Here is a 69,645-nt window from a genome sequence, read left to right on the forward strand (position 1 = left end):
CATCTACTGATACTCTCTCAACCAAACAAACTCATTCCCCCCAAAGAATGGATTTACTAACCAAGTTTGATGTGAGCATAATAAACACCCCTCCAAACAAAGACCGCCTTCGACACGCAAGTGAGTCACCAGACAAGCAATGTCACATTCCTAGACAGAATGACCATTTTGTTGGAAGTTTTGAGTCCGAAAGAGTTGTTGGTTTTTGGAAGGAGAGGCATCTTCAACTTGTTGATGAAATCCAAAGGGCAAGGGCACGTTTGGAATTTGTTGAAGGCCAAATTGAAGATGACAAAAGGCAGGCCAATCTGGAATGGGCGAAGTTGCAGCGCATGAAGCGTAGACACAAACGACTTCGGAGTGTAGCTGTTACAAAATACAAGAACTCATCTAATGCAGTGGAGTCAAAGAAGCGTGTGATGCAAGCTGGATTCGACTACTTCCGATCCTATGCAAAACTCGTCGTACCGGTTTTGATTGGTCATCTATTACCGTTTCCGATGTCACCAAATATACTCAGCAAGGGAAGTAACCATTTTGGTTCTCGTGTTTGAGCAGAGGCAAATCAGTGGAATTGGAATTTTCGTTACAGTCTGCTTTAACGCTATTTTGATGCTAACTACTATGGAAGATTTAAACCTTAATATTTTGATGTCCTTAATTACAAAAACAGAAGATGCAAAGAGCCCATCTACTTCAGTCATATGTTGCTGCCATGTCCATTTTTTTTTGATCACGTATCAGATTTGGACATGGTTGCATCATATGCAATGTTGCCTTTATTTATTATATGTTAGGACAAGGTTTATGGAAAACCTTTTGTGAGTGCGTTTGTGACAAGGTTATGGAATTATTATGTACCATTTATATATTGTTTTTTGTACTGGTTCATCTCCTACTATTTCTTGCTTTCTTTATATTTTATGTTTGTGGAATCCCTCTAAAAGTTAACATATACTGTGAAAAAAATGCAGACTGAATATATAAACACTCATATAGACTAGGACAAATATTCATTAAGGGTTTTAAAATTGCAAGACGAATGTGAGGTTATTGAGAAAAAGTATGGCATTATTTTATGTGATTGGACATGATTGAAAATATATTACTGATTCCCAATGCGGCGTCATATGGACAACTTATTGAATACCTCTGACGTGTAACCAAATCTCTAAGTGCAGTTGCATGTGGACAACTTATTGAATACCTCTGACGTGTTTAAAACTCTAGGTGCAGTTGCATGTGGACAACTTATTGAATACGAAAAGACGTCTTGAAAGGTCTAGGCGTAGTTGCAATGATGGCTTCAAAGCATGTGCAATTATTATTTATGTTCAACTTTTATAACAAAACATATTATTGTATATAGTGAAACTAATTATTGTATTATTACAAATTATATATCGAATATTATCCGAAATATACGTGTTAACGTGAATTAGGGTTAAGAGGAAAGTGAGTTATGTACAAATAATTTTGATTTTGTCATTATCCGGGCAAATTTTGGATTTTCGTATAATTTATTACCTATTTCCACAAATTGTTGCACTAAAAAAGCCAAAATAATAGCAAGAGGACACCTGGCGCGATCTCAGCCCGTCACTTATGACTACTTGCACAAGTGTACGTCAGTGAACATGGCCACATCCTCCCTTTTTACCCTAAATTATTATTTTATTACTTTTCCTTACAAAAATCAGAACTAATTACACAAAAAATATAAAAAATATCCGAAAATTGCTACCATCTCATTGACACTCCATCTCCCTTGCTGAATTCTCCGATTCATTGTTACGCAGTTTTAAAAATTATTCCGAACATTAACGGGAGATGCTTGTTGAAGTAGGTTATTGAAGTTGAAGTTAACAAACATCAATACTTAGGGTTAAGAGGAAAGTGAGTTATGTAAAACAATTTGGATTATTTCATTGCAAGACGAATGATTTATAGGTTCTCCTAGTTTTATGACGTCACAAGGAGGCCGGAGTAATTTTTGGGGCATTTTTAGGAATTTCCTACTATTTATTACCTATTATCAAGGATTTTTCCACTAAAATAGCCAACCCTAATTCCAAAAAGACACCTGGCGCAATCTCAGCCGGTCACCTTTCACCACTTGCACAAGTGTACGTCAGTCAACATGGCCACATCCTCCCATTTTACCCTAAATTATTATTTTATTCCTTTTTCTTACAAAAATCAGAACTAATTACACAAAAAATATAAAAAATATTCCGAAAATTGCTACCATCTCATTGACACTCCATCTCCCTTGCTGAATTCTCCGATTCATTGTTACGCAGTTTTAAAAATTATTCCGAACATTAACGGGAGATGCTTGTTGAAGTAGGTTATTGAAGTTGAAGTTAACAAACATCAATACTTAGGGTTAAGAGCAAAGTGAGTTATGTTAAACAATTAGGATTATTTAATTGCAAGACGGATGATTTCTAGGTTGTCCTAGTTTTATGACGTCACAAGGAGGCCCGGGTAATTTTCCCAACCTTTTTCATGAATTTCCAACTATTTATTACGTATTCTGATGCCTTTTTCCACGAAAATAGCCAACCCTAATTGCAAAAAGACACCTGGCGCAATCTCAGCCGGTCACCTTTCAGCAGTTGCACAAGTGTACGTCAGTCCACATGGCCACATCCTCCCATTTTACCCTAAATTATTATTTTATTCCTTTTTCTTGGAAAAATCAGAACGAAATACAAAAAAATAAGAAAAACGACCCTAAAATTGCTACGAACTTATTAAGATTTCATCTTCCTATTGAATTCCCTGTTTCATGTTTATGCTACATTAGTATGTTCTTATTATTTATCCACAATTATTAGAATTATTATGATATTACTTTTTACGCTGTCCCTTTGTTAATTATATTGAGTCCAACTTGTTCTTCAATTTGTTAATATCTGTGTCATTTTTAGGTTTAAGGGATGTTTTGAAACATAAGATGGAAATATACAAGTCATCCATTGTAGTCCTTCCACAAAAAAAAAGTAGGTTATTCAACGTCAATCAGTGTTCAACTTTTGCTTAAGAAACGTGTAACCAAATCCTTCATTGCAGAGTGGGAAAATGTCATTCCCAAGCACCGGTGAAAAGACACCTATTTACTCCATGCATGACTTTTCGTTTACGAAATATGAAGATTGGGGTCGGTGAGCAAAATATCTGTGTCAATAAAATATCAATCCTAGCCGTCTATGATGTAAGTAATAATTCCCCTATCTAATAAATATTATACATTTATATATAAAACGGTTTATGACAAAATACCAACTTTTAAACAACATTTATACAACATATGTACAACGTAGCCAGCCAACCTAGAAGTGAAGAGAAGCAAGTCCACAATGCATCAAAACCGTAAATTCGTACTCAAACTAATGCAAAAAAACGTGATTCCCTCGCACAACATACTCACGCATCAGTTTGGACCAAAAAATACTCTCACGGTGCCATTTGCATCGATTGCAACAAGTCCAGAAGGCAGGATTTATCTTGTCTTCACTAGGCCAGCCTTGAATAACAAAATACCATTCATTGTTGTTACAAGCGCTGCAGCGATTAAACTTAATCTTCCCATAGTCAAACATATCTACGATATGTGTTGCAACACATGTTGTGTTTAATCTTCGTGTCAAAGCATCCCTGGTTCCTTTCATATCAATGTTGTTACGCTGATTCAAAGAACACAAGAATTGTAATGCATCCTCTTTTGACTGACCAATTTCGGACATACCAAGTAGTCCAACTACATAAGCCGCTTCCATATGGCCTGCCGTGGCTGCAGTGCGCATCCCATACAACGCTTCCACCTTACCGTGCTTGAAAAAAATATCGAATGCTTCTCTAAATATGGACTCAGGGTTATCGCAAGCCCTGCATTGTTCCAAGAAATGCTGGACCGCAGGTCTGGCACGGTACCAGATAGGATGGTATGGGTACTTTGCCATTGAAATGGTGTTCCACACTTGTGGACTGTTTGCCAAAGTTTGGAACAATGGGCACACAGATGCCATACGGAAGAGATCTTCCGATGATTCGGTTGCCACGTATAACATCACTTGAAACCAAGCGGACTCCGGGATGAAGGCTTGGGGCATATCCAAATGGACATGCTTCCTTCTCTTTCCTCCGATTGTAGTGAAGTGTTTCGAATTCATTCAATAGTTTTTGGAATGGAACGATTTGAGGAGTGGCAGAGGTGCAAAACGAGAATATTTGGGGTACACGTTTTGTTTTAGCGGATGATTTATAGTGTTTTGAAAAGGTGTTTCCAGGTGGGATATTTCGAAGTTGACCGTTTTCAAAGACACTGAACCGAAGTGAATTAAAACTGAAGACAAAGGAAGGGAAAACGTCAAAACGGTGCATACAGAGTCAGACAGTCAAAAAGTTAATTAAATCGCTGTTTGCATAGCCATATTTGGGATTATCCCACTATCAAATTCATTGATACAAATGTGATGGATTACTGACTAGTGACAGAAGGTCCCATCATATACTTTTCCATTTTCCCACACCCAACTACCCCTAGTAATGTTATTAAAATGGAACCAATAATTACGGATTCTTATCCAACTAGTTGCCTTAATGAAATATAAATAAAATAAATAATTTTAAGCACTGTCCCCTCATTTTTCAGAAATTATAATTGGTAGTGAAGTAGTTTATTTTGCTTTTCGGGCTAAGAGATGTCACAATGCTGACGGTACATGTGTCGACATCGTGACCAACCCACCAAATTATCCCAAAAAAAATAAATATAACTCGATTTGGGCAGAGATGAGAGAGAGATGAGTTACAAGTTTAGGGTTATGAGTGAAGGGGTATGAATCACAACTATGAGTGAGAAGGTATGAGTCCGAAGAGGTTTCAGTGAGAAGATCTGAGTGAGAAGAGTTACAACTGAGAAGATTGAACATGTCTTCGTCTTCATCGCCCGCTCAAACAAAGAGGTGTCACTATTGTGGAGCTACAATGGTGCTTCGGGTTTCAAAATCTGAAAAAAAATCGAGGGAAGCCATTCTGGAAGTGTCTAACCTCCTATGTAAGTTTTAATTTAAAGAATATGTATGTGGGTGAAAAGACACCTATGTCTAACTCTGACGTAATTATTTTCCATATATGATGCCTGCAATTAGGGAGCCACCAGTTGCAATGGATTCGAATGGGTTGATGTAACCTCCGCTGAAGCAGAACATCAAGATGACACGTATGATGCTAGAGTGCTGAACATGCTGAAGTCCATTAAGGACTTGGTACTAGTTTTATTAGTTGTATCAATTGTCATTTTATTTGTTCTGTTAATGATCATTTAACTGCACGGTTTCTCCTAGTTTGTGAAAGTTCTCCCGCACAAGACATGTTGCACGCACCACCAATGAGACCCTAAACCCATTTTGTAATATTTGTTCTTCAAATACGTGGATTATTATGAATTTCAACAAATGCATTAATTTGTTTCAAAACACGCAAAAACGTTCCAACACTTAGTTTCAAAAACCAAGTAATAACGAAGACGATAAAATCCCAAGACAGGGCCAATACGATAAAATCATACGAATCATTAATTTGTTTTTATTGCTCCGATATTGAAATTTTATTGACAATGTATTGATGGTTGACATGTTTATTGAAGGATTATTTATTATTATAATCTCATATTTCGCAAGTTATTGACCAAATAGTGAATGTTTATTGAAGCGAAGAGGAGTGTTTCCTTCTTTATTATTAGTAACTGCATGTATTTGGCATGTTATAGAACCGATATTGAATGTTTATTGAAGGTTTATTGATAGTTTGCTGAATGTATATGGAATATCATTGCCCCAATATTGGATGTTTATTGGGGCCACAAGTATCACTCAAGTAAGAATGAAGGGGGGAAACGGACCTTATTCTTTCTTTTAGTAGGAAGAACAACTGTTCAGTTTAATATCGTATTCAATACGACTTCCTTATGGTTGGTGTACTTGGGGACTGAAGTATAGTGCATCGTTATTGCATGTCTATTTTGTGTATATTGCATGTCTCTTTTGTGTATATTGCATGTATACTGTGTGTATCAAAGCATGTCTATTGTGTGTATATTGCATGTCTACTGTGTGTATATTGCATGTCTATTGTCTGTATATGGCAGGCCAATTTTGTGTATATTGTTTGTCTGTTGTGTGTGTATTGCTTGTCGAAACGCAAGTGAATTGTTGTTCATTTTGGTGTATATTGTCTTTCTTTCTACTTTTATGGTACTGAGCTGCCGACAACCTTTCGCATATTTAGACACCTATTATGATGCAACACATTGCGATTAATGGTGGCTTGCATCAACAATGACATATGGCATTGCAATGATGTAATACACTTAAAAGGCCATGTTCAAATCCCAATTCACATATGCAGTCTTAACATTCCAATTAAATGCAGTTTGGTTAACAAACATGTAAATGTCATGGAGGAGTTAGCGGTACAATTCGAAAAGACCCGTACGAGAATATTGTGTATTTACATTAGTTTGAGAAAGGACATTCCCAAAACCTTCTGATGTACCATTTGTCATCTTCAACCAATATCATGGGAAGTAAGCATCTCCCCTTGTTATCTCCGCAGCCAATTTCAACCGAAAAAAAAGGCATGTTGTGCGAGGTGCAAGTAGCTAACGGAAGCTGAGCGCTGAAAAGCTCAATGTACTTTAACACAAACATGCCACAATCGCCTCTGAAGCAAAACAAGAACTCGATCAATTCAACTAATGACATTCTAACGTAATTGACAATTCAAAGTAATAAAAATAAATAAAAAGTTGTGCTTACTCATTAGACTGTTGTGGAACATCCACACGCTCTATTGGCCACAGACACCACCAATCTCGGCTGCAATTGTTTGCATAAACACCTTCTTCATAAAAGTCGATGGTGTTGAGAAGATTTGGAAGCGTAATTGATAGCGGGGCGAGTTCTTCCTTTACGATGTCATCTGGAATTAGTGAAACCTTTGAATCGTACACTTTGATTTCACACAATACCAGATCAATCATTACAGCCACCCAATGCTTGTGCTTCGTCAACATAAATGGGGTATACACCTTATAGACGTTCTGCCAATCCATCCCACACGGAGGAACCTTCCCATTTACAACGTTTAGTAAACTTTTTCTGATTTTCCACCCAACCTGCTGTTTTTTCCTTTTATTCTCCGCAAAGCAAGTACTTATGTGATTCTGTGAAATACAAAACAATCAATGGTTAAACACCTCCGATAAAGGTGTGTATGGAAAATGTGTAATTATTAACGGCACTTGGTCAAGGCCGATGACATACCATAAAAAAAACATCGGTGGTTGTCCAGTCAGCTATTTCAACATCCTCCAACTGTTGTTGTCGCTTCCGCATGAGATACAACCCCAAATCAAGGTGCTGCAACATGTTTTTCTTGTCAATCTCATAATCTATGGACATTAAAACAAATGCATAATCAATTACACTTACATCTCCTTTCAGCCAACCATCAGCTTTCACGAGGGAAGCCAAGAATTCAATCTCAGCTTCCACGTTTCCAAATTGCATCACCAAACTATGAATATAAAACAGTTTTAGAAAATGGCCAATATTAAAAATTATATACAGTCATGCTTCTATCTTATAATTGCAAGGGACTTACTTTGGGTCCTGGCGCCATTCCCAACAAAGTTTCAGCAAATTAACCAGATCATCATGGGGAATCGCCTTCATTGGGTCTAACGTCTTCAGTCCGGTTGTCTGTGCCGCAGTTTTTGGAACCAATTCACTGGCTTCAATGATCTTCCACTTCGGAATGATCCTCTTCCTTTTCCTTAATTGGACCCCTTGTGCGGAAGCTTTACCGTTATGATTCAACCAGACGTTCAACTTAGATAGCACAGCTGTGTGTTGATCCAAATCAATGTCCCGGATACTAAACTCAAGCTGTGTCCCCTCCGTGCTCTCGCCAATGTCACCCCCAAGCAACATGACTTCATTATCTTCTTTCTCACATTGGTTTTTTTGCACTTCCTTTTCCTCACTTCTTTGTCTTTTCACTTCCTTGCCCTCCTTTTTTTTCCTTTGCAGTTTCCCTCCCTTACTGCTTTTTCTTTTCACTTCCTCTCCCTCACTGCTCTGTCTTTGGGCTTTTTTCCTTTTGCTACTTTTTACTTGCACTTGCTCTCCTTCACTTGTTTTCCTTTGCCCTTCCTCTACCTCACTTGGTTTTCCTTGCACTTCACCCCCTTCAATCCCCTCCTCTTCCTTTTCCTCTCCCTCATTTGTATTACTTGGCCCTTCACCCCCTTCAATCCCCTCCTCTTCCTTTTCCTCTCCCTCATTTCTATAACTTGGCCCTTCACCCCCTTCAATCCCTTCATCTTCCTTTTCCTCCCCCTCATTTATGTTACTTGGCCCTTCATCCTGTTGAAGTAGGTCATCCATTTCCGGATATCCCCCATATCCTTTAAATAGATGTGAGACGACACAGCGATTCGTCCTCTGTTTCAGTAAAGCTAGGTCCCTCCTTACTTCCTGCTCAAACTGAGGACCTAAACATTGGTCCAACAGTTTTTCCATCCGTATGACCTTTAAGTGAAGGACGTCTTTTTCCCGCTTTACTTGAAACAACTCGGACCTCAACAAGCTTACCACCTTGTTCAACTCATCAAGATCACCACATGAAGAAGGAATTGACTCTGCCGAGACAACCGCAGGGCGATCCTGTGGCCAACTCCAATATGGCTGTCTCATTTCCTCTTCACTCGGACATAGCGGCCGCAACTGAACTGACTGTTTCAGAATACAGACAATAGTCATATTAAATCATTCTACTTTATAATTTCATTCAATCTTATCAATAGTTCCAAGGGCTGCAAACCAAACCTCTTTGCTCTGGAAAAAATAATTGTTCAACTTTCTCATCTCTGGAACAGACGTAGTAGTTCTCCATCGCAAAATACGCGGGACAGCGGTCGGATCAACAACCTTGCAGTAATTCAGGTCCGCCATTCTTGGAATTAATTCATATACCCAAATCTACACAATTCAAAGGACAAAAGTCATTATTTATGTTTTAAAGATAAACAAAACATAACTGACATGAACATTATTACCATGTACCTGGAAAGCATACGTGAAACCTTTAAAACTCCAGCCACTCCTTTGCGCTTCACCATGCTTATCCTTCTTGCCCTTCTCATTTCTCCGGCTTGTTCCCGTTACCTTACTTTTCCCCTTCCCTCTTCCCTCTTCATTTTCAAAGCTTTTCACATACTTTGTTGGTGCAGAAAATAGACTGTCTTGGGTTTTGTCAAAGGACACCGAACCCCACGGATACCTGTTGAACGCATCCAAGTCCTCTACAAGGGTCAGGTAATTTAGATTGATGTTCAAATGTTTGTCCCTTCCCAAAACCACTAACTCAGCAAAGTAAACAAGAGCTAGCTTGTAGATGTCATCTTCCTCCTGTGCACCTCAGAAATGCTTCTTCTAAAGCATTGCATGTAATTCCTTCGTCTATAAAATATCTTTTCTGAAGTCTGATTTCATCACTCTCTCCACTGGAAACTTCAGGCACTTCCCCAAAACGAAGCCCTGTGATCAAACAGAAATCCTGACGAGTGAACTGAGCAACGTCACACCCTAATAAGAAACTCAGTCCATCCAAGTCTTTCACACCCTGCCCCGCTACTCTACGCAACACAACCCCATGCACAATCTGCCCGCTAAACTGAATCTTATCTATATTCAGAAGATGGCCAAAGCATGATGTCTTGAATTGTTCTAATTGTTCTGCACTCAACTTCGCTCGAAGTGCAGCTAGAGATGAATTTGCATGTGAGCAGTTGTTCACCCGTGACGAATATGCCTCTGCCTCTGGCCATACCAGCTCCACGTTGGATCCCATTTCCTCAAATACAATGTGAAATAACGTGAACACATATACTACCATGTATTTGCACAATCACAACTAGTCAACCAGGCACATTACAAATTTTACAAAGTACATGAGCATAGGGATTACTGATCACAGGCTTTAACATCATCAACGCAATGTGACACATTTTGTGCAAATACATGTTAATGCAATGCTTATGTGAATTACAAACAATTTCACCTGTTTTATTTATGGATCCATACTCGTGTGAGTGCAATCTAGGCAAGTTCTGCACTTCACACACATCACAATTATTGTCATTTCATACACAACACAAACTACATAAATAAGAAATATAGTGGAAGGAAGCAAAGCAAAGCATCTACTCTGCTATCTGCTTGCTAAGCAATTGTCAGATTTCATCTTTCTTTCTAGCTTTTTCTTCAGTCAGCCACAATCGTCATAGATCAACCTTTATTTCAAATGCTTTGCACTTTTATTCATCAGTTTATTATTATCTGTTCTCATTTATCATAGCCAAATTTAGTAACAAATGAAATACTATTTATTTCAAATAATATATAAATTCTAGCGCCAGAGAGGGACTCTGCACTCTGCACTCTGCACTGCTTCAAATGTGGAAGTTTTTGAGGGCCTCCTCCAATTCAACACCATTATCTTATTCATATCATTATTGACATGTTATTGACATGTGATTGACTTTATTTTCATTCGTTTTTTAACATATACCCAAGCAACAATTAACATGCAATTCAAGCACAAAGAAGAGATGCCAAATCCAACAACATTGATGGTACAAATTGGGGAAAACCATTACTCTAACCCCAAACTCAAATTCCATAAATTACTCATCAAATGCTTTGCACTTCTATTCATGAGTTTATTATTATCTTTTCTCATGTTTCTCAGGCAAATTTAGTAACAGAGGAAATCATATTTATTTGAAAATATATATATATATATATATACATATTCTAGCGCCAGAGAGATAATCTGCACTATGCACTGCTTCAAATGTGGAAGGTTTTGAGGGCCTCCTCCAATTCAACACCATTATCTATTCACATCATTATTGACATGTTAGTCACTTGTTATTGACTTGATTTTCATTATTTTTTTAACATATACCCAAGCAAAAATTAACATGCAACTGAAGCACAACGAAGAGATGCCAAATCTAACAAAATTTATGGTACAAATTGGGGAAAACCATTACTCTAACCCTAAACTCAAATTCCATAAATTACTCACCAAATGCTGGTTATTGCAAGGCGTCTGTGTGGGGTGTTTCTGTTTCTTTGCTCCACAAATGGAACCTACCACTTCCAACGAATACAGCTTCTCTCCTTCCCCTTCAACTGCTTCGCCCCTTCACTGATTTGGAATCCACACTTTTCCCCTTCTACTCAAAATAACTACTTTTTCAGGGTCTGGAGAACGTGAGTGGCGAATCGTTGCCTTCAACTGTCGTTAGCCGTTGCCTTCATTGGTTTCTCAGACCTCTGGGTTTTAGAGAGAGAGTGTTTTCTGTTCAGACTTCGAATTTGCCTCTTCTGCTTCTTTTTCGGTCCTGTTTCCCTCTTCTTCTTCTTTTGGACGTGCTGGATATTCAATTCGGGTTTGGGTTCCCCACCTACCCAATTGTGAAACTTAATCTCAATTCTCCCCAGCCCTTGGATTGATCTGATGGCTATAAACTGAACCCCTTATAACTTACCCCTTATAACTTAGCCCTCATTATAGTCTAAGCGTTTTTTCTTTAGGTATATGTTGCTTACAGTTGCTCACTTCTACTACGTCCCTCCCTCCCTCATTTGAGCAAGTAACTAATTTGAAAGCACTGCTAAACCAGCCCTTGGAAATATGTAGAAATGGTTTTTGCCCATGATCAACCTTTTTGAACAATTGGGCTAGAGCCTTCAAAACGCATTCTTATGTTTGTGTGGCCCAAATCAAATGTTTGAATTGAAAAAGCCCATATTTCTTTGAATCCTGCTTAAACCCTAACAAGTGAGAACGACAGTCCTCGCGCTCTGTGATCTTCACTCTCACATTCTTACACTCCCACAATCCCTACTTCCCATTTCACACATTCAAACCCTTTGCCATGCCATCAATGGCTTACATTTCTCTCTCTAAACCCTTCCAATGGCGACCTCGACCCTCGAACCCTCAGACCCTCACGCTTTTCTGCCTCTTCAGCTCAACCGAAGCCGCAACCGGAGCCTCAACCGAAACCCCAAACCCGCAAGATGGATCAGTGACCCCGACCCATGTCCCAAAAGCTAGGCAGCATCGAACTCGAAACGCAGAAAAGATAGAGGACATCATCTGCAGAATGATGGCGAATCGGGTCTGGACAACCCGGTTACAGAACTCGATCCGGAATTTGGTACCCGAATTCGACCACAACCTTGTGTGGAATGTATTGCACGGCGCTCGGAGCTGGGAGCATGCGCTCCAGTTCTTCAGGTGGGTTGAGCGATCCGGGTTGTTTAAACACGACCGCGAGACCCATTTGAAGATCATTGAGATTCTGAGCCGAAATTCGAAGCTCAACCATGCCCGGTGTATCCTATTGGACATGCCCAAGAAGGGTGTGCAGTTGGACGAGGACCTCTTCATTGGGCTCATTGATGGCTATGGTAAGTCTGATAAGGGTTGCATTATTCAAGAGTCTGTTAAGTTATTCATTAAAATGAAGGAATTGGGTGTGGAGAGAAGTCTCAAGTCCTATGAGGCTCTGTATAAGGCTATCTTGCGTTGGGGTCGGTGTATGATGGCCAAGAGGTACTTTAATGCCATGTTGAGTGAGGGAATAGAGCCCACTAGGCATACTTATAATGTTATGATTTGGGGTTTCCTAAAGAGCCGGAAGTTAGAGACCGCCAAGCGGTTTTTTGAGGATATGAAAAGTAGAGGAATTTCTCCTGATCTTGTTACTTATAACACCATGATTCATGGGTACATTCGGGTTGATAAGATGGATGAGTCTGAGCAGTTGTTTGTAGAGTTGAAGGGGAGGAATATAGAACCTAATGTGATAAGTTATACCACCATGATTAAAGGGTATGTTTCTGTTGGGAGAGTTGATGATGGTTTGAGGTTGTTTGGGGAGATGAAGTCTTTTGGTATTAGGCCGAATGCTGTCACCTTTTCGACTTTACTTCCGGGGCTTTGTGATGCAGAGAAAAAGGATGCAGCTCACAAGGTGTTAATGGAGATGGTTTCGAAGTATATTGCTCCAATTGATAATTCAATCTTTGAGAGATTGTTATCTTTACAGTGCAAGTCTGGGGATATGGATGCAGCTGCTTATGTGCTCAAGGCAATGATTCGGCTGAGAATTCCTACTGAGGCTGGTCATTATGGTATCCTGATTGAAAACTTTTGCAAGGCTGGGGTGTATGATCAAGCAGTGAAGTTGCTGGATAAGCTTATTGAGAAAGAAATTATTTTGAGGCCTCAGAATTCTATTGAGTTGGAGCCTAGTGCTTTTAACCCAATGATTGAGTATTTGTGCAACCATGGGCAGACAGGGAAAGCTGAAGCCTTTTTCCGGCAGTTGATGAAAAAGGGTGTTGAGTATTCAGTTGCCTTCAATAATTTGCTCCGTGGGCATGCAAAAGAAGGGAATTCTGATTCTGCTTTTGAGATTTTAAGGATCATGAATAGGAGAGGGATCCCTGGAGAAGCAGATTCTTACATTCTGCTCATTAAGAGCTACCTGAGTAAAGGTGAACCAGCTGATGCTAAAACTGCTTTGGATAGTATGATTGAAGGTGGGCATATTCCGGAGTCATCGCTGTTCAGGTCAGTGATAGAGAGTCTATTTGAAGATGGGAGGGTTCAAACTGCAAGCCGAGTAATGAAGAGTATGGTAGAGAAGGGGGTGATGGAGAACATGGATTTGGTTGCCAAGATTTTGGAAGCCCTCTTTATGAGAGGTCATGTTGAGGAAGCACTGGGACGAATTGATCTACTTATGCAAAGTGGGTGTGCCCTTCAGTTTGACAGCCTTCTATCTGTTCTTGCTGACAAAGGGAAAACAATTGCCGCTCTCAAGCTGTTAGATTTTTGCCTTGAGAGAGATTGCAGTGTAGATTTCTCAAGCTATGATAAAGTGTTGGATGCTCTCTTAGCATCAGGGAAGACTCTTAATGCATACTCAATATTGTGTAAACTAATGGAGAAAGGAGGGATCACCGATTGGAGTAGCACTGAGGATTTGATTAAGAGCCTAAATCAAGAGGGTAACACAAAACAAGCTGATATCCTCTCCAGAATGATAAAGGGAGGAGAGAAAAGCAGTCAGGGAAAAACAGGGAAGAAACAAGCATCTCTTGCTTCCTAATTTGCCATATCTCCATAATTTCTGCAAGCCTTGCAGGATGGGTTGCGGGACACCCTGAAAATCACTGGAAGAAGTTGCCCATTGGTAACATTGAACTTCTTAAACTCCCTTTTTTTCTCCTGGGATGGATGCTGTGCATTTAAGAACAGGAGGGACAGTGCTCAGTCAAAGTGATACTAAGCCGGATTAGATATTAGCATGTAGAGTAATTAGGGAGCTTGGTTATATGTTCCAGCGACCATCTATTTTGCTCTTTTCTCTTAAAATTTTGGGTTAGTCTAAATTTTCCCCTTTATGCCCTCTTTCATTGTCACCAAATTCAAATAACACAGGTCCTGTTTATAATTCTGCGGTTGTTACTGTATTCTCAAAATTGATGTGCCATTGTATTGGGAAGTGATCTATCACTTTTTCTCTTTTTGTGGGCAAACTGTGTTTGGTAGCCAGATGGATCATAAAGAACACAGGTCCTGTTTATAATAACATGCATCCCTTTGTTGTTGTTTACTTGTTCCCATCCGTTCCATTATGAATGCATATATTTAAATTGATCGATGTCATGCTGGCAGTTAGAGTCGGGATTGGAAATTGATCGGGTTACTGCTAATCTGAAAAAAGATAACTTGGAATGATTTTTCTTTCTTTCTTATTGCACACTTTACCTGCCAATCTTCACGTAGAAAGCTGTCTGCAACACCTAATTTTCGTGGCTTACAGATCCAAGTTCATTTAGTTGACATGAAGAGGTTTTTGTTAGGATCACCTGGATTCTACTACTATATTGTCTTCCTGTGAAGGAATGAATTTTAGCCTAGCCTAATATCGATCTACTGGAGGGTGTATAAGGCCTTAAAATTTATGATTCCATTAGAAGTTGGTCGTCAGTTGAGAAATGCTACCACTTTTGTTGGACATTTCTGTAGTTTTAGACCTGAACGAGTGGTTGTCTGCGGATAAGAAAGTTAGAGGACTTTCGATCAAACCAGAAATTTCAGAACAGGAGATCTCGTAGCATAGAAAAGAAAGGAGAAATCGTTTTGATTCGTGGTGGATCCCTGGCAACTGAAGATAGTTGCAATGCCGAAGGAAAAGTAAGGACAATGTGCCATTGTCATGGTCTTGCGACTGGTTTGGATATGTACCATTGTATACAAGAGAATATACCAACATGTAGTGGAGATCGATGGCTAATGGATGCACCCTACGTTTTTTACTTGTACTAATACAGCCCTTTAAAAATTTCAAGGGAAAAAGACTTCCACCCTTTTTCTTTGTTCTTATGAAATCTTTAGTTCCGGAGTAAATATCTTAGCTACAACGGGACCTCCCCTTTATACAAATTAAAAAACCACCCAATTCAACAGGAAGGTCAACTTGAATACTGTAATGCACTGCAGACCATCACCATTCAAAATTAACATAGATTTACATCATTGACAAATAATATCAATCCATCGTTCAACTGTGATACTATCACCATAAAAAACTGACAAGAATTTACATCATTGACAAAGATTTTACACCACAAAAACCAACTAGCTCTTAGTCTATTGGCACTTCTCTTCCCAATATTGGAAGATGTCCCAAGTTCCAATCCCCTTTCCCCTAGTGAGAAAAAAACAAGGTAAAAAATTTACACCACAATCTTCACAAGATACTCTAACCTTCATGTTCCCCATTGATCTTAATGCCAGCCTCCTCTTTGCTTAAAACATGTTTTCCATTGCATCCATCTGTTACAGTGCCCAGAAGATCTGTCTGCTTCTCAGCTAAGCTTGGTTTTTCAGAACTGTCAACTGCAGATGGATCACCGCCTCCTATGAGCGAACACACAACCTCATTATCTATTGCACTTTGTCTCTGTTCACCTTGTACACTTATGACAGCTTTATGATGAGTCTCATCTCTCTCAATGTTCAATGAACTAACAGCATTCTCAGCATTAGATATTAAAATTTTCAAATCAGCTTTCTGGTTAGGTGAATCCACTTTGTCATCTTTAACTTGCTCATCCTGTCCGTTCCTAGAGATAACTGCTTCATCTTGGGCCAGCACTATTGGAGTGCATCCCAACTCAGCAATTACGCTTCCTTCTTCAGTCCTAACCTCTTGCTTTGATGGAAGTTTGGCATCCAGGCTACAGCTCACACCCTTAATCTGTCTGGATAGCAATGTGCCATTAGTTGGAGTGTGCTGACTCATCAAAGGGAGAGCTGTTGAAGACCCAGGGTGTACGGCACTGGGTGTGACATCAGTTGGTGGAGGGGTGGAAAGTGTTATACCAGCCAAGCCGGTACGCATATGTAAATTAGGATGAGGCTCTGAGTGGGTAGACATACCACCAGGTAAGGACGATTGGATAGAACCACTTGTAGGCATGATATGGACAGCATTCTTTGCCTGAGCAGCCTTGAGCAGTGATGCAGCATCTGAAGGAGAAGCAATGCGTGCCCCAGCAGCAACCGCAATGGCTCTTACTATATCATCATCATTGCAATTAGGTTTTGTTAAGGTATTCTTGGAGGTTACTTGAGATTTTGTCGTGGAACCCAATAATTCCATTTGATATGGTTTTTTGGTTGGTTTAAGGTCTTGCTGAGACTGCGGTTCTGCTTTAGCACCAGTAGTAAGCACAGGGTTGCTCGTTGCAACTTTTCTAGCAAACTTATTGTGAGCATTTGTTCCAGCTGTTTAAGAGTAAGGAGAAAACAAGATATGAATAAACATACATAAGTACTAAAATAAAATTTAAAAAAATATCAATTAAAAATCAGAGTACATAAAGCAGTCAGAAGGTTCACATTTATTTCAGTTTGGCTACATCAGCTTTGGTCCATTCTAACTTAGGTGCCAAATTTTTCAGTGAAGATTTCCAAATGGGGAAACAAATCCTGGTTAATAAAATCCCAATCATAGGAAAGTGAGCCTTGGATACTGCAGCAGCTACAATATTAAATACATTGCTTGACAGGTGAAGCACTTCCATATAAATTTTAAAAAAAAGAAAAAAAAGAAAAAAAAGGGCTCCTTGCTTACCTGTTAGGAGCTATTTTCTTTGCGCTTTTAATGAGTCATTTTGTATGTGTCAGATCTGGTCTGCAGGTGAGGGGGAATTGGCTCCTTACAGGTAATAAGCCAAGCAGTGTTCTAAACTAAAATGGTAACAATAAGTCTTCTTTAGCATTAAGAAAGACTAGGAAGTCTTTTTCGTAAGACTTTCAAAAAGTCCTAGTCTCTAACAATACCGTTCAGTAATAACGAAAAGTATCCATCTTGTCCTTAACCTTAATGGAAGCTGCCACTATATTAAGGAGGAAACATGAAGTTTAAAGGTAGGACTTGAGGGTCCCCTAAAAATATCACAGGACTTGTTTGGTCCTTTAGAAGCAACATATGAATTATTAGTACTTTTCTGTAAATTGAAAACAGCATAATGGGGGAGAGAATCACCAGTGCCAATTGTCTTAGCTGTTAGGTTTGGCATATTGAGGGCTACGGACAATGAATGACGAGCGGCCAACTGTGCTTCTGAAAGTTGACCACTCGAGTTGCCTCCCAAATTCAACTCTTGATTCCTCTTCTTAATAATTGCCCACCTCTGTAATATACACTCATCAAATTAGTAGGAAAAATCATTGGTGCAAATTCATACCTCCAAACACAACAAAAAGAAGAGAGTAAAAGTTGGAGCACAGGTCGAGTTTTAAATTAAGTACCCACTAACTCAGAAATAAATAAATAAAACAAAAAACAAGAAAAGATGGCAACAAATTATTTCCAAAAGGTACTAGCAAATTTTTAATTTTTATGTTTAACAACCCTCATACTACATGATTCACAAGATTTTCATATTTAGGTTACAAGAAAATCCGTTGCCGGGATTTGAACCCGGGAAAACTGGGTAAAACCCAGACATCTGACCGAGCTAGATGACAACAGATTGCTGTAGTATTATGGTCTCTGTGCTTCCTTTACATTATAATCATTTCATTATTTATAAACTCCCACAAAATGGTCTACCCTAACCAATCAAAATCTTGCAATCATGAAAGGCACATTGCAAACAGTTTCTCATGTTATGTTCTATAAGTTCTCTTAAAAAAAACTTATAACTAATGAGATTAAAGACTTGATTTACCCCTTGATAAGTCTACCACAATAGATCACATTCACAAAATTTTATCTAAAGAATAACCATAGAATGTATGCCCTCAACCTAGGTTTCCCTAACATTAAATAAGATAACAGAAATTCTACAATTTTCCTTATACCAGCACATTGACGCATGTGCTACACATGAAATATAGAGTATAACAAAGAAGTGGCATAATGTTATACTTTTAATGGTCGAATAAAAGAAGACTAGATTGAAAAGAAAACACAATCAGATATTCAAATGGCGTAATGGTCCACTTTTATTTCATTTTAAACACCATTTAAGAGCGGTCTACTTTCCACTTGAAATATTTTTATGTTAATTTATTTCATTTTTAAATGGCATTTCAAAGTTAGTTTTAAGTTTCTAAAGTCTTCTTCTACTCTTTAATGACGCTTCAGTATTTATGGAAGTCATTTGTTGTTCAACCTAAGCTTGTAAAAGGTTAGCTCTCGTAAAGCAAATTTTGATGAATGAAAATTAATTATTGCTGAAAGGTCTACTGCCTTGAAGGCTGTGTCTTCATATCTCCATCTATACCTTCTCTTTATTTATCTATTTCTCTGCAATACAGCAACCCCGGATTATCTTTTTGTTCTTCTTTTCTCTAAATTTCTTCTGGTTACTCAAATTTCTCTCATCAACCCACCATACTCATAAGCAGCACAGAGCTTATGTGATCCCACATGACATGGTGCATTTGTATTCTTCTCTTCTGAGGAAATTCTTATGTCAATTTGGATGCATCAAATTACAAGGTATAATATAAAGAAGAAAATGAAAAAGTAACCAAAAATCAAAGAACAAGCACCTAAGTTTCAAGAATCACTTGGGGTAACAGAAAACAACCTGAGATAGCTGACCAGCTGTTCTGTCCCCTTTGAAATCTGCTCTTAAGATATTTGCCCAATTTCCTTCACCACATTTCTGCACAGCAGCAATTAATTCAAAATCCTCAGCCTCTGACCATTTTTTTCTTTTCTTTCGAGGAGCCATGCTATTGCTAGCCGATCCATTTGCATCACCTCCATCAGCAGTTGCCACTGACGACGTTGTTGCAGAAGGAAGGGGTTGTTTTTTAACAGAAACCGGAACTGTAATGTTTTTCCCTTGCATTGAACAAGTTGGTTCTGAATTTTCATGAGTTCTAGATGGCTGGCCATTGGGTATATTTATGGTCAATGGAGCCTCTACCGTTGTGCCGTTTCGATGACTTGAATCACTTGGTAAACCAGAGGCAATTAGAACCTAACAAAACAACCACTCAAACAAGATAAGTTGGCTAGATCAGTGAATTAATAAGGTCAAAACAATTGAGATAGTATAAATTTCATAAAAACATGTCCACATATGTGTAACCCGTGATATACCAACCTAGATCAGGAAGACTCAATAATGTTTCATGTTCTGCGACCTTGGCGTGGACCAGAAGTTGGGACAAAATGGATTTAAGTTGAAACCTATGCAGATTCTAAACTAAACACAGCTACTATGAGGCCAACTTCATATAGAAAATGCCGACCGTATTAAAGTGAAACCTTTTAAACACAGTTACAATATACCGAACTACCATTTGAATTCCTGTGTGCATGATTCACCATTACGCTTGTCCATTAATTGAGGCCATCTTCCCCAGCTAATGAGCATATGTCAACAAATTTATTCAAATAGGAACCCAGGTTTTACAATCTCAAAAAAGACTTTTTAGTCCAAAAATAAGTTCCACAGTAATTGGCTGGGATATTAATATTTAATTTATTCAAGTTCATTGTGTCAAGGTTTGAATTATTTCATTGCTTGACATGAGCTTTAACAATGGGCCATGCATCCTTCTACTTGGTAGTTTCTAAGATTTGTTACGGTGATGGGCATCAAAAGTTGATCTTTGAGTTAATTTTCTGTGCCAATTAGGAATCTAAGTCAAAATCCTACTACTATTAGGAAAAGCTAAGAAAGTAAATAACTATCTATGTAATCCTATCAATTAGTAGAGTCTTAATTAATGAAACTAAGGTTTGGTTTACTGAAGCAATATTTTTCCCTTTTCAAAGTTATTGTTCACAAACCATGAACAGCAAAAATTTGAGTGCTTTTCTTGTATTCTTGCAACTCCAAATCAGGATTTCTTTTAAACCAATTAAACTGTAAACCTGAAATTTCTTCTAGATCCTCTTTTTTTCCCAAATAGCTTGTCAAATAAATGCTAGAACCCTAAAATTAGCCACTCCACAGTAAATTCCAGTAAGCGATTTTCCTCTTGGAAGCTACCCCATATTTTCTCTGCTTATCTCACTCTTACAGATCCATTAACTTAACCCAACCCAACATATAATCAAACTTAAGGCCAGTTATCTAACCTGTCCAACGTCAGTATTACTCTTTTGACTTTAAATTTTAATTAGTACTTCCTTACTTTTTGTAGCCAGATATGCATAAATCAGACACAGAAGTTACTATCATTTTCTGAAAACCACCTTAATCCAGTATTTGTAATCCTGGACTACCTCTTGATGTTGGTAACATGCTTCCTCCAACTTCTGAACACTAAATCTAAATATTAACTTGCTCAATTCTTGCAGGAGTGAAATATCTCTGTAAAATACTCAAACTGGGAATGATAAAAAGGAGATTTTCCAAAGAAGCAGCATAGCCATTTGGATTTCCATACAAAACAGACAAAGTAGCTTCAACTGGGAACTGTAATTAAAGTCAACAGATCATCAGGCATGAAACATTCCATAACAAGGGTTCACCTGGAAGATCTGAAATAAGAAACCTAAAGAGAGGCATTTATTAAGTATGAAATTATTTTTTTATACCTTCACACATGCTGCAGCTTCTGTTGAAGCTTCACCACAAACAGCTGGAAAAGCTTCCAATTCATATTCTAAATCACTATCATCATCCTGCCAGCGAAATTTAACATCTCTCACAATATGGAAAAGGAAAATGTATGTGTTATGTCCTTTGTTCTCCTTTTGCACTATAATACAAATTCTTTTTAAAATACACACTAAACAAAAAAATAATTCAAGTGCTGGGTGAACTCAGAAAAAAGCTAGGTTTAATAGAAAAACTCTATTTATACAATTTTATCAACTTAAAACATTATGTAAAAGAATGCAGAAAACACCACAAACTACAATTCAAGAGGAAAAAAAGAAAAAAAAAAAAAAAAAAGAAAGAAAGAGGGAAACAGACCAAGGGTTGAGACCCATTGTCGAATTTGTCAACAAGAGCTTCCCGATAAGCTAAATGGCGCCAAAGCATCTGATACTCTCTGGCATTGGAGATCCCAGTTGAAGTCTTTGCCACCAACCGAATCCAATCAATCTTCGCCTCTGGCCAATGCGCCACTTCCTGTAGCAATGCCAACACAGTCGTTGCCGTGCACCTGCCCTTTAAAAAACAAAACAGCCCATTAAACCCAATTCACTATTAAAAAAAACTTGCACCTATCCAAAACGAAAAAAACCATTAAACCCAATACACAGGAACTCCCAAAAGGTAAAAAAGGAAGATGATTTTGGCACTCTAAATATCACTTCCCATACTCCTCAACCCAAGAGTGCCAAAATCATCACAAACACACACATATTGCAATAAATGAGAGGAAAAAGCGGGACCTTTGTAAGAGAGTGGCTGTATCTTCTTCGGTGATAGAACATTTCTTAGGGTCTTTGGTTTTCTCAACCATTGTTTTGCTTATAGTGAATTTCAGATTGCATATTATGAAATATGACAAGCCAAATTAGCCAATTTGAGTGGTTTAGCCAAAACTTGAGTGGTTTAGCCAAAACCCTAAACCCTAAACCGTACAAAGGGGTTTTAGAGAGAGAGGGCTTTGACCGGAAGAGAGAGATAGAGAATGAGAGTAGGAGGGACAACAGAGAAGAGTCAAAGAGCGTTGAAGAGCACACGCACCTACGGGTTATTTGGTTGAGAGAGAGAGAGAGAGAGAGAGAGAGAGAGAGAGACTCTCTACACTCTCTAGTCCAGTCAGAAGAAAAAGCTTCTATAATCTATTGATGGTATGGGGAGAGTTGTTTGTCCCCTTTTTCTTTTCTTTACGTATACATTTTTTAGTCAACGCAGTTTCGCCCATTTTTGAATTTTTGCACTTTGGTTGAGTATGGGGGGGTATTTCAGTAATTAAAAAATATGCATTTTTTATTTATTTTGTCATTATAACTCCTCAAGCACAAGTAATGTTTCTTCGTGCAACAAGTAAAAATGCATAAAATGCTATATAGAGGAAGGTGACTAATCAGCGGATTATTGGGCTAGTTCACTTGTATAAGTAAGGTCATTTCTAGCCATTGGGCTAAATGTAGTTCATGACTAAATATTTAGCCCCTCAAAATATTAATTTTTTAAACAACACTTGAAAACATTTAAAAAGGTGACCACATATTATTTATTTATTTTTTTTAAAGGATAGGTTTCAATGGTTTGACCTCCAACGGTCATGACTAGTAATTTTTGATAATTTTTTTACTGATTAAAAATATTTAAAAAGGTGACCACATTTATAATAATAAAAAATAGTTGGGTTTCAATAGTCTAACCTCCAATGGTTATGACCAATAATTTTTTATAAATTTTTCTTAAACAACACGAATTGAAAACATTTAAAAAAGCTTTTAAAAATATATTGATGACGTCAACACTTTTATTGTTGGTTGTTGGATATGCATTTGCACGAGATGATTCGTGCTTTTACCCACACTTGATAATTTATCTTCTTCAAAAGCACATGTATGGGACCCACAAAAAATTTGGCCTAAGCCAAAGCTGGGCTAAATGTGGCCTGGTTGGAGGGCTAAATGGCCAAATGCGGCCCTCCAAATTTGGCCACAATTTTGTTTAGTCCATAACTAGAAATGGATTTTGCATTATTTTAGGGCTATATTTGAGATATAGCCAATGACTGGAGATAGCCTAAGATCATACATTGTACTCTCTTGCCAATCAATATAAAGAAGCTTTTGTTCAATCATTCGTTACCTCGTGTGTTGCCTTGTGAGATTGTTCTCTTTACAACTATTTTATGTGTTGCCATTTATTATTTGTTGCTTGCACAACATTAATTATTGTGTGTGAGTTTGTTGCATATAAGGTACTCATATGGCCGACTTGCTACTCATGAGTGTCCAATGCTTGATGTCCTAGTGCAACTACCTAAACAGTAACCTTTTTTTTTTTTTTCGTTCTTTCTAATGGCGAGCCCCTACTTTTGCTTGTCCTCAAAAGTTTAGGGCTCGTTTGTTATACAGAACTGTCTTGATATGAACTATGTTTAGGGATTGTCTTGGCTTGGCTTGGCTTGGTCTAAGTTGGATAACATTTATCCTGCGTTTGGTGTATGCTTGGACTAGGACTAGATTTTTTTATTTTTTCAAAAATATCTATATATATGTATATATGTATTTTATAATATATATAATATATATGTATATATACATACATATAATATATATATATATAACATATATGTGTATATACATGTATATATGTATATTATAATAATATTATATATTATAAATAATATAAACATATATATATAAGTGTATATAGGTGTATATATGTATATTATAATATACATGGGTATAATACATATACATATATTTTATATATATGTATGTATATTATAATACATACATGGGTATAATATATATATACATATTATAATATAATATATATATATATATATTACATATATACATGTATGCTATTATTATAATATTAATATGTATGTGTATATGGGTATATTATAATAATAATAATATACGTGTATATATCTATATGTATATATATTATATATGTATATGTGTTTATATATATATACATGTATATGTGTATATACGTGTATATATGTACATTATAGTATATGTGTATGTAATAATAATAATAATAATAGTAATATATGTTATTAGTATTACAATATAATATATGCATCTTATACATTGGTGAATATAGGACTAGTTAATCCTCCATTTCTACATGGGCATAGTAGTCCCCTCCTAAGGGGGTGTTTTTGGTGGACCCGGTATTAGCAATCTCATCTAAGACTAGAATTAAATGAAACAAACATGATACTAAATTTAGTCAAAACCAAGCATGTGTACCAAACGACCCCTTAATCCACAAGGTGGGACTTTCTTTTCTTCTTCTTGACTTGACTCAACAACCCTATGACGGAAACAGAATGAATCGCATGTGCTGGTTGAGAATTGCTTGGAGTTGCGAAACTACGTAGGGCCTTTTGAATTTGCAAAGAGGGACTCTCCCTTTCTATTAGAACAGCTCCATAGCAACTGGGGATCAGAAAACACCAATTTTGGTCTTGTGGTTCATTAGACCAATTTTGGTGTGCCTTCTAGTTTTTATCAGCAATCCGTGACACTCGCCGGCTCCACACATATAAAAGGAGAGAGAGAGGGCTATCTTTACGCGGCAAACCCAATCTCAAATAATCCAACATGAAGCTCAAATTGAATTGAATAATGTAATGCACTGCACGAACGCCATCACCATCCAAAATTTTACCTCATTGACAAACACTATCCATCCACCCTAAAATTACCAAAAGATTCTTTAAGAAAATTTACACCACAATCTTTACAATATACTCTAATCTTCATCTTCCACTAGATCTTAATACCAGTCTCCTCTTTGCCTAAAACCTGTTTTCCATTGCATCCATCTCCTACAATGCTCACAAGACCTATCTGCTGCTCATTTGCACTTCGGTTTTCACAACTGTCAGCTGCAAATGGATCATCGCCTTTGAGTGAACACAAAGTCTCATTATCCTTTGCACTTTGTCTCTCTTCAGATTGTACACCTATGCCAGCTATATTATCAGTCTCATCTCCTTTGATGTCCAACGAACCAACGAGATTCTCAGCACTAGTTGATAAATTTTTTAACTTAGCTTTCTGGTCAGGTGAATCCACTTTATCCTTTTGACCTTCTTCATTCTGTCCATTCTCAGAGATAACTGCTCCATCTTGGACCTGCTCAGTTGGAGTGCAGCCCAGCTCAGAATCCAGACTACAGCTAACATCCTTGATCTGTTTGGATAGCAATGTGCTATTAGTTGGAGCGTGCTGACTCGTCTGAGGGAGAGCTTTTAAAGACCCAGGGTGTGTGGCACTGGGAGTGACAGCAGTGGATAGAGGGGTAGAAACTGGCGTAGCAGCCAAACCCGTATGCATGTAATGTAAATTAGGATGAGGCTCTGGGTGTGTACGCATGCTACCAGGTAAGGACGATTGGATAGAAGAACCACCTGTAGGCAAGACATGGACAGCATTCTTTGCCTGAGCAGCCTTGAGCAGTGATGCAGCATCTGAAGGAGAAGCAATCCGTGCCCCAGCAGCAACCGCAGTGGCTCTTACCATACCATCAGTATTGGAATTAGGCTTTGTCAAGGTTTTCTTGGAGGTTAATTGAGATTTTGATGTTGAACCCAATAATCCCATTTGATATGGCTTTGCTGGTTTAAGGCCTTGTTGAGACTGCAGTTCTTCTTCAGCAGCAGTGCTAGGCAGAGAGTTGGTAGTTGCATTTGTTCCACCAAATTTACTGTGTGTATTTGTCCCAGCTGCTTAAAAGTAAGAACAATGCATGTTATATATTCACATTGATAGCTACTAAAATATATTTTATAAAATCATTATTTAAAAATTAAAAAGACATCAGAGAGTTCACACACAATTGTTTCAGTGACGTAGGTGCCAAATAGCACCCTTTAATGAAAGAGGTGATGCATGATGCATCCATGAAAAGTCAAGATTTCCAAAAAGGGGCACACACACACACACACAAAAAAAAAAAATCCTGGTTAATAAATCCCAACACTAGGAAAATGCGCTAAAGATAATGCCGCAGCCAGAAAATTTAAAGAGATTGATAGATTAAGAACTTAAATATAATCTAAAAGGGTAATGGTAAGTCTGCTTTAGCATTACGAAAGACGAGCAAGTAATATTTTTGTAAGATTTTCGAAAGGTCCTAGCCTCTATACTGTTCAGTAATCATGAAAAGTATCTATCTGGCGCTTGACTTGAAGGGAACTTGCTATTGGGGAAAAAAAGTTTTAAAGGGAGGACTTGAGGATCCATTGACCTCTTGGTCCTTGTTGAAGGAGCATAAGAATTATATCTACTTTTTTGTCAACTAAAGAACAGCATGGAAGGAGGAGAGAATCACCTGTGCCAATCGTGTTAGCTGTTATGCTTGGCATATTCAGGGCTAACGACATTGCATGGCGAGTTGCCAACTGTGCTTCTGAAAGTTTATTACTAGAGTTGCCTCCCACATTCAAGTCTTGATGATGATGCTTCCTAATATATTTCCACCTCTGTAATACAAACCATAAAATTAGTAGGAAAAAAAGAAGATTAGTACGCATTCATGCCTCCAATGACAACCAGAAAGAAGAGTCAGAGTTGGAACACACGTAGAGTTTGAAATGAACTGTCCACTACCTCGGTTCCAAAAGATAAAACAAATTCTTGTTTAACAAGTTTACAACAAAATATTCGTATACAGGGAAAAAGAAAATCCGTTGCCGGGATTTGAACCCGGGAAACCTGGGTAAAACCCAGACATCTGACCGAACTAGATGACAACGGATTGTTGTAGTACAATGTGTCTCAATGTTTGAATCCACTGCAAATTTGCATCAGTGAGAAAACTCATCAGTGTCATCTATGCATACTTGTGTGCAATTACATTTATTTGACATTTCACACAATTCCACAGCCTAGCAGAATCTTTAGAGTTCATGCTTTGTTCAAATTCAGCTAGTTTTTTTATAATATACATCAATCAACCTCTGATTATAATTTATGGATTAGAGACTTGATTTATTCACAAAATTGTTATATGAAGTATGGCTTCAACCTAAGTTTATTATATATACTAGCACATTGACGCAACACATGCTCTCCAGAACCATACAAAGAAATGGTATAACGTCATACCTTTATTGGTCACATAAAGGATGATAAGTTTGTGTCAAAACACAATCAGATAACTAAATGCTAGTAAGTCCAAATTCCAAAGTCCAAATTCCAAGGATGCCCTTAATATTACAATAAATTTATGTAATTCTTTTTTGAATCTCCAACCCCTCCACTACCATATGACAAGTGGACTATGAATTCCACAATATAAACAGAAAATATCCAAGTGCGAATACTCAAGTTCGTGTTTTTATTGAAAGAATGCTCAAGTCCATGTATTCAAAGAAAGAATACTCAAGTCCATTCACTTCACTTTAAATGACGAAATCCAGGGGCTTTTCTTTTCCAAAATAAAAATTAAAAGTAAAAGGACCAAAGCCAAGAGCTAAGTCAAACTCTAGGTCATCTATACTAAAAAGTTTTTTAAAAGTAAAATGTAAAAAGGAACCTCAAGTAAATAAGAATGTAAATTTATTAATTCCCCTCGGAGTTACTATTCCTAAATAACTACCCTCTTGTACTCACGGATAGTACTCTCTAGTGCATGAGTAACAAAAGAAAGATTTCCACCTGGCCATGCTCGATAACCTAGTTTAATAAAATTTTCTTCTTTCCTTCGTTCATTTCAGTCAGAAAAGCAAAATATGGACGCTACCAATGGCAATTAACCACTTACTCTAATGTAAATATTCAGCCATCTAAATTAGTATTATAATTGAACACTAGGCGATAGCATTTTCGGTATGTAAAGACTTATGAAAACTAAATGATCTGAATTCAACCCCAATGGACTTCTCCAAATGGTAAAAGAATTTTCTTGTTAGTTACAAACCTTATGTCCCAATAAAGGGCCAAAACAAGGCATTTCCCAGCTTATTCAATAAGAGCAGTTGACTTTGGACTCTAAATATCTTTATGATGACCTATTCCATCCTAAAATGTCATTTATGCTTCGGTCTATTTCCCAGCTTTCAAATGTCATTTCACAGTCAGTTTTAAGTTTTCTACGAATCTACTTCTACTTGATGAGTCTTTCAGTATTATCAAGTCATTCGGTGCTCTATCTATGCTCCTAAAAATTAGCTCTTGTAAAGAAAATTAGATTTTGATGAAAGGAAATTGTTACTGAAACGTTTACTGCCTTGAAGGCTTGGTGCCTTGATATTTCCATCTATACTTTCACCTCTTTGTTCTACTCCTTGTTTATCTCTTTCTCTAATTTGTCCGCAATTACAACAACCCTAGATTTTCTTTTCGTGATTCATTTCTCTTAACTTCTGGTGATTTCTATAACTTCTGCCATCAACCAACCATAATCATAAACATCACGATTATGTTGTTCTGCATGACATGGTGCCCTTTTTTTCTTCTTTTTTTGTGTGGAGGAATTCTTTATGTCTCTTTGGATGCATCAAATTACAAGGTATGATGATGTTAAATAATAACAAATGAAAACAGGAAAGAACGTGGAACCACAAACATGAAATGACAACAGGAGGAGAAGCTAATACGAGAGAAGTCACAGAAAAACCAAGAGCAAGCATGTAATTTTCAAGAATCGGTTGCGGAGACAGAAAAACACCTGAGATAGCTGATTAGCAGTTCTCTCCCCTTTGAAATCTCCTCTTAAGATATTTGCCCAATTTCCTTCACCATATCTCCGCACACCAGCAATCAGTTCCAAATCCTCAGCCTCAGACCACTTTTTTCTTTTCTTCCGAGGAGCCATGTTATTGCTAGCTGATCCATTTGCATCACCTCCTTCAGCAGTTGCCCCTGAAGACGTTGTCATTGCAAGGAGGGGCTGTTTCTGAACAGAAACCGGAACTGTAATGTTCATCCCTTGCATTGAACAAGGTGGTTGTGAATTTTGATGAGTTCTAGATGGCTGGCCATTGGGTATATTTATGGTCAATGGAGCCTCAACTGTTGCACCACTGCGATGAGTTGAGTCACTTGGTAAGCCAGAGGCCATTAGAACCTGACAAAAACAACCACTCCAACAATAAGCTGGCTGGATCTGTACATTAGTAAGGTCAAGTACAATTGAGATATTTTAAAAGTTCATAAAAACAGGCCCACATAGAAATGTCAACCACTCTTATGTGGAAGCTCATATACCCAATTCACAACATGTCATTTGTCATTGGAGTTCCTGTGTGCACAATTCACCATCCCTGCTTGTCCATTGTTACAACGATGGGCATTATAAGCTGGGTTCAATTACTTGGCAATTAGGGATCTTTGTCATAATCCTTCTCCTATTAGGAAAAGGTAAGAAAGTCCATAACTATCTACATAATCCTAATGAAATATAATGTTTGGTTTACTGAACCACTGTGCGCCTAGAGTTTCTTTCTCCACTTCTTCGGTAATATATATTTTTTTTTTCCTTTTTCAATGATATTGTCCAGAGAGCCTGAAAATGACAAATTTGAGTTCTTTTCTTGTTTCCTTGCAACTCCATATCAGTTTTAATTTTTCTGTTTCGTTTACCACAATTACTCTCTAAACCCTACTTTTTTCCTACATCCACTTTTCTCCCAAATAAGCTTTCACATAAACCCTAGAACCCAAAAATTAGCCAATACCTAGTGAATTCCAGTTATCTGTTTTCCTCTTGCAAAGTAACCCCTATTTGCTCCATTTATCTCACTCTTACAAATCCACTAACTCTAACCCCAACCCATCATACAATCAAACTTGAGGCCATCTATCTAACCTGGAAGATCTGAAATAGTAAAGCCTAAAACAAAGACTCGTTGAGTATGAATTTATTTTATATACCTTCACACATGCTGCAGCTTCTGTTGAATCTTCACCACTAACAGCAGGAAAAGCTTCCAATTCATGTTCTAAATCGCTGTCATCATCCTGCCAGCAAAATTTAACATCACTCAGCACAAGGAAAAGGAAAATGTTTTTGTATCCTGCTAATGAGTGGTAACTGATAGTATACTTCACCATGGGTCAAATAGCTTGCAAGTAAATGTGGGAGAGACTTCTGTAACAAGACATTTGTATTATAGTTCATCCACCTTGGATAAATTTCTGTGACAGTGACACGTCTATGCACATTATAAAGTTCAAATGTTATGGAACTAAAGTTAATTACCACTATATCAGGAAAACTGGAGTGTAAAGGAGCACTTCTATTATCATCCGGTAGTGTAAAAATACCACTTTATACATAATTCAAATTCAAACAATGAGGCTGAAAAGAATAGTACACACACACTGACACAACCATTACAGTGCCCATTATACTCACAATCACACAAATCCATCGTGCATGAGGACAAAAAAAAAAAAAAAAAAAAAAAACTTTTATCAACTTAAAAAATTTATGTAAAGGAATGCAGCAAACACCAGAAACTACAACTCAAGAGAAAAAAAAAAAAAAGTGGGAGACAGACCACAGGTTGAGCCCCATTGTCGAAGTTGTCAACAAAAGCTTCACTATAAGCTAAATGGCGCCAAAGCATCTGATACTCTCTGGCATTGGAAATTCCAGTTGAAGTCTTCTCCACCAATCGATTCCAATCTATCTTTACGTCCTGCGAGTGAGCCACTTCCTGCAGCAAATGCAACACATTCGCTGCCTGGTACCTATTGATTAACAATACAAAACCACTCAATAAATCCAATCCACCAAAAAAAATTCCCAACATCAAAACAATAAGAAAATTTTACAATTTAAAAAAAAAAAAAACCAGAGAAAGCCCAAAATACAAAAACCCAATTAAACCAATACACAAGTAGGGGTCAGCCTGTTCTTTTTTGTTTTTGGGTAATTCAACAAATGCTTGACCGAGAAAAGAAAACATCAAGAAACATGAGATGGACCTGAAGAGGCTAATCCAAACATTCCAAATAGAAACAAAAACACATACACGCGCATAAGCACAGAAACATTGAAATCAATGAGAGAGAGGAGAAAGAGGGACCTTTGTAAGAGATTGGCTGTATCTTCCTCGGTTATATAGCTCTTCTCCGGGTCCTTGGGTTTCTCAACCATTGTTTTACTTACAGTGAATTTCAAATTGCATAATATGAAATATGGCAAGCCAAATTAGCGAAAGGAACAAACTTTAGTGGTTTAGCAAAAACCCTAAACCCTACAAGGAGATTGAGAGAGAGGGGGGGGGGGGGGGGGGGGGGGTGTTGTGGCGGGGCTTTGACCGCAAGAAGAGAGTAGGGGGCAACGGAAGAGTGACAGCGTTGAAGAGCGGAAGGAAGGGAGGAATTTTGATGAGATTTTAAGGAGAAACCCTCAAAAATAAATAAAAAGAGAAACGGAATGCAACTGAGTAGTGAGCTAGTCGCTCTCTAGTCCAAGAGAGCCGGTGCTTTCGACCGAAAGAAACTCCTATTATTTAGATCTTTTTTTTTTTTTTTAGTTTATTGTCATGTGATGTATTGCAGTAGAGTCTTTTCTTTTCTTATTTACTGGTCCTTGGCACACGCTTTGCCAATTGGGTTTTTTTAATGAGTTTAATTTTGAGTGCTATTATTTTCACCTTTTTAAAGAATTTAGGATGCTAAATCTTAAATAATAATAAAAATCTCAAGTTCCGAACTCATCTATTTTACTCTTTGACAAAAAGTTAAAAAAAACTAAAAGATAGAATTGTGTTTTTTCAAATTTACATGATGGATGAGAAGATAAGGTGAGTGAACAAATAATGGGGTGAAAATAGCATCATTCTTTTTTCTTTTCTTTTTTTAATTTAAAAGGTAGCTTTGAAGGTAGTTATTTCTTGTTTTTATGGATAACTTCTCATATATTTTGTGGACAACTGTAATGCATGTTTCTTTTAATTTAAAAATTTGTGAGTGTATCATTTTATCCATATTTAATAAAGCGTAATTATATTAAGAGATTATGAGATTCTAGAATCATAAATCCTAAATGAAATGAGGAGAGTCCCACTAGAAAATATAAAATTGAATACCAATAGACAAACAATCTTTTGTTAACCAAAACAATGTGCAAGGGGTTGGTGAAGGAAATTTACTCATGCACCCAAGGTCTTGGGTTTGAATTTCCCTCTTCGTTAATATTAACCGTCCACATATTCACTCTTTATTAGTACACATTAAAAAATAAATAAAAAGCTTTAAACCTTTGAACATATCCTAGTGGTTGGTTACACAAAGCCCCAAAATCTAGGCTCTTTTTTTGGTAACTAAAATGAAAACTTGGAGCCCAAGAAAGAAAGGATGATGATTGAAATGAGAGGAAAATATGCTTGGCCAAAAAAAAAGAGAGAAAATATATGGAGTAGTACAAGTGGGGCATGTGAGACATTTTAAGGTTTTTTTTTTTTTAATTTTTTAATTTATAATCATATCATATTTAAGGATAGTAAGTTCCAATCTTCTCCTTTTTCTTTAACCTTGTTTATAGAAAAATAATATCGTGATGGGTGCTGGTATATCATGGTATTGATGTAAAGGAAAGTATTGGGTGTGATTGATAGAATCTACTAGTAATGCTCCAAATCCAAACATTATTGTGTAGAATCAAATATTGCCCCTTCAGTCATGTATTCACTTCTCTTCTAAAAGTACATTACCAAGTTCATATTCCGTATCCTTCATTACCAACACAGTTTCTTTTTATTTATTTATTATTATATAACTTCAACGGTACCAGAAAAACTTTATTAATCCGAGTATATAATCCAAGTTTGTCTCCCATCTCTCATATCATATCAACCAAAAATAAAAAATAAAACCAATATAACGGACTGCATAAAAACCATGGCAAACTATTGGTGATCTCTCTCATATAGGAAGCCAAATTTTATTCCAAGTCCACTTCATCAAATAAAAGCCACGTGGGAATGGCCACGTCAACATTCAACATTTAACAAGAAAACTTACCTATAAGAGCATCTTCTATCGATGTGTCAAAAGTGTCACATAGACATTTAACATCTAGAAATAACATCTCATATCACTCCAATCGATGTGTAAAAATGTGGAAGGAATGAAGGCTAAAGGTTAAGATGTTATTTTTGACATCCCAAAGGCAAGATGTTAAATGAATATTTTATTATTATTATTATTATTATTTTCTTTTTAATTAAAAATAAATCAACACTAAAATATAATAAAATAATAATTTAATTTGACATATCTGGTGGAATGTAAAGCTATGTAAGATGTTAATAAGGTATTTGACATCTCCCCTCTTTGTAACGTTTGTAAAATTAGAAATGTATTTTCAGTGTATTTTCGGTGTCTAACGGAAAAACCCTAGTTTGCTTTTCCAGAAAATTATACCAGTAAAAGTTGATGATTTTGGAATTCTAGAAAAAGTTATTAAAATGCTTAAATTGTAAATACTATTGGCAAAAGCACTAAATAAAAAGCAATTTAGCTGCTCTTTTTTATTTATTTATTTTTTATGTTACTTAGGTGACCCAATCTCAATCCTAAGTAAATCATACCAGATCAACCAGAGAACTAGAAAGTAAACAATGAAATTAAAAGGGAATTAATACATGCCACAAACTTCAGCTTTATTTTAATTATCAGAATTCACTAAAATATTTCATACAACATTATCCAAACCAACCTACAGCAGTTCTTGTCTCTGTTTTGAGATCTTTGTGACTAGCTAACATGTAGTTTCCTAAAAATTAAATAACCCACCTATTTTTTTAAAAAAAAAGGATGAAAAAATAATAATGGCAGACCGAGATCGATCCGATATACTAAAACCTTTTAGGGAAACCAGGTTTCAGTTTCCAACAGTCTTGTCCAAATCTGCTGCTAAAACTTTGAAGGGCAGAGATCCAGCAGGTGAAGCCTGACCTTGAAGATATATATAAAATTCCAATGTTCTGAAAGATGATACAAAACAACCCAAAGGGAAGGCGATATCACCAGACATCTCTAAGATACCGTCCATCCATCTGAAGTTGTTTCACTATAGCCTCTGCCTTTGTTGAGTCCACCTTTTCCTGAAATTTTTTTTTTTTCCCGACAGAACTTGTAACGTGATCCGATTCAACACGAAAATAAGAAACAACGTATTGGAAAACAAACCCTCAAACAGTTATGGCACACGTCAAAGATTTTTTGTTTTTGGAAAAATGGATCAAAGAAAAGCCATTAGTGTCAAATTCCAAACCAAGGACACACGAAACACCGATCCACAAGACCAATTACTTAAATAATCATCCGATTCATAATTTGGTGAAAGCTTTTTGATTATATCAAATACACTTTCTAAAGATTTTGGAAAACCACAAAATGGCAATGAGAGATAGATAGTTACTTAAGGATTCTACAAGCATGTGTAGCTATTTTGTCCATGTACAGGTTTTTGAGAGAGAGAGAGAGAGAGAGAGAGAGAGAGAGAGTAATAGGCACCTGCTCCTGCACAATCGTATGCAAAGTCCGATGAACGTCTCTAGCCATACCTTTGGCATCACCACATACATAAAAGTATCCCCCTTGAGATATTAGGTCCCACATGTGTGCTGCCTGAATATGGAATAAAATTGTTGCAACAATTAATAAGGTATTTATCTAATGAACAGAAACCACTGTGCTTCCTACAAATACTTACTCTATCCATCATTTTGTGTTGGACATACTCTTTTGTTGGTCCCTCCCGTGAGAATGCAACAATTAACTCTGACAGCACACCTTCGTCGACAAAATTATTTAACTCATCTTCATAAATAAAATCCTACAAACACAAAGATCAAGCCTATAAATTTATGCATTACAAGCACAAAGTATTCCACAATATTAACAACTGAAAGGCACAGAGTAACGATGTTTACCATCCTGCGATTTCTACAACCAAAGAAGAGAAGTGCAGGACCTAACTGAGCGCCCTCCTTTTTCAAGGCCATCCTTTCCTGAAGAGGGGAAATACTTCATTTCTTTCTTTTCCACAAATAAACAAGGAAAACGCAGAATGTTTAATGCAATTTCTAACCTGGAGAAATCCTCGGAATGGTGCGAACCCAGTACCAGGCCCCACCATGATAACTGGAACTGAAGGATCCGCAGGTAGCTTGAAATTAGATTGCCTAATGAAAATAGGAGCCCAGCTACTGTTATGACTTTTCTCTAGAGACACTGCATTCTGATTTTATTCAACACAGTTCATTGTTAGATACAATCAAATACTAAGTTGTGCAGTAAGAAAGTTTGAAAGGTTTTGGCATTTCACAAACCAAAAGAGTTAGTGTGTGTGTATATATATATATATATATATATATATATATATAGAGAGAGAGAGAGAGAGAGAGAGAGAGAGAGAGAGAGCGCTCCATAGACACATCTCGATATTACCTTCATCCAGAAGGAACACACTCCTTTGTGAACTCTGCCAGTTGGAGTCGGACCATAAACTAAAGCACAGGTCACATGAACACGATGGGGGGCAAACCTGTTAAAGCAAACAATACTAATTAGGTTTCTACATTTCTAATTAATTTTCTACAAATACTATCCTAAGCAGTAGTACAGGGAAATCACCTTGGTGAAGATGATATGGAATAGTAACGAGGTTGTAACCGAGGGGCTACTGCAGCAAAAAACACACCAAGTGGAGGCTTAGCTGATGGGAACTCAGCCATTACCTCAACAAGACTTCTCTGACTTCCAACAATCCATTTTGAGTACTCATCCTGGATAGTGGAAAACATATGGTAAGAGTATATATGAAATATAAAAAGAAACATGCATATGCAAAAAGAACATAACCAAGTAAGAAAGTTTGCATGAAAATTGCCAACCTTCCCCTGAGATGATGATAAAAACTTAAGTCTTTCTGCTTCACTTGGTTCAACCGCATGTGCAGCCAAAGCGAGAAGAGCAGCCTGACAAGAAAAATAATTTGAAACAAATATAAAAAAGTAATAAATACAAAAAAATAAATAATAATAACTAAAACAATAAGAAAAAGAAGGGAACTGGCAAAAGCATGAAGATCACCTTCCGAGGTGGGTTCAATAAATCAGCATAGTGCGCCAATGCAGTGCGGAGTGTGCAAGGACCAGGGAAAGGAGGCGGCAATGAACTTCCAAGAGGGGTGCCATCATCACTATCAGTATGAAGGGAGAACAGCAAATCTAAAGGTTGACCCAAGTACTTTGCAGCTTCTTCAATCGTTTCAACACAATTATCCGCATAAACACCCACATGGTCTCCAGTTTCATATCTGAAACAAAGGAAACAAATTAGATCATCAGGTTGATAATTCCAGCACTAACAAAAAACATCATTCAGATTCAATCGTATATTAGAAAAAGAGCTCAAAACCCTTTTCTTTTGGGCTCAGGAACCATTTATTTTTAGTTCCCCCAGATTTAAAATTAGTTATACAGAATCTACAGAAGGAAGATTTCTTTCTTAATTGTATTACTCATAAAATGATAAATTCAAAATCTGTTATCGCTGACATACTAACATAAAGTAGACCTAAAGAAGAAACACAATATGCACAGGAAAAAATTCAAGAAAGGTAAGCACCCCAAGTTACTGCTTCTCGTCAGGCAAGGTTGGTGAGGAATACTCATGAATATAAATTGCCAATGCAATCTTACACCTACTGTAAGAAACTTTTACTGAACACAAGCTCAAACCATGCAAGACATGGACAAGAAGTCCATTTCTATTTTAATAAACAAAACAAAGAAAAACTGAAACAGATAAGCCTATCACCACAAACTATTTCTATTATACATATGACAAAGATGAATGGAATAAGTATACACCTATCACCAGAGTCTTTAAACCAAAGCAGTGGATACATTTCAGAACTTACGTAATACCAGTTCCAGAGATATCAAATTCCAGATGGATGCAAGAGCGGTCAGACTCAGGTTTGTGAAGCTCTCTTTGAACAGCAACATTAACTCTTTATGGAAAACAAGCAAGACAAAATTCAGTAACAGAAAATAAAAATGGGGAGAGAAAAAGAAGAAAAAAATAAAAAATAAAAACAAAAGGCTACGCCAATCTTACTAGAACAAAATAATTGTAAAAGAAGCAAGACATGCACAATCTCTGAGTACCTGCAAGGATGGTGGATATCGAACAAAGCATTGCCATTTGCCATATTCAAAAGATTATCCTCATAAGAGGTAACAACGCTAGAATCATGAATAACAACCCTATATTCTGGAATCACAGCTGTATATGGCGTAGCAACAGAGTTTGTATCATCTTCATCTCGGAGTATTTGATCCAACTCAGGCCACAACGATTCCCTCCTAGAGAAAAACCAAAACATTACAGTTAACGCAGCAGAAAAGGTTTAGGTTTTCTCAGTGGGTTTTTGTGTTTCTCCTGTTAGTTGTTGGTGTTTCATGGACTACTTGTCCATGCTTCTTGTATTTTTCGCGTTTCCTCATGATAAAGCTTGTGTTTCTTATAAAACAAATGCAGCAGAGGAAAGATGCCATACTAACACTTCCCAAAATAAAGATATTATCTTAAAAGGGGGCAATCGAAAAAAAGAAAATGTGACAACAAGACTACAGCATACCAAGCAGAAAAATCATCCTCAATGCATTGATCATCATCACCTAAGCCAACAGGAACGAGACGATTTGCACCTGGATCAACCGAAAGAGGCAAATGTAATGACAAATAAGCAGAGGTAGTTAGTGAAATAAACTACATAAAAAACAACGAGATGCCAAAAAATCTTAATCTGTTCTTTTACTATACAATAAGTGCAGCTGTACCTACTCAGCACCCAAGTAGTAATGTAATACTTAATCACAAGCAAATATCATATGCATTCACATAATTAGAAAATGCAAGTCAGTCAAGAGTACCAGTCTTTACATAGAATGCCAAAAATAAAAAAATTCAGTACGATCTTACAGTATACATATCAATAATCATATTGAAATGCGAGAGACAAGGTAAATAAGGAAAACTTTTATTCATCCAATAGCAACACGAGAAAGAAAACAAGTGTAGTTATACCTTCTTCACTAAGTTGATCATCAACAACTTTTCCTATCTGTTTCAATAAGGGTGCCGTCAGAAGACACAATATCATATAGAAGGAATGAACAAAAATATAGTACCAATTTTACCTTATTGAAATGTTCATATTGTCGGTTACCCAGAGCAAAAACACCATATCGTAGATGTTGTAGCCAACCACCCCGATCTTTTCCCTGAAACAAGACCATGAAATCTCAAATTATTAAACAGCAACAAAAATGTCACAGTTGTGACTTTAAAATGTTGATCAACTCAACGTTTACTATAAAGCTACCAACCTCCGTAAACCATTTATAAAATCTTGCTGCATTATCAGTTGGCTCGCCATCTCCGTAACTACAAGGTATTGAATGCACTACACTTTTAGGAAAACGAGTAAGATTTTAAAAATAACATAATTTCAGTATAGGTAAATGTGTATCTTACGTGGCCAACATAAAAAATGCCAAAGTCTCTTTCTTCAGTTTTTCTTCATATTTATCATCATCCTCAGCGTAATCATCCTAATTCAACCCATAAACAAATATATCTTATTAAACATTTCAGATAAAGCAATTTGTCCTGCAAAAATGCAATACAAAGGACCAATTCCCATCCTACATACCAGGTCAAGAACCTTGACAGCAGCTTTCTCATATCTTGCCTTGATCTCCTCTGCCAAAGCCTATGCTCACATCAAAACACAACAGTAAGAAAGTAAGAGAAATTAGCAAAAGAACACTATAAAAGACTTTCTATGTTGTAAGTTCAGGATACATAAATGAACAGATAACTTTTAGCTGTGTTCAACCAGAAACTAAACTAAACATTACTTTAGCGGAGGATATTAACAGATTACCACAACCACTTGATTAGTACAGTGAAGCTGTCATGAATGCATCAATTGTATGTAAAACTTCACACTAGCCACTTAAATCAAGAACACCTGAAGTGTGAAGCAGACGTGCCATATAGTCATGAACATCTCAACCTGACATTTTCTCCTGTGGGTTCAATCTCTAGAGGCCAAAAAAAGTCAACACATTACCAACAACTCCACCATTTCATTTCCATTCTTTTGCCACGAATTCCCAAAATTCTAGATTACCACGGCCCTTTTGAATCCATTTAGAGAAAGTGGCCATCTTGCCTCGAGAGAAAACATCCGAAGCTGACTCTCCATTGCAGACTCGCAGTAACACACGCAGACATATAGAATTATTTACACGTTTTTAATAAAATCCTTAAGCCGAACCACTAATTTAACACAGACACTACTCAGCTCTCCCAATTCTAATATTTCTTTTAAAATATAACCTTCCCCGTCAACCTCCTAAACAAAACAAACCAATCCAAATCCCAAAACCGTACAAAGCTCAACTCTTTAATCACAAACATAAACTATTAAACACGAATTTTGGAACTTTACACAAACACAAGAGAGCATTTTAAAAATTCAAACAAAATTGTTTACCTTAGCGAAGCCTTCAGCTGTACCAGTCTGAGTCCCATAGAAGATCGTGACCCTAGTCTTGCCTGACGCAACCTCAAACTCGTCCTCTTCGTCCTTCACCACCAGCGGCTTGGGCACCGCCAGCTGCTTCACCTCACGGCTCCGATCCGACGATCTCCTCCACACCAACACCAAAACCCCAAGTATCAACGCAACTGAGGTCGTCGCGATCACCACCACCGAATCCGTCACCGAACCACCGAACGAAACCCCTAGCGCCGACTCCAACATGCTTACCAAATCCGAATTCGAACTCATCCTGAAATCTCAGTCAAAATTCGAGCTCCAATCTAATTGCGCTCTCAGCTCTCTGTGAGCTGAACCGCTGGTAGTGGTGCAGGAGCTATGGAGTTCTCTCGGTGTTCGATTTCTTCTATGGCAGCGTAGCGAGGTTGGTGAACGAGATTGATTGAGAGAGATTGACCAGAGATTTGAGCCGGCTTTAATATTTATTTATTGTCAAATAAATAAAATAAGAAACGAAAATTGAAAGAAAGAAAAAAAAAAAAAAAAAAGGGTGCTTTTTGAATCTATAATTATAGCTAGCAAATTTTTGGGGGCGTTAATGTTTTTTTGTGTCTCTTTTTAACTGCGATCCGACTTTTGGCGTTGACAAAATTGGAAAGCTCTTGGGAACTTTCTCCCTGGTCATACTTTGGCCATTTGGCAAAAACAGTTCTTTGTTTTTTTTTTTTTCCCGTTAAAAAAAAAAAAGTTTTAATTTTTGCTTCAAAAACAGTTTTTTTCTTTTTTTCTTTTTTTTGAGGTCAATTAGGGTCTAACTCATTAGAAAATGGCATTTATTTACATACCAGTGGTATCAAGTTCTAACCCCTATAATACATTGATAATATGTATGAAAACTCCGCTTCTTTTTATCATTACCGTATAAATAACGCATTCAAAAACAAATATAATACCTATACTAAATTATAACATAATTTGCTAATCTGACAAACGTAATTTGAATGTAAAGTATGAGAGTTAATTTTTATCATGAACGTAAAGTATGAGATAGATACTCTTACTATTTTTAAGAGATTTGATATAAAGTTATGGTACGACTATATTCTGAATGTTAATTTTCTGCCTTTTCGCATTGCTTTATGGACTTGTGTTTAAATTTTATATTATTTTTATCATGAACGTAAAGCATGAGATAGATACCCTTATTATTTTTCAGAGATTTGATATAAAGTTATGGTACGACTATATTCTAAATGTTAATTTTATGCTTTTTCACATTGCTTTATGGAATTGTGTCTGAATTTTTATATTATCTTTTCACCTGCCCCTAATTCTTCATCTTTTGTTAGAATATTCTTCTGTTGTGGTCAAATTAAGTACCCTGCACTAAAATTATGGGAGTAACTCATCCTTCCTTGGAAAGCTCCTTATTTCCTAGATCTTTAGTCTGAATTTTGTTTGCTCTGACTGATAAGTACATATTGAACAAAAACTTGTCAATTTAAATACAAAAAAAAATATTGTATTTACGTGTAAAAATATTAATAATACTACTTTAAAAATAAAACTATTTTTTCTTTAAATCAAATTGGCCAAGCATAAGTAGGTCATTAATTTTACATCATTGACAAAAAACAAAACAAAAACATCAATTTGTAAACATTTCGCAATATAATTCGTACTATTTAATGGGATGTTTATTTATCAAGAATTGGTATTTGATTGATTCCAATTCCAACACCCAATTTCTAACTCCTCCCTTCCTCCCCCTCTTCTTTCCCCTCATTCTCCTTCCTTTTCAACCTCTCTCTCTCTCTCTCTCTCTCTCTCTCTCTCTCTCTCTCTCCACTTTCCTTGTGTGGCTCTTACTGCCCATTCTTTCGGTGGCTTCAGTGGTGTTCTCTATCACGGTGGAGGTGACAACGTCGACGTCAGTGTGTTTAGCATTGGTTGCTATGCTCGTGTGTTTTGTGTTGTTGAAGTAGCCATCGAGAAATACTATTGTAGCCATGATATAGTTGTCATTTTGGCATATACAAGGATTTGGCTCCACTTCAAATTTTGGAGTTACAAAAATGGAAGTTGTCGAATTGTGTGGGTTGGGGTTTAGCAGGTGCGGCCTTAAAGATTTAGCTGGTATAGCATTATGAGTCCCTTCGGTTGCCCAAGAAGATGTGGAGCGATGAGCCTGTTTCTTTGTTTGTTTTAGTCAAATAATTCTCACAAACTCTTTAGGAGTTTGCTGTGTTTTGTATTTTAGTTTTCGGCTTTCGACACGAATGTGCTGTTTTTTGTCGCAACGCATTGGATTTGTCTTGTAAGTCTGAGTACAGGTGCTTCTGGCTGCTGAAACGGGGATTTAAGTCTTTTTTGGTTTAGGCATAATTCTTTCCATATCAAATCAACATATTGTTGTGTTTGGTCACTGGAGATATTATACCCATATTCAACACTATGACTGCTTTGTACGTTGTTCAGTTTCATCAATAATTACCATCGATTTTTCTCAAAAAAGCAAAACACGTAAGAAATAACAAAATTATGTGGGCTCCACGTTAAAATCTATAGTTGAATACCTCAAAATCAATAATGGAATCAACTAAGAGGAGTGGTTGACTCGATTACAAAAAATAATGTATGTGGGACCAACCCATATTAGATATATGGTAATAAATGTAGTCAATAAATGTTGTACATATAACATCACATTGATGACCATATCTCTAATATAAGTGAGTCCCACATACAAATAACATTACTTAAATAGTGGTTGATATCATTGTTGCTGCTATTGCTTCAAGTTACTCAAACTTAGAATTGCTTAACCTTAGTGGGTATGCTTTCAGTCCTATCGTTTAATTACATTTGATTGTTTATACTTAATCTATGAGTGCCTTATATGTGCAATCCTTGTGAAATATGTGAAGTATTTATCTTTTAGATTGCTTTTGATTACTTTTGTCATCCAAAATGCCCTTATGTGGGTCCAAAATAAGGACCGAACTGGAACTATATAAGTATAGTTTGATTAAGTTTTGCTTGTTATTTTTATTAGTCAGTTTGGGATTGCTATCACTTTTTTAAAAGGAATCTTCTGATGTGATATGAAAATTATCAATTGTAAAGTAAAGTAGTTCCATATTTGATAAAAAAATATTTTTAAAGTGTTGTTGGTATAAAAAGAAATATCAAAACTGTTTGGTAAATTTTAATATAAAACTATTGTAACTATGAATAATGATTAAAATAGACATAATGTTGAAAAATATTATGTGCTAATCATGTGGTGATGATGGAGGTGGTAGTGGTGGTGGTGGTGGTGATGAAAATTAATGATGGTATTATGAGAATTGAAAAAATTCACTAAATGCTCATCTCTGCTTCTTTTGAAAGTAGCTTAAAAGCTACCGTCAAAAGGCCATTGCTTTTAAAATAATCATAATATTATATTTTTACCAAATACCTTAAACAACTTAACTTTAGGTCCCGTTTGGTTCGCGGAAAAGGTTTGATGGGAAATATTTCCCATGTCTTTTCCCAATGAATGAGAAATAGAAGATTTCTTTCCCATGTTTGACAATGTTGGGAAAGTAACCAAGAAATATCACTTTATTATATTTCCTATGTTTGGAATGTAAAAAAAAGTATGTTTAATTTTCCAATTATACTAATATGAAATCAAATAAAACAAATGCATTTAATGCTATATTGTAATTATAAATTGTTAATACGGACAAAATAGTCATGAATAATGTGCATTTAACTCATCTTCCCAATGTTTCCCATGGGAAGGGAAAATGAAACTCAAGAGGGCAGGACGGTTACATTTCCCCCCTATTTTTCCATGTACCAGACAACTATTTCTCATGATTGAACTTACCAAACATGGTAAAACAATTAATTTTCCATCCCAAGCCTCCTTTACCATGAACCAAACACATCCTTAAAGTGAAGCAGGTTTTTGGCCCAAAAAAATCACAAACGGGCCTTAGGCTATAAGAGTAAAGTAAAGCCTAAAACCTTCTCTAATCTGCAAGAATTCTATAGCGATGGCCTTATATATGGTCCTTGGGTGAGGCCTTACTTTTTAATTGTTAGATCAAATTGGTTAGCCATTCGATTAAATTGGTTAACATGATTTAACAGTTAAGAGATATAACCTCACCTTTGACATAGACGTGAGCAAAACAGAAAGAAGAGAACAAATTGATCGAATAAGCTTAGGGCCCATTTGGCTCGGGGTGTATTTGGATTTGGGTACGTGGCTTTGTATTTGGGCTTAAATACCAAGAGGATTTTGTAAACCCAAATTGAGGGATATAACTTATGAACTGCATCGCTCCCTCTCTCTCCCTCTCGCCTTCTTTTGCTCACCGTCTCTCTGTCCTTTTCGCGCTCTCTCTCTTGCTTTCAACTTGGTCGCTCTCTCTCAGCTCAGGTAGACAGTTCTCCCTCCTCTTTCTCTATTACATATTATCTGGTCGGTATTTCGTGGGGGTGAATATGAATTTGAACTTTCATTGAAGTAGGAAATTTTGGTTGTGGGGATTTGGTTTGTTGATTTTACTGAATTCTGTGTTTTTATTATGTGCTATTTTTGTGCAGGTTGGAACTCCAATTTGTACTGTTGATATTGCAGAAAAGGGGCTGAAGGTATCCGTTAAGGTATGATATTGCAGCGAACTTGGTTTGTGTATAGTTGCAGCAATATTTTTACGCCTTTAAGGGGGATGGGCTTCTATTCTAGTTATGTTCAGATGTCATTATATTAGAAGAAAATATTACAGAGCATTAAAGTTGATCAATGATGTTTTTCTAATCTTTATGCAAACTGCTTTGCCCCATTCTTTGTGTTTTGAAGATTTCCAGTCTTTGTTGTGTTTATGTCCAAATACAAGTGTTTACTGCTAAATTGCTAATGGGTTGGTTGTGTGACCTCATGCTTCTCATTATTCACTTATTGCTTGGGCTTTTCGGATCTGTCTTAAAACGGACTCTCAGTCTCAGAGCTTCTGAAGTTTATTAGCTGCCAAACAAATGTCATGTCCCAATCATCCCATAGTGAAAAAATAGAATAGGTTATACTAAATATCTGATAATAATTCGAGAGGGACATATTGTGTCCAAAATGAATAGTTATGATATTATGATGTCATGAACTTTCTGTTACTTTGTGATTGAACAATTGCAATCACACTAATTGTGTACGCCTCCCTCTATAGTTCTCTATGCAGCTGTAAAGAAAATTTTGTTTTTAAGCCCCTTCTCGGGAAAAAAACAGTAATCTTAACCTTGTTTGTTTCCCTCCCTGTACTTCCCAAATCCCAGTTCTCCATCTCTTTTTTTTAAGGTCAAGTTCCAGTCATCTGCATGTCTTAGTTTCTTAAATTACTTTAGGTGTTTCACATAGATAGGACAAAATTCAGCAATATGAGGAATTGAAGATGTTTGGTCGTCGAGAGAGTTACTTAGGTGATAGCTGCTTTGGTTATTGTCAAAAACAGGGGCATTGAAACCTTCTTAAAAATCAGCATAGAAAGTGGATTAGGTTTAATCCCCCAGGATGTTATAGTTCTATTGTTAGCAAGCAAAAGTAAAAGGCAAAACATGATACTTTGGTGCATGTCAAAACAGGGGCATTTCTCTTTGTTCAGCAGAAAATAAGTGATTCTCTAAAATCCTCAAAATACTGACCTCCAGATTGTGTTTCCCCTCTTCTGCTGCTTCTTTTTAATCTTTTAATTTAATAGGTATAGTACAGTGCACATGCAAGCTTTGAACATGCTAGAATATGTTACATCGTCATGTGCCCTTATATAGCATGACTGTAGCTGCCACATGATCTCAGTTTTTCTGTAGCAAAGGCCCTTTTCTTTATTCTGACACTCTCTCCCTCCCTCAAAATCAAAGGCATTTACAGTAAAGCCAAGCCAATACTTAAAAGGAAAAGCGAGACCCCCAATCGTCATGGAGAATAGTGAAATTCCCGAAAACGCCAATGAACGTATGTCTTTCTTCATAATCTCAATTCTCAAGTTTTTCTGGGTTTTGTTTAGTTGAGCTGTCTTAATTTCTTCCTCATCTTTTTATAATAATAATAATTATTATTTTTTACTTTTTTTTAAAAAATTTTAATTTGTGGGATTTTTTATATTTTTTTTCAGATTGTCCAGGTCCTCAGTCCGATTCTGCTGGAAAATCTGATGCATGCGAAGGATGCCCAAATCAACAAATTTGTGCTACTGCTCCAAAGGGGCCTGACCCAGGTTTCATTTCACTCTTTTACTGCTGAAGCTATGCTTTTGTTCGGCTTTAGCTGCAAACTTCAACTTTTTTTTGGTTAATTATGGCCAGTGATTCTTGTAAGTTATTTTTTTATGTTGCTCTGAGTTATTCAAGTATGATACGCATTTAGATGAACAAGCCAAAGTGGATGCTTTTATGTGAATGTCATGAAATTGTTGATTCAGATCAATCATGAATAATTTGGCCCTAGTAATCTTTGCACATCTGAATAATAGCATAATTTTTTCATTTGACCGCACTTGATATGTAGCATTTCTTTGGAGCTATGAATTAAATTAAAACACTTCATATGCATCAAAATAATCTCAAGCTTGTTTCTTCTTATATTTTATGTGCTGCCTCCAAAGTTCGAATGTAATTTTGTAATTATGTGGCTTATACCTTAGTAGATGGTGTTGTTGTTGCGGGGAGGGGGATAAATTAGTAATAACCCCTCTGTGATTTTCTTCATTTGTGCAACTGTGCAAGTTTTGGTTCCATGTCGACATTCTTTTTCCTCCATAAAAAACCATCTTATATGACTCAAGGATGATGTGCTTTTGTATTCATGATTTGTATATTGTTTTTGTACAGACGTGGTTGCAATTGCAGAAAGGATGGCCACTGTAAAGCATAAGATACTGGTTTTATCAGGAAAAGGTGGAGTTGGCAAGAGCACATTCTCTGCCCAACTTGCATTTGCACTAGCTGCTATGGACTTCCAGGTGGGTCTTCTTGACATTGACATTTGTGGCCCGAGCATCCCGAAGATGCTTGGCCTAGAAGGCCAAGAAATCCACCAGAGCAACCTTGGCTGGTCTCCAGTCTATGTTGAGTCCAACCTTGGGGTCATGTCAATTGGGTTCATGCTTCCAGAACCTGATGAAGCAGTTATATGGAGGGGACCGCGCAAAAATGCGCTCATTAAGCAATTCTTGAAGGATGTTTATTGGGGTGAGCTTGATTTTCTAGTAGTTGATGCTCCTCCTGGGACCTCAGATGAGCACATTTCAATTGTTCAATACCTCGATGCTGGTTCAATAGATGGTGCAATCATAGTCACCACTCCACAACAGGTCTCCCTGATTGATGTTCGGAAAGAAGTAAGTTTCTGCAAGAAAGTTGGGGTTCAGGTCCTTGGGATTGTTGAGAACATGAGTGGCTTGTGCCAGCCAGTGATGGATTTCAAATTTTTGAGAATGACAGAGACCGGTGAGCAAATAGACGTCACAGAATGGGCAAGGGAGCATCTGAAAGAGAGAACACCAGAATTTTTAAACATAATAGCTTGCACTGAAGTGTTTGATAGTAGCGGTGGTGGAGCCGAAAGAATGTGCAGGGAAATGGGGGTGCCTTTTCTGGGGAAGGTACCATTGGACCCCCAGCTTTGCAAGGCAGCTGAAGAAGGTAGATCTTGTTTTGTTGATCAGAAGTGCGGGGTGAGTGCACCTGCACTGAAGAAAATCATAGATAAAATGATGGAAAATCCGGGATTATCTAGAATGTTGGTAGACAACGATGCATAGGTGATTAGCTTCACCAAGTGATCTTCGTAGATCAAGATTTTGTTCGAGTTTTACCTCAACACTTTAATGGTTGTGTACAATTTTTTTTTTTGGCATGTGAATTGTCTTTTTGTTATATGGAATTTATAGAACAATTTTATTTGTTTTATTTTTAATTTCTTTTGTATGATATCACAATTTTCTTGACCATGAATCCTCGTAAATGTATTATTTGTAGGGTGGATTTGGATTTGGACTCCCAAATCCAAATTCAACTGTTTAGGTATGTATTAATTGCATGGATTTGTATTTGGGCTAAATCCTGAGAGGATTTTCGACTGACAGATGCTTACCAAGTTCATCCCTTTCAAATTATTGTTATTATTATGCTTAACCTTTTTCTAAATTTGTTTACTTATTCTATAAATTGAAAAAATTACAGATCTTTAAGATACAGGTATTCCATTTGGACGTATGGAAGGTATACATTCCATTTGGACGTTAGAAGTGACCCATCACCCTTCTATGGAGGAGTATTATCTTTGATTGGCAGTTGAATGGGACAATCACTGATAATGCTCTGGTAACAGGGCTCAAGGCACTCTTCAAGCCTCGACTCTGGTGCGTTGTGTAAGGATCACTGACAGTGGGATGCAGCGTGTGTTCGAGCAACCCAAAACGAACAAGGGTGAGTATTTGAAACTTTGTATTTTCTATATTCCTGAATTGAGCAAGTCTGTTTCCTGCTTATGATTTTGTATATCAGTGTACCTCTCCTTTTTTCAGTGACAATAATTTTAAAAAAAGATGTTTTTGTGCTGCTTTCTCTTAGAATATAATGTTAAGTTACGTATGAGTCCTGGGACTACTTTCATATAGGGGCTTTTTGTAGTAAGCCACAAATGACTACTGTTTCATATATGGTTTCTATGAAAAACATTTCTTATGTGCCTCCTATTAAAACTAAAAGTGAAAATCCCGTTCGCCATAAGATATCAAACAGAGTGGCTATAAAACTTGATGAAGTTATTGTATGTTGCTGTTCTGGGCTTTTAATTGGCGGACACCTTTAGTTATATGCCAGTCTGTGTGTTGTCGTGTCTAATACAATGTCAAGAACTATGGAGTGAATAAGTTTTGGATTAATATGCAGCTCTTGATACTGAACATGTTTCAGTGTTTTGTTGTAGATTTTGCTTATTGATCACGTAACTGATATTGCAAGTCAGCATAGTTTTTATCTTGTAAACTGGTAGTGCTCTTTACGGATATTTTGCCTCTTGTATTCATCATGCTAAGTGTTTGTCAGGAGAATAGGTATCAATTTTGCCTTATTGGCCAGTGGAAAGATATTGCATATTCGTTTTGCTGTTGTTTGTGGATTAGAATCTACCAGGGTTGGTTGGCTGTTCAGAAATGGGCACAAGCTATTTAATTCGTGCTTGGTTGCCACAGTAAGGATTTGTATTAACTTGAGGAACTTGCAGCTTGTAAAGCTGTAGATACTCTCCTGAGGAAGGAAAATGAAAATGAAAAAAAGAAGAAAAAAGAACGGAATAATAGAGCTGAGATGAGGTTACAAGAGAAAGATTGATTGAGATAGGGAAAGGTGAATGACAGTCTGTGGAATGTTGTCCTCGATAAATAACAGTTGCATCCATAAATTTTTTTATTTATAATGTTTTGTGCTTTTTGATTTCTTTCTTTGCATCTGTAAAAATGTCAGCAACAACTAATGTGTTGAATTTTAAGTGTTTCATTATTCTTTTTATTTGAGAAAACATTTACTCATATTATTACTTTGGAAAATATTTATTCATATTTTTACATTGAAAAATATTTATGCATATACCTTTGGGGGAAAAAAAAAAGTTCAAACTATTTCTTAAATTGATAAAAAAAAAAAAATTTAATAAACAAGCCCTAAGCACGTTATTTATTTATTTTAAACTTGTTTTAAGCGGGGCGTCTTTTTCTCTCCCCCTCACCTGAGGACTTGAAAATGAGGATTTGTGAAGACCTCTTTAATAAAGTCATTGAATTAATCTAACGGCACATGTAGTTAGTGGTAGCCCTAACTCATGAGCCTTGTTTTTCTCAAACCCGTTTAATTTGCAAACCCAAAAAATAAATAAATAAAAATAAAAAATCCACGGTTAGCGCCAACTGTGAATTGCAGGGAAGGGACAAGCATTAAACGTGTTTTTTTTTTCAAAGACCACTAACTATATGCGTCGTTAGATTAATCCAATGGCTGTTATCAAAAAGGTCTTCACATGTCCTCATTTTTAGGTTCTTAGATGAGCGGGACTGGTCAATATAGAATGGGGACGAACTTTGCATTATCTTGAATTGTTTGCAAGTAACATTTTTTTTCCAAGAGCGATTTCTAAATTATTCTAATGCACGAGAATGGGATCAAACTCGATACACACACTTAGAGCGGTTTTTATTATTACATCATAACAATATGAGGGTAGACTATTGGAGAAACACTTGTGTGAAACGGGGACAACATTGTTTTGCTATTCCCGATCAATCGCGGTATGTCATACGTGATAATTTTTCCAAGTGGTAGTTTGTGATTGGATAAGGATGGCAAAACACCCAGTTTCACACAAGTTGAAGTTTGTATGATATTATTGGCATACCATATAGTGTAATTGTTGATTTTATGCGAGCCTCATCTTTGTTTTGATTCCCAAAGTGTTAGTAAACACTGTAGTGACTGATTCTGTGAATGAGAGTGACTTCCATTATTTCCACTCCCATTCTATGTTCATAATCATACCACTAAAGTATTGGTACAATAAAGATCAGTTAATAAGCTCATAAGTTAACAACCTTCTCTTCAAAATTTGCTAGCCATATGATCACATAAGCAAGCAATTTTCTTTCATCTCTTTTTTTTCTTTCTGTGGTTGTAACCAAGCAAACTTCATTGTTTCTTTCTTTTCTACTTTTCTTTTTTATTTATTTACTTAACCAAGCAGTTTTCAGGCAGTACTCCATTCTCTTTGGAGCTCAGTTTTCAGCTGCGCAACTTCATTTTCAGGCAGAACCACAGTCACTAGTCGGCCGCCATGAATATTAGCGTCCTCTTTGCCATATTTTGGCCCTGGAAGCACCAAAACAACCCCTTCATCACCAACCCCATTAATGCTATAATTTGCATAAACTGGTTTTTGTCCCTTCAATTCAAGCCCATAAATCTCTGCCTCTTCCAAATTCACAAATGTCAAATTTGCTCCATATGCTATGAAGTCTGAACTCCCACTCTCCAACCCTTTCATTTCCTCAACTATTCCTTTCTCTTCTGCCCTTCTGTTCAAAATCAGCTCCACCAACTCTGAGACATCAGCTTCTGTGACCAAGAAATCAGCTTCAACTGTGCACAAAACTATGTTGTTACTTGGAATTTCATATTCTCTTTCATGGGAATTTGTGCAAATTGTCACCCTTCTTGTCTGCTCTGAGTTTTCCTTAATTTTCGACAAGGATTTCCAAATTATAGCAGAAAGAACTTCAAACGCCGAGAACTTGGTTGATTGGTTTGAGAGCAAATGATCAAGTTTCTTGGCGGAAACATGAAAAGTATGTTTCCTCATCTTGCAGTTGTTGGGTGTCACCCAGTAATCTCCTACTGAATCAACCCTTTTCAGAGAAGATGATGTGTTAGGGGTTGAAAGTGCTGGGAATTCAGGTTTTCCAGGAACTGGCACGTGCAGAGGCTTGAGTGGCAGGTGACCTGCCATGATCTTCCCCCACATGTTGATGAATGCTGAGGCAGAAAATGCATCTCCAAGAACACTGGCCCAGCTCAGCCCCACCGACATTCCTCCACATTTGAACCAAGTGAACTGCTTAGAAGAAATCACCACATCAAAAAGAGAAAAAAGAAGAAGAAGAAGAAAAGAGCAGTGACATTAGAGGGAAGAACCATGTAATTTGAAAAAAGAAAAAGAAAAAAGAGAGTTTGTTTTCTTCTATTTCTAAAGAGAAAACTTGTTAGTTTAGGTAAATTTCCCCTCTAACAAACAATACATGAATGACTTAAAAACATTTTGCTTTCACATGTAATTTTTGTATTAGTTTATACTAATATCCTAAATTTTCGGCCTCCAACATTATAATTCTAATTCTGCCCGTATATGAGAACATAAATAACAGTTGCCCTACTCTAAACCCCTTTTCTATTTTCTAATTCATTGCACCTCTTTTTTTCACTATTTATCAGAACTTTTGCAATGAAGGCCGCAACGCAAGAGAAGTGGTAATCATCCCTTCCTCGTACCTACTCATCACATGTTACTTAGACAATGAAATAATTGTGAGGAGATGATATAACTCATATCATTGAAGTCTCCCCATCTATATAGGCACCGACAAAATTAAAAGAGATATAGAATTAATAGAAACACAAAAGATATGTAGAAGTAATGATTTAATTTTTTTTATAGAATATATACAATTTAATTGAAAAGTAATAGCAAATTATAAATTTAACAAATAGATAGTAAATACCAAAAATAAGTGGTTGAGCTAGAATATAGGAAGAGAAAATCTTGAGTCAAAGCAAACTTTCCACTTCCCCGATTGGTAAACTTGTGAAGAAATTTGCATCAGATATGGTTTGCTTTAGTTTCTAGATTTGAGATTTTGGCAAATTCCTCTTTCCTTTGTCTATTTTTACTTGAAAAGCTAAGCTATAAATTACCTGTAAAAAGACCAAAGGAGAGAAACCAAGATCAGGACCAAGGGCTTGGTTATAAGTAAGACCATCAAAGAGAGAAGAATCCTCCGTGGCCATGGCCAGCCATTGATCCATAGCTTCCTCAGAATATGCCTCTACAATTCTCACACCACTATCATTGCACTTGATGAAGGGCCTGCCGGTTTCGGATCGCCGAATCCTCCCGGAGGCAGTGAAGTAGAGCTGCAGCAGATGAAACGTAGGTTTCTTCAGGTCATATATTGTGAGCCCTTCAACTGCATCACTCTTGAAGAAGTAGAGCCCTTCGATGTAATGAAGCTTCATGGCCAAGTCCATGTCTGTGAGCTCATGGACCATGTTTTGCTCAGCTGTCGCGGTGGCTGGCACAACTGTGGAGAGCCTCAAGCCTGTTGAAATCATTTTTAGTGAAACAAAATGGTGTCTAATTCATGGCATGTTCAATGAAAACCTTGTGATGGAACTATATAGCTAGCTAGGAGGAGTATGATTTGGTTGTTGCTACTGCTTTTAATGTAGACAATATTTTGTAGCTGGATATGTTCTAGATCGCCTTTTATTGGATAAATATTTGTATGTAATCGTAATACAGTTGCGTGGAAAACAACAGGAAATCTTTTATGTGACATGATTTTGTCTAAGAATTCTTATCCATGCAGGCATTGGAAACACCAACACTATTTTTTTTTCAAATTTTTGACGTGGGACTTTATTCATCAATAAATAATACCTTAGTTGTAATGGGAATAACACTGTTTTGCTATACCCAATTAATAATGATAGATCACGTAAAATATATTATCACTCGTGTCATAGTATTATTGGCCAAAGATAATAAAAAAGTGTTATCCCCATTTCATGAAAGTCTTTCTCCAGTTGTTTGACATAAATCAGATTTAGAACATAGACTTATGATAAATGTTGTACAACTAAAAGAAATTGAAGGTACTCTTTTCACAGAATCAAGAAGTGCCCATCTAAAAATAATTTTAATTGTTTTCATTTCATGTGATGAGTGAGATAAAATACATCGAATATGGTTGAGTTGGGTACACTGTATAGAAAACCAAAATACACCTCCTTCCACCGAACTGGGTGGAAGCATTGATTTCTCCCATCTCACCTAGTTATGAACTCGCCTCCTTCAAGATATAGCTGGAAGTTGGAACTCTGGAGTTAGTTGTTTGTCTTTCCTCAGTTTTAAATTAATGTTTGCTTCTCCTCCCTCTTATATCGACCCTGCAGCTAACCTAATTAAAAACTTGCCTCCTAAGTAGCTGGCAGTTGGAACCTAGAACTCGTCTCTTTCTTTCCATCTTAATCTTCTGTTGTCTCTTTCTTTCCTCTTATCTTCAATCCATGCTCATCTAATGAAGAACTTATCTCCTAAAAGATGTAGCTAGAAATCATATCTTGAGTTCTTTTTTATCGTTCCAATTTTATTTTTTGTTGTGTGTTTTCTCTTGAGTTGTTTTGTCTTTTCATATGCATCCCTAATTTTTGGTTGTTTCTTTCTTCATCTTATCTTCGTCAGAAGATTAAAATGAAAAATTCAATTAAAATGGACATACGTCTTTTCGCATATTTAATACACTGACAACTGTGGAAAATAATTTTGAGGCAACAAACTTATTTTAGTTCTTCTTTTAGATTATGAATGCTACATAGAGGAAAATCGTTTCCTTTACCAACTTATTTTAGTTCTGCCTTGATCCCTTAATTTTCAATTGCATCGAATTTGATCCGTGTAGTTTGCAAATTGTTCCAATTTAAGAACATTGGTACACTTTCATTCATTTCTAACAAAATTGTCATGTGTAACACATTTATTGATAAAATTGACAAATTTCGTATAGAAAATTAATGAAAGTTGACATATGCAGGGGCGAAACTACCTACAAGGCTACCTTGGGTTAGCCCAGGTAGCTTTTTTACTATATTTTTTTTAACCTATTGTAGCCCATGTTTAAAGAAAAACAAAATTAAACCTATATAACCTATCAACTTCTTGTTCTCACTTGTGGTTAGGGCCTTCGTTTGTGGTTCTTTTGGCAATTTCTCCACTATTTCTATTAATAAGGAAATATTATTTTTCCAAAGTCTATTTTGTGGTCTTCTTGGCGGTTTCCCCATTGTTCCTATGTTTACTCTTCTGTTGCATTTAATATGTATTTTTTTAATGCTAAACTTATTGGAAATTATTTAATAGGACTATAAACTTATTGCATTTAATATGTATACTTTTATTCTAGAAAAAAGAAAAGAAAAAGAAATTGTAAGTTAAAAAATATCGTTAGATTTTAAGCTAAAATTTTAACTAGCCCACCCTTTGAAAAATTTATAATTCCGCCCTTGGACATATGTCGTCGAATTAGAATTGTTTACAAACAACTATAAACCAAATATATGTATAGACGAAAACAAAAATTTATAAAAACTACCAGGACTAAAAACATGTTTAACACTTGTACTTCCTTCTAATATTATTGTGTTGTATTAAAGTTGTGGAATTTTCGCAAAATTCCATAACCCAAATGTTCTTAAAAAGGGTGAAATTACCTGTAGGATGACTAAAAAAGCGTAAAGGGGGTGAAAATGCCAATTTAAGATTATAATCAATAAACAAAAAATAAACTTCGGTAGCATGATTGATATGGCTTATCAATCTTGATATGTGTTGTACGTAAAATAAAGAAATACGCAGAGAATTATTTTACATGGTAAAACCCCACCTATAGGGAAAATCCACGGGACTCCTCAGTCCAATTCAAATCCACTATAGAACGATGATTACAAGAAGTACTCATACACTTATCCTAGACACATTCTAGATCATGTTTACCGACTTCTTCGTAACTCAACTTCTGTCACGGGATGATCTTCGACACTCCTTATGTTGAACACAATACTGATCACGATTGCTTCAAGCTCGCCGGAGGAAAACCGCCACCACGGTCTTGGTGCCTCAACCGTACGAGTCACGACATGCATATGAATGTAATATGAATGATGAAAGGATTTAATAAATCAACAAGTAAACATGGAACACTTGATGACTTATCACAAAAATAAGCACAGCAGCTTTTCTCGAAAACAGATTCAATATGTTCACAAATTCATGAGTTGAAAAGCTCAAAGTGAAAAGGATCAACAATCCTTTTTATTCAAAGCCAGTTTCTCTACCTGGAGAGAAACCCCGTGTCACTACACTTCCAATACACCTATAAGACCCATTCAACTAAGACTTCTAACATGATGCAATATAAACTCACATTAAACCAATTCAATAAGATTATTAGTTGTGATTCAATATGGGCACAAGATGAAAAACGTCAAAAAACAAGGAGACCACTAATACTATTCAATTCGTCAGCTTATGCAAGGATTGTTATTCAAGATAACAATCTTTATTAAAGAGACCAATTAGGCATTAATAAAATGTGCTTTTCAAGTCAAAGGAAAAAAAATAATATTTTAACTAAAATCAGAATAGAGTCCAACTAGAAAAGTAATCTCAAGAGATAAAATCTACTTCTATTAAAAATAAGATTAACATAAAAATACTTGAGTGAAAAAACTCAAACTAGGAATCCTATAATGAATGCATGATTATGTCATGATTTACCTTTAAGTCAAGTTTCTCATATCGGTCAAGTCATGCCTTGGATGTATGGGGTTGAATGAGTTGTGCCAAAACATCCAGTAACAATTCTTCACACACTAATTTTCAACCTATGCTAGTCTAGGAAATAACAACACTATTTTCATACTAATTAACAAAGGGCATAGCACTATTTGATTCTGATAAAAACCAAAAAGTCTCTTATTCTCAAACTCCTCATTCACTCCAACTACATAACTTTTGCTTTCAATTGATTCGTTATTTTCAGAGAATCATAGTTTTCAATGCAATAAGTTTTTTTCGTTGGTCCACCCCCGGTTTGTTTCAAGCTATTTTCAGTTCTTTTTTTTTTTCCTTTTTTTTTTTTTGAGCCACTTCCTTGTCGTTAATGCTTAAAACTTGGAGGTTGGAACATATACATCAATGAGAACATGATAGGCGGGCGAATTGGAGTTCTTGGCGTGATACCTTTCCATTGATGTGCCATTTTGATTTGCTTGTCCCTTTTTTGGTCAAAATTTTGATTTTCTTGTCTCTGTGCGCACATACAGAGAATTGATATCTGGATAATTTGAGCACCCATTAAAAAAATTTAACTCTTTTTTACAGAGTATGTCTGTAAATTGGATGAGCAGATCGTTCGTACGAGTATAGCTGTAATTTCTAGTCGGAAAATGCAACTGGCAATGAGAAGCCTTTCCGTTCACAGCAATGCCAATGAATATATTGATGAAGGCCGTATCAGCTCTAGAAAAACCGGCTCTCTATTGAGTAATCTCAAAGATTATATGAATAAAGATTGGGATTATGGGCTTTGCTGGTTGATAGGGCCTTGACATCTATAGTTTCCTTCTTCTGTTTTGGGCTTTGGCCCGCCTCTGTATGGGGAAAGTGTTTTTTTTCCCCTAAGTCGAGATACATGCCCGTTTATTAACTTATGATATCTTAGCGTCGTTTGGTATTATACTTGGATCTATTTTTTTAAACTCAAAAATAATTTTTGAGTCCAAAGCTCATCATTTATATTTGGCAAAGCTCATTTTTCAAAAATCCAACTTAAAAAGGCCAAATTTTAATAACAAAAAAGTGAGATTTTATAGTTTTATATATATATATATATATATCTCTCTCTCTCTTGAATGACAAATCTAACCTTGCCCTGCCCCGTTACCACCTCTGTGAGTGAGACTTGAGTGAAAATGGGAGTAAACCACAAAGTCAAATAGGCCCTTTAGCATGCCTCTCATGGGGTGTTATGCAAGATAAATATAGACTTAGGCCATCTCCAACTCATAAGAGTTTCAAATTAAACCTCAAATGACATTATTCACCAATACGATAGGTGTTAAGTTGTTTCTGCTCCAACCCTCCATGCTCATAATTTACCAGCCAATTTTATTTATTATTAACAATTATTTTAACCTCTGTTTGTGTCTTTTTTTTTTTTGCTTTAATTTTTTTTTTTGCGGTTACTCTTTTTAATTTATAAACAAATCAATCAATTTTCAAATTATGACATCAACATTTTATTTCGTAAACATAACATTTTTGTGCAGATTTTTGAACAATTGGAATTTTGGATTTTTGTGTGAATCCGAGCTAGATTTATTAATGTTAAAATTTTGATGTTTGGATTTAAATTTTAGTCGCGGGTTTGTTTTGTTACCGTTGGATTTGATTTTATTATTGAATTTCGGCCATTAAATCAAGATAGCCTATACTTATTTGGAAAACAAAATTTGAATTTGGACCATTAATATCCAATGGTTCGAAATTTCTGACTATTAAGCAAAAAATAACGTGATGTGTAATTAACCAAGAAACACGCTATTGACGGACCTTGCGTAACGACACTAAATGACAAACAATACGCCACTTTCTCACTCCATCATATAGGCTATTGAGTTATTTTTCCCGTGATTTAGCTTCTCTTTTAATCCACTTCCTCCTAATTTTGCCTAACCTTGATCACAACCATATTCATTTAACATCTAAGGTCAAAATCTGATTTTATTTGTTTTTTTGAATTTCTTGACACTAAAACGACACCGTAACGAACTGATTTTTCCTTTACTTCATTATTTTCTCTCTAGTGCTTGTTGCTCTTTGTGTTGATCTCTCTTCATTGTTTTTCCATTTGCTATTAAAAAAACGTTATTGAAATTAGGTTAAGTTACAGGGACAGAAAATATAATTTGGCCCTTTTCTTTTTGATATTATATATTTTGCCCTTGTTCAATTTCATACAGACAAGGCTTCTGCCTTCCTTAAATAAATAAATTAAAAAAAAAAAAAAAAACAAGGCTTGTGCCCTGTGGTGTTAGGTTGTGCAACGATGAAAGAAAGAAAGCAAATAGAGTTACACCCAAACACTCATCCACGAATTTATTAATTTAATTGTTTTTTTTTTTAAAAAGTAAAAACTGAAACCGCATACTTCGAAAAGCATCAAAGTAATATGGCATGATGCAGACAGGCGCGTGGGTTATCACGCAAAAGAAACATAAAAACATTTATAATAAATAATAAATAAAAACCAATTGGCTAAATTGCTCTCTCGCCTCATTTATACCAAATCTCTTATTTATGGCAATTTTATTATTTATTATTTCTTTACTCGGATGCCACTTTTCCTCTGACCCTCACTCACTCTCTCTCTCTCTCTCTCTTCTTGCCATGAATTTTTCCTTGTAAGTCCTCGTCTCTCTCTCTCTCTCTCTCTCTCTCTCTCTCTCTTTCTCTCTCTCTCTCTCCAAATAAGGCCCTGTATAAAAATAGAGTCTTTGCCTCCTCTTTGGAAAACAATGAACAACCCAGAAGCGAGGGCTTCAGACATGCAGTCTCTGTTCTCAGGTCAGTCACCATTCTTTTTTTTTCATGCTCTCTTTTTTTTCCTAATAAAATTTTGTGGGTTTACTCTTTTGCAATGGATTGTGGTGTTTTGTTTACTTTATGATTATTGTTCTTGACAATGTATGTCACCACAAAAGTATTTTGCATCTGAGTTTGCCCTTTTTTTTATATTTTGATTTTTCCCCTTATTTCAGAACATCTTTATTGCTGTTATTCCCAATGTACGTTGTCCAAGGTTTAATTTTTTGCATAATTATGCATTTGCCAAAATGCAAGAAGTATTTTGTGGATGATTAAAAGGCTTTTTCTTTTTCTGGGGGTTTTGGTTTTTATTTTATTTTATTTTATTTTATAACCACAGTTGGCTGTTGGTCCCTCCTAGAAAGCATATAGGGAGACACTGTTTAGATTGACTGATGACAACGACCAGCATTGCCTATTGGAACCGTTAACTTAACCCTTTAAGAAACAAGAGTGGTTTATAGAACTTTGTTTTCTCTTGGAGAATAATAACTATAATAACTCATTGGTGGCGTGGTAAATCTGTTTTATAAGTTCCTTTTTTTTTTTGTTGAAATTTTTATAAAATAAAAAGCTTAATGGTGTGTATGTTTAAAAGGTTTTGGTAATAAAAATGGCAGTGCGTTATATATGAGATATTAGACATTAGATCACGTAAAGAACAGTTGTGTTTTGAGAGTTACTTCTTTGCTATGAAGAAACAATGTGTTTCCTTGGTGTTCGTAGTTCAAACCTCTCCCTTCCCTTTGCTTTTTGTACCAGAAGGAATCAGTCGTTATGGAGACAACATGGTGACAAAGTCTACCAAAATTCAAGGGCCCATTTCAGGTTCAAGCCCGTTGGTGTCCCTTGGTAAATAGAAAATTAACTAGCAAAAGAGAGAAACAACAAACAGAAGAGATGTTTTAATGAGTTATTCTGCCGTAGGTTTAGTTGTGACCTTACTCTCATGGTACTTAGTCAGGGCATAAATGTTCTTTTTTGGTCTCATTCTTACTACTTTATATGATTACCCAGGATAAACTATGAATATGAATTGTAAAGTGTCCTTTATAAGTATCTGCTAGTTTCCTGCGATTATGTTCAACTTCATAGCTTATAAGGCATCTGAAGTTCAGTTTTGATATTTGGTTTTGTTTTTGTTTCCTCAGGTTTTGTACTTGACCCTGAAAAGTGTAGCAGGCTAAGCTTGGGAGAGAAGAGAGAACTAGTTCATGAGATTGCCCAATGGTCAAAAGATGCCCCAGGAATCCTTAGTTCGTTTACCCGTAGGGAGCTTCTTGAAATTATCTGTGCCGAAATGGGTAAGGAGAGGAAGTACAGAGGATATACAAAACCTAAAATGATAGCACAGCTTTTAAAGGTAGTATCTGAGAAATCTAAGAGTAATACTAAAAGCTCTCCTGCATTTTCTCCTGCCAAAACTCAAACGGGAAAGAAAAGGAAAAGGGACGTAGAAGCTTCCTTTCAACCACTCATTGGCCCAGGTCGTGTTTCTCCTGTGACTAGTCAAGAAGGACACCCTAAATTCCAAGTCTGTCAGAATGTAGCTTGCAGAGCTGCCTTAGGGTCAGAGGAGTCTTTTTGCAAGAGATGTTCTTGCTGTATCTGTCATCTTTTCGATGATAACAAGGACCCTAGTCTATGGTTGACCTGTGGCTCTGATACTGCTGATGAGAATGGTCCATGTGGAATTTCATGCCATCTGGAGTGTGCTCTAAAGCATGAAAAAGCTGGCATTATGAAGAATGGTTGCTGCCCAGAGTTGGATGGAAGCTTCTATTGCATTGCTTGTGGAAAGGTTAATGATTTAATGAGGTAACTAAAATTTTATAAACACCTGTGAATATTTAAATCTCAATTACTTACTCTTTAACTGCATGGCCAATGTATGGTATGGTACTAGTTGTGTACAACCTGGTCAGTTCAGACCCAACCTAGAAAAAACCAATTGCCTATTCATGAATTATATAGACATCTGCAGGTGTTGCGTTTGTGTGTCTTTGCACGCATGCAAACACCGAAGTATGTGTACTGCGAAAGCTACATATTTTGCTTCTATGATTATAAGTAGCAGTTATTGCACAGTAGCAAAGTCTCTAGAACTTACTAAGACATCTCTTAAGCATACTATCTACTCACATACACGTGCACTGACACTAGATAAACAAACCAGGATTACTAGGTGTCAAGCTCGGCCATATAAACATGTACGAAGATGTCTAAAATGCATACTCATCAGAGCATCTGATTAGTGAATCTCCCTTTCAAAGAAGTTTAGATATTACTAGCCATCAAAACATGGATGAAGATGTCTAAACTGCATACCCATCATAGTGTCTGAGAGTGAATCTCCCTTAAGGTTGTGTTTCTTTTGCAGAAATTCAAGCAAAAGAAAGTAAACTGGGGAAAATTATATTTCTGGAGTGTGCGACCTTAATTTAACATAGGAAATGGCACCACAAATGTTAACTTGAAAAATATTTTCTAAGATGTTAGGTTATGATAATGTTTAGAAAACAGCGTTTTTATTAAGCCACCTATATATGTTTTGATTGGTAATATTTCTTTCTTTTTACAAACTCTTCCAAGAAAATTTGTATCAATCCCCAAAAACTGAAAACTAAAAGAATTAGAACATTTGACTAAGAATGCATTCCTAGGAAAAATTTATGTCCTGGAAATATTTTCTACTGATACTAATGTGGCCTTTGATTGGTTGAGATGAGGTTGACAATTTGGGTTATGTGACCTAATCTAATAAGCAAAAGATATCACTTATACTGTTTTTTCAAAGAGTTACAGGGAATCAACTATCAGAATGAATGATGTACAACCAGTTGCAATCTCAAACTGACCAACCGAACTTGAGTTGCTGTTAGCACCAAATAATAATGTTGGCTAATTGGATGATTGATTTTGTGCAGAACCTGGAGAAAACAATTAATGATTGCAAAGGAGGCTAGAAGAGTGGATGTACTGTGTCTACGAATTTCTCTATCTTACAAAATTCTTTCAGGAACGGAGAAATACCAGAAACTACAGAACACTTTAGAAACTGCTATTAAAAAGCTGAAGAATGAAGTAGGCCCACTGGAACAGGTCTGTGCAAAGATGGCGCGTGGAATTGTTAACAGGCTCTCTTGTGGTGCTGATGTTCAGAAGTTGTGCAATTCTGCAGTGGAATCTTTTAATTCAGTGTTTTCTGATCCTTGCCCTGTCCATGTGGAAAAGGAAGAGCGAGCAAGTAAGTTGTTTTTTCTTGTTTTCAATGATTTGAAATCCCCATTCGCATGTGAAGCATCTTAATGGAACACAGCACTAGACATTTCATTTTATATGGGTTACATGTGAGTCTCTGACTACAGTAGGAATGCAAACTGGTGGCTGGTATCATCACCCTAGTTAGTTAGTTAGTTAATTGGAAGGAGAATAAATAAAGTCCTGTTTGGTGATTTCAAACAAACTGAATTTTTTTTCATATATATTATTTGTTCACTGATGTTGCTTAATAATTCTGTTGTATCAGCTTGCCGCATCCAGTTTGAAGACTCAACCCCTACTTCTGTTGTCATCGTGCTAGAATATGAGGATCTTCTTTTTAACAACTTCTTGGGCTGCAGGCTGTGGCATCGTAAGTCTGATGTGAAGGATTATCCAGACCAACCCTCTTTCATTGTTTTAAGGCCAGAGAAGAGATTTACTCTCACCAATCTCCATCCCTCAGCTGAATATTTCTGCAAGGTTTCTTTGTTTAGCAACGCAGGAGTATTGGGTGTTTGGGAAGCTAAATGGGTCACACCTGCATTGTATGATAGCTCTGTTATGTTAGAGAATCAGAGAAGGGAAGAGAATGTAGCAGTTGTTCAAAATCATTCCCAAGAAGAATCAACCAATTCTAGTGACATCAAATTAGCTTCTGGAGACCATGCTGCGAAGCTTCAATCCTCGAATGGCATCAACAAGAACCAGAGCAAAAGGCTCTACTCACTGCCTTCTCTAACAGAAACTGCTTCTTTGATCAAAGCAGTTTCTCCATTGACACCCAGTAAATCCAACGGAATGCGTAAAGTACCAGGTTTCAGGTGTACAAAGCGAGCAGAGGAAAGTGATTACGACTACTCTGTGAGAGCAATCAAATGGCTAGAGCATGAGGGCAACATAGATGAAGATTTTAGAGTAAAATTTCTTACTTGGTTCAGTCTGAAAGCTAATATGCAAGAACGAAGAGTGGTCAGAGTATTTGTGGACACGTTCACTGATGATCCATCGAGCTTGGCTGGGCAGCTCATCCATAGCTTTGGGGATAAGATTTGCTGTCCCCAAAAGAATGACCAAATTTTTAGCATTGGTCTTACACAAGGTTGTGCCATCAAATTTTGAAGGGACTCGTTTTTATGTGAAAATTTTTAGTAGATAGGACATGGTTTAGAAAGGTAGGTCTTTTCTTTTTTCCTGGTTGAAACAAATGTAGGTTTTGTTAGGGAGGCAGGAAAATAGTCATCTTCTTGATCAAAGAAAAGGGTTAAGCTTTTTGATTTTAATTTCTCGTTTAGTAAAGTTAGGATTAGAGATTAAACTGCATATGATCATCCAAATTTTCTCTCTTTTCTTTTTTTTTCTAAATTGAAAGGTAAACATGATATGGTGGTTTAATGTTTACCTTTCTTCATCAGAGTTTTGATTAGGGGTGCTGTTATTAACACTACAAAAAAAAAATCATCATGCAATCCTCTTGGTTCACACTCATTTATTGAAATGGTGAAATGGTATGAAAGGAGTGTAAGGGTTCCCTTTATAATGACCACAATTACAAATATCCGCACAAAACAGCCAAGAGATTTAATTTCAAACCACGCAAGCATATTACTAACAATAATATTAGACTCGCCAAATTATTCTTCAACTTTACTCACCAGGTGATGTGTTTGTGAGTCCATATTTGATTAAATGTAGATTGAGACATCATTTGGTGAACAAAATATGATGAATAAATTTGACGTGTAGCAGAGCTCAATTCTATAATCCTAGAAGAACACTGATGTAATGAAAAATTGTATACTTTACTTGAAAAGCAATACAAAAAGGATGAATTGCATAATCTATGCAGTTAAAACTTGCAGAATTCACTAGGTTCACAAAAAGAAACATGAAGCACACATCTTCGCAGTTCTCGGACTGCAAGCTGCAAAAGACAGACTTCTTAGTGCTAAAAGCCAGTTTCAAAATCAACTTTTGGGGACAGTAAGTTGCAAAAGGGCGATTAGGTTTTTCCAATACATTCTTGAAAGGAATGGCATTGCTCGCACGCAAAATTGTAGCACAAGCAGATCTTTCTCTGGTGAACATGAACAAAGAAAACTGTGAAAATAATTCAACTGCAAATGGAACTTCTCTAATTGCAACCTTAACTTGAAAAACACTGATACCATGATTCCGTCTTAAACAAATTCCAGAAACCAGCAGCCAGTTGACATCTCTCTTTTTGTTTTTGAAAATTATTACGTGCCAACACATCAAACTCTCAGTGCTTTTAGAAATCCATCGATCCAGTTGGTGCCTACTTAGCACTACCATGGTTTTCCATCTTTCTCTAAAGGGCATTAGTATTTTGAACTTCTTCCAGGAAATCAGGAGCAATTGTTGCTTGGCGCACCATTGATGGCTTCATTGAATGAAGCGACCAAGTGCTCTGTCAAGCTTGGCTGTAGAGTGCAGTTGTTTGAACCTTCTGTACAGCTTGCTTCTATGTTCTGGTTTGCGATCTTTTTGACCGGTACATTAATACAGTGAGAGGCTCTTCCTGGAACTCAGGAGCAATGGTTATGTAGTTGGTGTGTCCTTGACAGCATCATTGAATGAGGCGGCCAAGTATTCTGCCAAGCTTGGCTGTGAAGTGGACTTGTTTGAGCCTTCTGAAATGCTAGCATCTTTTGTGCTACTAGATTTTTCAATTGGGGGTTTTGAAGAGCCAGGGCTGTAGAAACGTTTCATGGGAGTATCTACCCCTTTCCAGATTACAGGTTTCAAAAACTTCCATGGGTCTTCAACCATGGAATCATTGTAATACCGCTCTGGCCCCAATTGTTTTTCCATTGTAGAACGACCATGAGAGCCCAGCCCTCTTCCACCTCTCCGTCCCGATCCAGGACTTGTGCTCCAGTGCCCCCCACCTCTTCCTGAACTTGAACTAGGACTAGTATTGCCTCCATGAACTGAATGAGGGCTTGGACTATTGCTACGCCAGTGCCCCCTGCCTTGCCCACTATTGGAACCAGGGATTCCTAGTGGTCTAAATCCCGGGCTTGCAGGTCGTCCAAATCCAGGGCTTCCTGGTGGTCCAAATCCAGGGCTTCCTTGTGGTCCAAATCCAGGGCTTCCTGGTGGTCTAAATCCAGGGCTTCCTGGTGGTCCAAATCCAGAGCTTCCTTGTGGTCTAAGTCCAGGGCTTCCTGGTGGTCTAAATCCAGGACTTCCTGGTGGTCTAAATCCAGGGCTTCCTGGTGGTCTAAACCCAGGGCCAGGAAACCTGCATTCTCTTGAAGGATCAGATGGAAAACTATAATTGGCAGCACCTTCAGCTCCATTCCAGACTTCAGGTGGATTTCCATGATGCATAGGGAATGGTCTCGCTATTCCTATGGGGTTTCTTTGAGGACCAAAGTTTTGACAGAAACCTTGTTGTACTTGATACATTCTCTGATCTGGTGAATAATTGCTCTGAAACTGATGGGATGGAGGAGCAGTCATTTCAGGGTTCCTTGGTCCTCCTAAATTAAATTAAGAAAACCAAAATCAAGAGGAAATAAAAAGACAAAAACTAAAAGGCAGATAACTAAGATGAACTTCAAGTGTTCAATATTTTGGTTGGAAGAAAGCAATCTGAGCATGCATCAAATATTACAAGACTACACTTCTATTTGGATAAGTATATGACACTTGCAGTGAAATGAAATTAAAACAAAAACGGCCAAATCTTTTCCAGCACACACCAACGAAGAAAATAATTTGATAGTGACACAAGGAACCATAATGTTACCCACAGTTTCCAACTTCATACCATACGCTGGCAAAAGTTATTGAAAAAGAAAATTTGTGGTTTAGAAACAATTTCATTTTCACTTTTAAAACCAAAATCTTATTCACTGATTCAAGAATAGGAGTTTTCCATATAACCCCAAATGACTAGAGTTTATGAATTTTGAAAATCAAATCAAATGGGCCAACCATGCATGATTACAGGAAATCCAGCTCGAAGAATTTTTTTTTGAAGATAATTACACACTACCTGAAAGAGCTGACGAAAGCCTTGCCATAGGAGAACCACCCGTATTTGAACGTCCGAAATTACTTGGCACAATCTGGTTGCCAACTTTAACCCTTTTAGTGTCAGAAGAGAAGGCTGCCATAGGGTCTGTGTAAAAGTCAAACCTAGAAGGAGCACAAGGTTCCTTGTGCACTGGTATAGCTGCACTATCTTCAGCCAACGGATTGGAAAGGTAACCAGGGGCAGCTGAAGTTGTAACACTATGAGAAGCTTCAGCTTCTTCAGCTTCTGTGCGCATTGCCCTTAGTCGTTCCTTTCTTTTCTCAGATTCGTCCATTTAACCTGAACATAACAGTTGAGAAAAACCCATTTGAATAAATTAATATTCATCAATCTAGACACTCTCTTTTTTCTTGTCAAAATAACATCAATTGAAGCTAAACCTCAAGTCATAAAATCTTTAAGGCAAAAGACTTGTCAACCTCAAACTACTTAAGAAAATCCCTAAATTCTCATGAGATAACAAGTACAAAAAACATCAACCCTAGAGTAATATTTAAAGAGAATTTAACAATTCGCATAAAATTGAGAACCCCAAAACCTTCATCATTAGAATTTTAGATGTCCCAATTGCTGTTCTTCAAAATTTGCAACTTAATTCACTCACTCAATTAGCTTTCTACACCTAATTCAAGTAATCACTAAAGCCCAACTCTTTGGTTTGTGATGGAAATCATCACAAGATAGCACAAAGTAGAAGTTAGGCATTGTGAATCAAAATAGTAAAACTAAATGTAGAAGCAATAAATATTTGTAAATGAAAAAGCTTTTTCATTACAATAATGAAGTATAAACTGGGTTTAGAATGGGGAAGCCAACAGTTCATGAAAATTAGATAATAAAAATAATTATTTTGGAAATAAAACCAGGAAGAGACATATAGAGTGAAATTTATTGAGTATCAAATTTAAACCCTAGCAGAGAGAATGAGAAGAAGGAGAGAGAGTACCTGAGGTTGTCTGTGTTGTCTTTGTGTACGGAATACCTGAATTTGTCCTAGGGAGAGAGGGGGAGAGACGATGTTATATTTTTTTTAAGAGCTTTTTCTTTTCTTTTCAAAACCAGTAAGAGGAACCCATGATGGGTTAACCTAAAATGGGCTGGGACTTTTTCTTTTTGTCAAGAAAAAAAGAAAAGATATATTGGGCCGGGAGAAAGTTTGGACCAGAATATTTACCCTGTGGTTGTCTTGTGATAAAGTGGTATTCTTTTTCTTGACCCAATTTTTCTTCAATTTTAAGGTTTTTTTTTATGGCAAGGTTTTAATAAGGCCATACCCATACTTATTACAATATTGGTTTGTTTCTTTTTTAAGTCCCTCATGATTTGGTACAGGTAGCCATCTCCTTCCTATGATGATGCTTTTCAGCTGTCATTTTCTTGGGATGGGTGTGCTTGGGACCTGCCTTTCTTGTTGATTTTGGTGTTGAGAATAGTTTACTTTGGGCAATTCTTTTATGGGATATTCACTATTATACCTAATGGACTTTAGAAACACACCCAAAGCTTATTTACAACATAACAAAAAAGCTTTTAACTTCTTATAAATTACAAAACTGCCATCAATTTTTGAAAATAAGCTCAACCCCAAAATCTCATAAAAATACCCAAAACACTTAATAGGGCATTAAAGTAATTTAATAATTAATATTAAATTCAATAAGGCAAGCTGTCATTTTTTGAGTTTTTTTTGGGTTTGTTTATGGAAATTCAATTGTGTAAGGTTTATTTATAATATTAGTGCTAGAAATGGATATAACACTAAATATCTCTTATTTTAACTTGTATTGCTTTATCTGGAATGAAAATTCTACTTCAACAAAAAAAAAGTTTGACAAAGAACATTCTTTTTTCGGTAATAAATAAGAGACTTGACAAAATCATACATGATCTGATAATATGAGCTAAATACGCACGAAAAATACAATAACTGGGTTGCACCTTAGCAAGCCGTGTTGAGCTAAATACTCACGAGAAATGAAGGTCCACACACTTATTAATCATGTTATAAAGAAGTGAAGTCCACATAGATAAAACTAGAGGGCATTAGTCAAAAGATGGAGATAAAGCTAGAGAGTATTAGTCAAAAGATGGGATAATGATGTTGGGGAGAAATTATTATGTCTCCCTTAAAAGCCATTTGCTTTGCCTATAAATAGGCATTATATTTGCTTGTAAACACACACGAAAGAGAGAAGAGAAAGAGTGGAGTCTATCTGAGGAGAAATTCTGTCACCACAAAGAGAAATATAATTCCACTCCCAATATTACAGTGGTACTTCTCATCCTCTGATTATTCTAGTTTTATAACACGTTATTAGCACGATAGTCTCTCCTTTTATTTTTGAATTTTTCCCAACTCAACACTATGTGGTTATTTCTTTGTCTCCTCTCTGTCATATGTCTACTGTCACTTTACTACTACGACGACATGCAAACTTTCTTTTTTGTGTTCTCACAATTTCTATGTTGTTTCATCCATGCTTGTTTAATTTACTTCTTTGTAACGTAATTTGGAATGGCGCGGTTTTTATACCCCGTCTTGTTATTTTATGGTGGTGTAATTTTTTTTTACCCATCGCGTTGTAACACAAATTATTGTAATAAAATGATGGTGTGATCTTAAAACCCATCTATTATATCTTGAATAGTGGCGTAGTTATATTGCCCACAATATATGATATATTATGCACTTCATATATATTAGGTGGAGGTTTTTATCCCCACATTTATTTTATTTATGGTATGGAGTAGGTTTATTACCCATACGGCAATATTTATTTAAAGGTGTGGCGCGGGTTTATCGTCCACACAGCTGCCTTTACTTTTATTTAAAAAGTATGGAGCAGAATTAGTGCCCATACAAGCACATTTACTCTTACTTAAGGTATGATGTGGAATTAACCCTCATACTTTATGAATTTACTTTACCGCACATTTATTTTTATTAAAAGTATGATGTGGAATTAACCCTCATACTTTATGAATTTACTTTACCGCACATTTACTTTTATTAAAAGTATGATGTGGAATTAACCCTCATACTTTATAAATTTACTTTACCGCATATTTACTTTTATTTAAAGTATGGTGCGGAATTAACGTCCATACAACAAGCAATTTACTTTATGAATTTACTTTACCGCACATTTAATTTTATTTAAGGTATGGTGCGGGTTTATCGTCCATACCAGCAAATTCATAGCACTTTATTTTTATCATCAATTAATATACCTGAATAATGAGGGCCTGAAATTCCTATTAATAAGTGGCTTAATGTCCCAGATCTCGAGCCTAAAGTTTTGGATGGCAAATTTGGCAAAACTAGAGTTTGCTGCCTTGGACCTTTCCGGGGACAACTATTTATCATGGGTCCTGGATGCCAAAATTCATCTACAAGCCAATGGCCTCGGACAAACAATTGTAGATGAGAATGATGCTTCGCC

The 69,645-nt window shown here is 36.5% G+C and overlaps 9 protein-coding genes across 13 annotated transcripts; 3 read left to right on the top strand and 6 right to left on the bottom strand.

Moving 5' to 3' along the window:
• Positions 1-3,395: 3,395 nt before the first annotated feature.
• LOC117619903 lies at positions 3,396-4,118 on the bottom strand. The gene has a single exon (XM_034349963.1). The coding sequence runs from the start codon at positions 4,116-4,118 to the stop codon at positions 3,396-3,398; it is 723 nt and encodes a 240-aa protein (XP_034205854.1).
• Positions 4,119-11,870: 7,752 nt separating this feature from the next.
• Positions 11,871-14,776, top strand: LOC117616252 (pentatricopeptide repeat-containing protein At2g37230). The gene has a single exon (XM_034345500.1). The coding sequence runs from the start codon at positions 12,023-12,025 to the stop codon at positions 14,267-14,269; it is 2,247 nt and encodes a 748-aa protein (XP_034201391.1). The 5' UTR covers positions 11,871-12,022; the 3' UTR covers positions 14,270-14,776.
• Positions 14,777-15,648: 872 nt separating this feature from the next.
• Positions 15,649-22,446, bottom strand: LOC117614856. Of its 3 annotated transcripts, none has more exons than XM_034343773.1 (6): positions 22,052-22,446; positions 21,627-21,819; positions 21,245-21,331; positions 19,275-19,673; positions 17,720-17,867; positions 15,649-16,956 (listed from the first exon to the last, which is right to left on the bottom strand). In XM_034343773.1, the coding sequence occupies exons 1-6, from the start codon at positions 22,120-22,122 to the stop codon at positions 15,929-15,931; spliced, it is 1,926 nt and encodes a 641-aa protein (XP_034199664.1). In that variant the 5' UTR covers positions 22,123-22,446; the 3' UTR covers positions 15,649-15,928. The 3 variants fall into 3 exon arrangements, with proteins under 3 accessions (XP_034199664.1, XP_034199665.1, XP_034199666.1); XM_034343774.1 differs by having other exon boundaries at positions 21,627-21,824; XM_034343775.1 differs by lacking the exon at positions 21,245-21,331.
• Positions 22,447-24,898: 2,452 nt separating this feature from the next.
• On the bottom strand, positions 24,899-31,544 carry LOC117615712. 2 transcript variants are annotated; one of them, XM_034344849.1, is made up of 6 exons: positions 31,348-31,544; positions 30,817-31,009; positions 30,188-30,274; positions 28,983-29,381; positions 26,643-26,793; positions 24,899-26,034 (listed from the first exon to the last, which is right to left on the bottom strand). In XM_034344849.1, the coding sequence occupies exons 1-6, from the start codon at positions 31,416-31,418 to the stop codon at positions 25,076-25,078; spliced, it is 1,860 nt and encodes a 619-aa protein (XP_034200740.1). In that variant the 5' UTR covers positions 31,419-31,544; the 3' UTR covers positions 24,899-25,075. The 2 variants fall into 2 exon arrangements, with proteins under 2 accessions (XP_034200740.1, XP_034200739.1); XM_034344848.1 differs by having other exon boundaries at positions 28,983-29,420; positions 31,348-31,531.
• A 2,369-nt stretch (positions 31,545-33,913) lies between these two features.
• On the bottom strand, positions 33,914-40,495 carry LOC117632483 (NADPH--cytochrome P450 reductase). Its single transcript, XM_034365973.1, has 18 exons — positions 39,849-40,495; positions 39,000-39,059; positions 38,822-38,898; positions 38,674-38,731; positions 38,485-38,568; positions 38,372-38,408; positions 37,923-37,992; positions 37,450-37,647; positions 37,200-37,292; positions 36,368-36,593; positions 36,169-36,252; positions 35,909-36,060; positions 35,723-35,819; positions 35,364-35,513; positions 35,206-35,283; positions 34,986-35,108; positions 34,787-34,900; positions 33,914-34,374 (listed from the first exon to the last, which is right to left on the bottom strand). The coding sequence occupies exons 1-18, from the start codon at positions 40,143-40,145 to the stop codon at positions 34,294-34,296; spliced, it is 2,079 nt and encodes a 692-aa protein (XP_034221864.1). The 5' UTR covers positions 40,146-40,495; the 3' UTR covers positions 33,914-34,293.
• A 3,680-nt stretch (positions 40,496-44,175) lies between these two features.
• Positions 44,176-48,050, top strand: LOC117617385 (cytosolic Fe-S cluster assembly factor NBP35-like). 2 transcript variants are annotated; one of them, XR_004584466.1, is made up of 6 exons: positions 44,176-44,292; positions 44,460-44,519; positions 45,765-45,858; positions 46,019-46,120; positions 46,734-47,734; positions 47,834-48,050. XR_004584466.1 is itself a non-coding variant. In XM_034347092.1 (5 exons), the coding sequence occupies exons 3-5, from the start codon at positions 45,822-45,824 to the stop codon at positions 47,663-47,665; spliced, it is 1,071 nt and encodes a 356-aa protein (XP_034202983.1). In that variant the 5' UTR covers positions 44,176-44,292; positions 44,460-44,519; positions 45,765-45,821; the 3' UTR covers positions 47,666-48,050. The 2 variants fall into 2 exon arrangements, 1 of the variants encoding a protein (XP_034202983.1); XM_034347092.1 differs by having other exon boundaries at positions 46,734-48,050.
• Positions 48,051-50,376: 2,326 nt separating this feature from the next.
• LOC117616089 (protein ECERIFERUM 2) lies at positions 50,377-52,796 on the bottom strand. Its single transcript, XM_034345296.1, has 2 exons — positions 52,362-52,796; positions 50,377-51,504 (listed from the first exon to the last, which is right to left on the bottom strand). The coding sequence occupies exons 1-2, from the start codon at positions 52,776-52,778 to the stop codon at positions 50,641-50,643; spliced, it is 1,281 nt and encodes a 426-aa protein (XP_034201187.1). The 5' UTR covers positions 52,779-52,796; the 3' UTR covers positions 50,377-50,640.
• Positions 52,797-58,741: 5,945 nt separating this feature from the next.
• LOC117614641 (VIN3-like protein 2) lies at positions 58,742-63,391 on the top strand. Its single transcript, XM_034343521.1, has 4 exons — positions 58,742-58,851; positions 60,024-60,690; positions 61,800-62,119; positions 62,402-63,391. The coding sequence occupies exons 1-4, from the start codon at positions 58,803-58,805 to the stop codon at positions 63,253-63,255; spliced, it is 1,890 nt and encodes a 629-aa protein (XP_034199412.1). The 5' UTR covers positions 58,742-58,802; the 3' UTR covers positions 63,256-63,391.
• A 525-nt stretch (positions 63,392-63,916) lies between these two features.
• On the bottom strand, positions 63,917-67,273 carry LOC117616812 (protein SICKLE). The gene is made up of 3 exons (XM_034346240.1): positions 67,149-67,273; positions 66,161-66,481; positions 63,917-65,642 (listed from the first exon to the last, which is right to left on the bottom strand). Exons 2-3 carry the CDS (start codon positions 66,474-66,476, stop codon positions 64,696-64,698), a joined length of 1,263 nt encoding a protein of 420 aa, XP_034202131.1. The 5' UTR covers positions 66,477-66,481; positions 67,149-67,273; the 3' UTR covers positions 63,917-64,695.
• Positions 67,274-69,645: the final 2,372 nt, after the last annotated feature.

Source organism: Prunus dulcis, chromosome 1, assembly GCF_902201215.1.
Source record: "Prunus dulcis chromosome 1, ALMONDv2, whole genome shotgun sequence".
NCBI lineage: Eukaryota > Viridiplantae > Streptophyta > Magnoliopsida > Rosales > Rosaceae > Prunus > Prunus dulcis.

Excerpts from the sequence above, each read along its gene's own strand:
- LOC117632483 (XM_034365973.1), bottom strand. The coding sequence starts at position 40,145 with ATGAGTTCGAATTCGGATTTGGTAAGCATGTTGGAGTCGGCGCTAGGG. Across the intron at positions 35,820-35,908 it reads TCCATATCATCTTCACCAAG|GTTTGCCCCCCATCGTGTTC; the intron begins GTGATTTCCCTG and ends TTGCTTTAACAG. Across the intron at positions 35,284-35,363 it reads CATTCCGAGGATTTCTCCAG|GAAAGGATGGCCTTGAAAAA; the intron begins GTTAGAAATTGC and ends TCCCCTCTTCAG.
- LOC117614641 (XM_034343521.1), top strand. The coding sequence starts at position 58,803 with ATGAACAACCCAGAAGCGAGGGCTTCAGACATGCAGTCTCTGTTCTCA. Across the intron at positions 60,691-61,799 it reads AAGGTTAATGATTTAATGAG|AACCTGGAGAAAACAATTAA; the intron begins GTAACTAAAATT and ends GATTTTGTGCAG. Across the intron at positions 62,120-62,401 it reads GGAAAAGGAAGAGCGAGCAA|CTTGCCGCATCCAGTTTGAA; the intron begins GTAAGTTGTTTT and ends CTGTTGTATCAG.
- LOC117616089 (XM_034345296.1), bottom strand. The coding sequence starts at position 52,778 with ATGATTTCAACAGGCTTGAGGCTCTCCACAGTTGTGCCAGCCACCGCG. Across the intron at positions 51,505-52,361 it reads CTCCTTTGGTCTTTTTACAG|TTCACTTGGTTCAAATGTGG; the intron begins GTAATTTATAGC and ends TCTTCTAAGCAG.
- LOC117614856 (XM_034343773.1), bottom strand. The coding sequence starts at position 22,122 with ATGGTTGAGAAAACCAAAGACCCTAAGAAATGTTCTATCACCGAAGAA. Across the intron at positions 21,332-21,626 it reads ACAATGGGTCTCAACCCTTG|GATGATGATAGTGATTTAGA; the intron begins GTCTGTTTCCCT and ends TTTCGCTGGCAG. Across the intron at positions 17,868-19,274 it reads CAGCTGGTCAGCTATCTCAG|AGGTGGGCAATTATTAAGAA; the intron begins GTTGTTTTCTGT and ends TGTATATTACAG.
- LOC117615712 (XM_034344848.1), bottom strand. The coding sequence starts at position 31,418 with ATGGTTGAGAAACCCAAGGACCCGGAGAAGAGCTATATAACCGAGGAA. Across the intron at positions 31,010-31,347 it reads ACAGCCAATCTCTTACAAAG|GTACCAGGCAGCGAATGTGT; the intron begins GTCCCTCTTTCT and ends GTTAATCAATAG. Across the intron at positions 29,421-30,187 it reads AAGCTGCAGCATGTGTGAAG|ATCCAGCCAGCTTATTGTTG; the intron begins GTATATAAAATA and ends ACTAATGTACAG.
- LOC117617385 (XM_034347092.1), top strand. The coding sequence starts at position 45,822 with ATGGAGAATAGTGAAATTCCCGAAAACGCCAATGAAC. Across the intron at positions 45,859-46,018 it reads TCCCGAAAACGCCAATGAAC|ATTGTCCAGGTCCTCAGTCC; the intron begins GTATGTCTTTCT and ends ATTTTTTTTCAG. Across the intron at positions 46,121-46,733 it reads TCCAAAGGGGCCTGACCCAG|ACGTGGTTGCAATTGCAGAA; the intron begins GTTTCATTTCAC and ends GTTTTTGTACAG.
- LOC117616252 (XM_034345500.1), top strand. The coding sequence starts at position 12,023 with ATGCCATCAATGGCTTACATTTCTCTCTCTAAACCCTTCCAATGGCGA.
- LOC117616812 (XM_034346240.1), bottom strand. The coding sequence starts at position 66,476 with ATGGACGAATCTGAGAAAAGAAAGGAACGACTAAGGGCAATGCGCACA. Across the intron at positions 65,643-66,160 it reads GCTTTCGTCAGCTCTTTCAG|GAGGACCAAGGAACCCTGAA; the intron begins GTAGTGTGTAAT and ends AATTTAATTTAG.
- LOC117619903 (XM_034349963.1), bottom strand. The coding sequence starts at position 4,118 with ATGCCCCAAGCCTTCATCCCGGAGTCCGCTTGGTTTCAAGTGATGTTA.